The sequence below is a fragment of the Medicago sativa genome, chromosome 8 (assembly GCF_051527215.1).
Source record: "Medicago sativa cultivar Bolivia chromosome 8, Bolivia_mono, whole genome shotgun sequence".
Lineage (NCBI taxonomy): Eukaryota > Viridiplantae > Streptophyta > Magnoliopsida > Fabales > Fabaceae > Medicago > Medicago sativa.
In genome coordinates this window covers 20,918,207-20,979,154 of record NC_140756.1, presented here as the reverse complement: position 1 = coordinate 20,979,154, position 60,948 = coordinate 20,918,207, and the positions used below count along the sequence as shown (strand labels likewise).

General features: G+C 32.4%; 4 protein-coding genes and 1 pseudogene across 8 annotated transcripts; 3 read left to right on the top strand and 2 right to left on the bottom strand.

The window, feature by feature from the left end:
* Positions 1-7,293: 7,293 nt before the first annotated feature.
* On the bottom strand, positions 7,294-13,179 carry PRD3 (putative recombination initiation defects 3). Of its 3 annotated transcripts, XM_085733394.1 has the most exons (14): positions 12,939-13,179; positions 12,544-12,615; positions 12,090-12,246; positions 11,082-11,226; positions 10,764-10,898; positions 10,230-10,282; positions 9,944-10,135; positions 9,636-9,701; positions 9,413-9,462; positions 9,112-9,253; positions 8,795-8,870; positions 8,147-8,344; positions 7,643-7,754; positions 7,396-7,531 (listed from the first exon to the last, which is right to left on the bottom strand). In XM_085733394.1, the coding sequence occupies exons 1-13, from the start codon at positions 13,010-13,012 to the stop codon at positions 7,645-7,647; spliced, it is 1,470 nt and encodes a 489-aa protein (XP_085589520.1). In that variant the 5' UTR covers positions 13,013-13,179; the 3' UTR covers positions 7,396-7,531; positions 7,643-7,644. The 3 variants fall into 3 exon arrangements, with proteins under 3 accessions (XP_085589519.1, XP_085589520.1, XP_085589518.1); XM_085733393.1 differs by lacking the exon at positions 8,147-8,344 and having other exon boundaries at positions 7,294-7,531; XM_085733392.1 differs by lacking the exons at positions 7,396-7,531; positions 7,643-7,754 and having other exon boundaries at positions 7,795-8,341.
* Positions 13,180-14,579: 1,400 nt separating this feature from the next.
* Positions 14,580-15,029, top strand: LOC146897738 (putative ripening-related protein 2). Its single transcript, XM_085734880.1, has one exon. It carries the CDS (start codon positions 14,580-14,582, stop codon positions 15,027-15,029), a length of 450 nt encoding a protein of 149 aa, XP_085591006.1.
* Positions 15,030-24,719: 9,690 nt separating this feature from the next.
* Positions 24,720-31,156, top strand: LOC146897737 (U-box domain-containing protein 33-like; annotated as a pseudogene). The gene is made up of 8 exons (XR_015021803.1): positions 24,720-25,284; positions 27,172-27,293; positions 27,386-27,507; positions 27,882-27,986; positions 28,789-29,128; positions 29,274-29,414; positions 29,608-29,988; positions 30,162-31,156. The product of XR_015021803.1 is annotated as a U-box domain-containing protein 33-like (transcript).
* Positions 31,157-33,105: 1,949 nt separating this feature from the next.
* On the top strand, positions 33,106-38,897 carry SPPL4 (SIGNAL PEPTIDE PEPTIDASE-LIKE 4). Its single transcript, XM_085737446.1, has 14 exons — positions 33,106-33,380; positions 34,011-34,169; positions 34,316-34,427; positions 34,620-34,739; positions 34,881-35,032; positions 35,248-35,427; positions 35,512-35,546; positions 35,635-35,797; positions 35,899-35,952; positions 36,141-36,233; positions 36,344-36,486; positions 36,945-37,015; positions 37,290-37,373; positions 38,325-38,897. The coding sequence occupies exons 1-14, from the start codon at positions 33,240-33,242 to the stop codon at positions 38,435-38,437; spliced, it is 1,620 nt and encodes a 539-aa protein (XP_085593572.1). The 5' UTR covers positions 33,106-33,239; the 3' UTR covers positions 38,438-38,897.
* Positions 38,898-39,760: 863 nt separating this feature from the next.
* LOC146897735 (SKP1-like protein 21) lies at positions 39,761-47,331 on the bottom strand. 2 transcript variants are annotated; one of them, XR_015023358.1, is made up of 11 exons: positions 47,219-47,331; positions 45,132-45,339; positions 44,013-44,237; positions 43,719-43,910; positions 43,522-43,632; positions 42,702-42,780; positions 41,747-41,850; positions 41,449-41,615; positions 41,085-41,182; positions 40,840-40,973; positions 39,761-40,269 (listed from the first exon to the last, which is right to left on the bottom strand). XR_015023358.1 is itself a non-coding variant. In XM_085737447.1 (10 exons), coding segments are annotated over exons 2-10 (1,050 nt in total). In that variant the 5' UTR covers positions 45,168-45,339; positions 47,219-47,331; the 3' UTR covers positions 39,761-40,267. The 2 variants fall into 2 exon arrangements, 1 of the variants encoding a protein (XP_085593573.1); XM_085737447.1 differs by lacking the exon at positions 41,085-41,182.
* Between the last annotated feature and the right edge of the window lie 13,617 nt (positions 47,332-60,948).

The window sequence follows — 60,948 nt, the reverse complement described above, 5'->3', positions numbered from 1 at the left end:
TTATTGGTTAAATAGGAATCAAATTTGAATGAAGGTATTGCAAGTGTGCGTAAACATGATTAGAAATTTTTAAAATGCTGTTTAAAAATTCGTCTACAAAAATCAAAAAATAAAAATAACAAAAAGATGAAAACATGTTATATTAAAAAGCAGGATCAAAAAGTGGTTGATATATGTTATAAGTGTTCGTCAAACCTAAAGAAAGAAAAAGCTTAGATCAAAAGAAGGTTTGAGTTTCAGTTTCTGCTCATGTTTACGTGATTAAAAAATTCTCTTTTATTTATAGTTAAAAAAAAAAACAAATCGAAGCCTTTTTTTCCTCAATGAAAAAAACTAATTGAAACTTCTTTTCCTAAAAAAAAGAAAGAAAAAAATAAAGGAAGATTTAATGGATAGTATTGAAAGTATTATATATAGTTTGTTGAGATATTTTGGCTACACAAAATATTAGGAATTAAATATAAAATTAAATAAAATATTTAGTGGATAAGATCAAAAGTTTGCTGAGATTTTTATGTCAAATAAAAAATAGAAAAAAATATAAAAATATGGAGAATAAACGTGGAAGCAACACGTGGCATAAAAAACCTTACTTTATATATATACTATTGATAAGTGCTAAGGACCATTTCGATATGGTCCATGGTGAACTAGAATTTGAAAAATATTAAAACTCCAAAGACGATTTACATGTCTAGAAGTATAGGTTTACGGTCAATCTTCGTCCAAATTAATAATGGCCTGATTATACAAATATGAGTACTTCAAAACATAACTCATATTTATATTTATGTACTTTTATCCCCACATACAAGTTTATCTACTTTTATTTTTGTTGAACCGACACATGATCATTAACAAAAATGGCGACTTTGGCTATGGATATTTCAAATAATTTTCAAGTTATGGTCCATAATAGAACCCAACATTAATTAGTTATTAAAATTTTGTGGTGAAATGTTATTATAATTTTCGATGAGAAAATCTAATAAGGCCTCCCAACCCTACAAATCACTAGTGCACACGATGTATATATTTTTTAGTATTTTTTTTTAGGGAATATATTTTTTAGCATTGTCTTTGCCCTCAAGAAATTGATTCAATATTATTAATGGTGAGTGGGGTTGATGCAATGATAGATAGAGGACCACCAAGAACTGAGGCAGCCCTTCTTTGTAATGTAATAATTCACATACATCAACTTTCAAACATTACACATGCAAATTAGTTAATAGAGATATATATGGAGCCATTTTGCCTTTTACCTAATCTTGAATATGAAGAAAAATCCATTGACATGGATTTGATTGTTTATCGGATAAGAGAAATTATTAATTAATTGGATTGGATGTTTAGTGCTCTTAATCTCATACGTTTTATCTTCTTTCGTCGTTATATATTTTATTTGGTGGTTGAGGGTGCATTCTATATTGGTATCCAATTTTCCAAGTGTGGCATTCACCAAGCATTCCATTTGTTGAGTGAAAGCTTATTAAAAGTTGTTTTTGGTACTTCAAGTAATTGCAAATATGGACAAAGAAAATTGGAAATCAAAATTCAAGACTTTTGAAAGCTTATTAAAAGTTGTTCACCCACAATTGCATTTTGAGCAAATAAAAACCCATATTGAGTGAATGAAATTGGGGAAGTTAATTCCTTCAAAAAAAAAAAAATTGGGGAAGATAATTACTAACCTCTAGAAGTTAGTAGCTTAACCTTGGGTTTTAAGTATTACTCAGTTTTTGTTCTTGTTCATCCATTTTTGTTGTATCTTTGATTTCGTACTATGAATATTGTTAGAACTCATTGAATTCTATCCCTACACTTCTTGTGTTAGTTAGGATTATTGGTTGGTATTAATTTTATATTTTATTTTACCTTCTTAAAAAAAATGGTGCTAAATGAAAAAGAGATATTTAATTTGTCGCTTTTAACGAAAAATTCGGAGTTGGTATTAGTTAAAAACTAGAGGAAATGTTAATCCTATTAAAAAAAATTAAAGGGAGAAAAATATAATTTACCATATTTTCATATATTAAAGAGAATATATTAAATTGTACCAAAAAAAAAGATTATATATTAAGTGCAAAGTCTTTGGAAATATATTCCACGTTACATAAGGATTGACCTAAGAAATTTATGTAGGGGTAAAATAATTTTACAGTTAAGTTATATTAAAATCATGTTCACATTCTTTCTCTTCAACTAGACCTTGACCCGTGCGATGCACGGGGTATTTTTTGTTTGTTTCAATTTTTTTGACAATATAAACATCAAATTGGATAAATGTATTTTGTATTAGATTTCAATAAATACTACAATTATATTATTGAATAATTCAAATTAAAATCATTTTCAATATCACAAATCAAGTTACATTCAGTCTAAAAAGAGTAGATAAGTAACTATTAAACATTCGAAAATACGATTTGGAATTGAAAGTGTCAATAGTAACCATTACAATTTAAAGCATGAGTGTGTTATTACTTAAAGCCTTAAGTGTCTTATTATTTAAAGCATTGACAACCAAGGAAATTAACACAATCACAATAGGATTTCAAGCATCAACTTTCATCAAAACCGACACAATCACAATCCACAAAATCAAAATGAATAAAATAGCATTTATATCAAAATTAGTTTAGTGATCATACCATTAATAAGTTAGTATGGACGAAATATGCATCACAGTCACAATTTTTAGGATAAATCGAAGGAAAAAAGGGAAGAAATGGATGGAAACCGCTGCCTTCTGGGTTGAGATCAAAGGAATAAGGGTTCAGAAACGTTCAATGTTCAATTCTGTAAAGAAAGAAAAAGGGATTAATTAGTTTTTTAATGAGGGTGTTTGGTATTGGATATGAGGTAGTGGAATCAAAATTATATCACAAAAACAATTATTGGCTTAGTGGTTGGAGTGCTTACATGGAACCATAAACCACAATGTGGGTTCGAATCCTTGCAAAGAGTTTTTTCATAAAGATTTTTTAAACCCTCAAAAAAGGCGGAAAAAGGCGGGATTAGGTTAAACAGTGGCAGGATTAGGGTTAATCAGCACTGTTTAACATTTATATATATATATATATATATATATATATATATATATATTAAGATTAAGATAAGATAAGTATACAATTAAATATTTTGACTCCAACTGCTGACTTTTGAGCATTGGATGCCCCATCCTTTCTTTCTACCCTCTATGTCTGTCTTAGAAAGTGCTCACAATCCATATGCTATCTAGAAAAATAAAGGAAAAGCAAGTTATACTGCACTATGTATGTGGGGAAAGATGATTCTATGTACAAAGAAAAATGGTTCGATATGTTAACATACGAAGTAAAATCATCTTAAAAAATGTATAATGTACAGCCTATATAGATGAGTACACCTTGAAAAAAAATAGAAAAAGGAAACGATGTGCTCAAAATTTTGATCATAAGTGAAGCTAAGTAGGATCCTATGCATATTTGCGAGAATACTAACTAAAGAGAGGAAAGTAAAATTGGCGGCTATGGAGAAAAGAAAGCTTAAGGCTCCAAAAATTAATGCATCATCATTGTTAAATTAATCACACAAGGCAAGTAAGTTCTCTCTTTTCTTGGAGAGATACTTCTTTAAATAATGGTGACTGAAAAAAAGTGGACCGGGATTAATAGATCATCATTGTTAAATTACTCTTTGCGTGGAGAGTACGAAAGGTATGAAATGTCTAGTTCTTAACAGTGAAACACTATTTTTCTCGTGTTATAAATCTTATCAACAAAATGAGGGTGTATGGAGAAGATATTCCGGATAGCAAGGTGGTGGAGAAAATTCTACGCACTATGTCGATGAAATTTGGTCATGTGGTGACTACGATAATGGAGTCTTACAATATGATACCTTGTCAATAGCAGAGTTGCAAGGATGTATCGAAAGTCATGTCAACAAAATATTGGAGAAGACAGAAAAAGTAAAGTAGGAAGCCATGGAAAGCCAGGTGAACCTCAATAACATTGCTGAATCCGGGCAGATGAGAGAAGGTAAATGTCGTGATAATTTCAACAATGGAGGAAGAAAAAACTTTAGAGGTAGAGGTTGAGGAACCTTTAGAGGAAGACGACGTGGAAACTTCGATCAATGGAGAGACAATAGTTTCAATCCACCCCATCAAGGAAGAGGTGGAAACAATTTTGGTTCTACCAACCGTGGCAGAGAAAGCAATTATTACAACCAAGAGAGAACAAATTATAGTTGTTTTCACTGTGGAAATTTTAGGCACAAAGCAGCCAATCACATATACAAACATCATAAAAACGTGGCAGCAAATTCATATCAAAACACCGATGAGTCTTATGAAAGTGTATTGCTTGCTAAAATTAAACCATGTGGATTTTCATAAGACTCGCTATTGTTTGATATGAATTTTCTGCAATGTTTGCATGGTGTTGTATCTCCAATCAGCTGCTTTGTGCTCAAACTTTCCACAACGAAAACAACTATAATTTGTCCTATCTTGGTTGTAATAACTTCTACCTTTGCCACAGATGATAGAACCAAAATTGTTTCCACCTCTTGGATTGAAATTGTTGTCTCTTTTGATTGAAGTTTCCATGTTCTCTTCCTCTAAAGGTTCTTGACCTCTACCTTTGAAGTTTCCTCTTCCTCCATAGTTTAAATTATCATGACTTCTGCCTTATCCCATTTGATTGGATTCATTAACGTTGTTGAAGTTCACTTGACTTTTCAAGGCTTCTTCCTTTACTTTTTTTGTCTTCTCCAATATTATGTAGATGTGACTTTCGATACTTTCCTGCAACTCTGCTACTGACAAGGTATCAGTATCGTGGGACTCCATTGTCGTAGTCCCCACATGTTCAAATTTCATCAACATATTACATAGACTTTTCTCCAGCATCTTGTATCCTGAATATTTTCTCTATACACGCTCAAAATTTATAACACGAGAAAAATATTGTTCTATGAACTTGACATTTCATACCTTTCGGATTCTCTACACAGAGATTGCGGTTTTTATTTCAGAGTTTTCTCTACTCCTTTATGTAAAACTTCAATCTGTCCGTCCTTTGTTTATTTGCTGAATTTGTGATATTGCCATTCTACCAGCATTTTCATTAGCTCCTTGTTGTGAACCAAGCTCAATAAAGCTCCCAATATTGTGAGCTTTAAGATGTGTTGTCATCCAATTTAGAGTTTAATTTGGATCGAACCGAACAATGTTGTAGTCGTTCATCATAACTCTTAGAATATACTCACAATATTTTTTTTTGTTTTTACACCGTGAGAACTCTCTTGTTAGTCACACTTTGATTTACAACGTACTACAAGACACCCTTTATATAGAATAGGCTAGCTTTCCTTACATAATGAATAAACTTGATCACTAAGATAACGAAGAGGCAGTTCAGATATTTTAATAAAGATAGTCTTGCATGCTACGCAAGATACATGCTTGATGGATAAAACGGTGCTCCTTCTCTACAAGTGGTCCAATAATATCATTTCTTAATGGTGAAGACGTGTCTTCTAGAATGCTTCTAAAATCTTCTAGGCTATGCTTGATTTAATTTTCTAACAGTTGTCATTGTTGATATTGTTTGTGTGACCTGTCTTGACATAAGATTTTGCAATTAACTGAAATTTATTTTAGGCACGTTGGTTTGGTATTGACTAACTGTGTGTTTCATAAAATTCCATCAGAGCATCAGGTTTGTTCACTATTGACCAGTGATCAATTTCTAGTTACTTTAATATATCTTAATTTAAAATTTATTGTAAAATGTAGTGTTAGAAGGGAGTTGGCTTCCCTTCCTTTCCGTCACCTTCTCACTTAAAATTTGAACCCAAAACTTAAAAAAAAATTCTCCCATTCAAAACTTTCGAACCAAACATATCCATAATGTATCCAACATAAATTATTATGAACACTTCAAATGTTTCATAAATTGATCATTTTAACTTTTCTATGACGTAGCAAATGGGTGGTAGAATAATTAGTGAAACATACACAAAGAAAAATGGTGGTGGTCTGGAGAATATTCCAACAACCTTACAATCAATTTTAATAATCTTCAGTCTCGGGGTTTTATCAAGAATCTATTATCAGAGATTTAGGTTTTGTTTAGAAGTTTTGAAGAAAGAGGAAGGAAAGACTTTGAAGGGATGAAAATATATGGGAAAATGGTAAAATCTTTTATATTTTTTAAAAGAGTGGTTTTTTAGAAAATGATAAATTAATGTTTTTTTTTTTGAAGAAGAATGATAAATTAATGTTTATGAATAGTATTTTTTTAATTTTAATAATGATTATAACTCCATATATTAAATGTGAAGAATTTATGTAAACCCTTAAAAATCACCCACCAATACAATTTTTGAGTTTTCCAAATAAGTCTGATTTTGTATTATGAAAAAAAATAAACTCCCAAAGTTTTCACCTCTCAATGTTATCTATTTCTTCCACTTGCTCCTTCCTATTTGTTAAACCCCTCTTCAATCTTTCCATCCAAACTCGTAAACAAGTCCTCAATATCCTTAATTATATTTTTCCCTCAAAAAAAATATCCTTAATTAGTTTTTTGAAGAAAAAAAATCCTTAATTATATTTTGTTAAGTTCCCCGATTATGTGGTGGTGTTCATTTATAAGAGCTGTCAAATTTTTTTGGTTCGACTTAATGGTTTGAATTGTATTTTATGTCGGGTCTATCGCGGCATTTTATCGGAATGTAAGCTTTCAATAATATATTGAACCTTTTTATGTATTTTTTGGCATAATTAAAATAGTTTAAAGGGGAATCTGATTGAATATATCCCTGAAGTTTCGAGGAAATTTTTTATTTAGTTACCGAGGATAAACCATATCTATTGTGGCATATTTTGGTCATATTTTGTGTCATATGCTATCTCCGTTTTAGCAATTTAACTCCCAACTATACCTTAAAAAAAGACTCCCAACTAATTACAATAAAGGGTCACATTTTGGCATGTCAAAAACCAATAAGGTTCGGTTCACTAAAAATAGTGGATGACCGATGATAAGCTAACAAATAGCTTATAATAACGACTGGTAGCTTAGTTTTGTTAATAATGATGAGTTTGTAGAGAACTGCGGTTCAATTCTTATAGAACACAAAATATAAAAAGGATAAAGAATTTTAAGTTGCGAGCTCATCACACAAAAATGATCAAAGCTCATGTGCACCAACATTATACGTGGTGTATGATACATCACCATCGTTTTTTTTATAAGATACACCACAATCTTTCGAATTTCATTCTAAAATTTATGAAAAAAATAAAATATACTTTGAATATTTTTGTCCTGTCAGCTTTGAGCTGTGTTTGGATTTGGGGTTGGAGGAGTGTGGGACTTATATTATCAGATAATAACTGATAAACTTAGGGATACAACTTAAAGCTTTTAAGTAAAAATAAAAACTGCAAGCTTTTGATGGGAAGAAGGAAAGAAGTTGCAGGCAGCTGGGTTCGGTGGTTTGCATCAGTCGAGACTCCGACGAGACGAGGAAGCTGATCAATGGCAGAAGATGCATCAATGATCAAACAAGAGGAATCCACCAAATATTTTAAGCCGAGAAAAAGAGTATGATGCAAGGAAGTAGGAGTTTGAAGTGTTGTTACCTTCAAAGAATGTTTATTATAGAATTACGTTGCTTCCTCTTGCGCCTCCTTGCATTCCTCAAAATTCTCTCGGTTTCTTCCTCTTCTTCCTTGGTCAAATTTCCAAACAAGTCTTCTCCATGGAAACACACATATTTGATTAGAGTAGATTAATGAATGTATGTATTGTGCTGTGATAAATCATAAAATGTGTGATAACTCTGTATAGTCTACATAATCAATATTACTTTTAAGCATAACTATACATGTATTGGATTGTTGGCTTGTTGCCATAACCTCCTTTAAACAGCAGAAAATGTTAACTAAATGTAACAGACACAGCGCACACACCTAAGTAGAATCTCTGTTTTCAACTTTGGTGATAATTACAGAAATCTGCAGAATGTGGTTCTCTGTATCCTATGAAACTAAATTGTTGGAAATTAAGTATAAAAAAGCTCAGAGAAACAATAACAGAGAATAAGATGCAGAGAAATGACTTTTACAGATCAAAGTCAAAAATGCTCTTTTTTCTCATATTCCTTTTCCTATACCCTTTGCACACAAAATCATCCATCAATTGGTTAGGGAGTCTCTTCCTTGCACTCCTCCTAACCGCTGAATGTCCATCGGTTGTAACCAACTTAGCTCCCTCCATTTGGTTGATGTTACTTGCCCCATTTGTATTTTTTTCTTTTTTCTTCCCTTCCCACTTTCCTGCTGCTGGTGTGTAACAGTAAATAACAAAAAAATTTCATAACCCAAAACTGTATCTAGAAGTTGAGTTCATCCCTTATACTGCCATTGCCCACTATTCACTACATCAACAATCCAGTTTCAAACTATTCTGAAAAAGCATTGCTATTTAATGAATTTGAAAATCCCAATCTCATTTTTTTTTTGTTTCTTCATATAGGTGGTAGTGGCTAACAGGATAGTAAAGTAACTACATATCAAAAACAGTCAACTATATGGACTATATACCTTGCGAAATTCATTTGCACTGTATTTTGAAAAATATGAGCTAAGGAGACAACATAAGCAATAAGACTCCATCAAAAAGCTACATATGAGCTAAGGAGACAACATAAGCAATAAGACTCCATCAAAAAGCTACATATATATGCATAATCAATAAGAAACCCAAAGTCTTGTTATAGTTTTGCAAATTACCTGATTTTACTTCAAAGCAATCAGACTCCTCGTCAGATTCAATCACAATTGCATAGTCTCTTCCTCCCCTTATACTCTGTCATTCAAAGTTTCAAACAGTATTTGGCATTGGCAATAGATAAAGCATGTATCCAATTTGTCAAATGGATAGGCAGTAAGCACAACCGCACAAGCCTTTTGCGTGAAATTAAATGAAAAATGTCACTGGCAAGTGCATATGGCATCAACAAGTTATAAGAAGGAAAGATCAACACAATTGGATTGATTTAGAAGGCAAATAAATCATGAATGGGAAGAGACCAAAATTTTGAAAATACCTTCTCCACTTTTGGTTGAATTCGCTTTTGAACCTTCTCAGATATTCTATCTGAAAAGGTGACTCTTTCTCTTTTTACTGGCCTCCAGCCTCCCGTGTCTGCTTCTGAAGCTACAATAGCTGGAGTGTTCTTCTTCGCTTCACTGAATTCAAGAGAAAAATACATGTCACTCTTGGCCATAAACCAGCTGTAAATAAAAAGGATTTTCATAACATACTAAATTGATCAGACAAATGGATGTAACTGTCCTAGTTGATTAAAGACATTGTTAATGTTAGGAAAAGTTAGGAGATACACTTACACAGCTGGAGTTTGACGCATTTTCGGTGTGATAACTTGTTTGCTAACACACTGCAAGCCGACAATATATCAGGAAAGAACAATGCTTTTCACCACAGAAATTATTCCAGAGCAAGATGGGGTGTGTGCTGTGTCTCCGTGTGTGTGGAACGAAGTAGTATTCTTTCACCACAAAAATAAGATCAGGGAAGTATGTTAATGGTTTATTATTAGAGATAAAGTACCTTTGGAGATAGAATAGGCTGTGCCAGATCCTTTTGGTTAGTATGTTTTAAACTGCAAGAGATTTCCTGCAAATATTCGTCCAAAAAGCATCAGTGTGTTGACAGACATCTAGAAAACTAAGATATAAACGAGAAGGAAAGAAAGAAATCTATAGGGAAAGTCAAAGGCATTGTACTATGTAGCAAAAAAAATTAAGAGGGGTTTTACGCAATCTTTACATTGATTATCTGTAATCTTAAAAAAATGATGGTTATTATGTGTGCTGTGACCATGTTTTAATAACTATTCATTGCCATATATTACGTGCCTTCATTTCCTTGGTGGTGTTCTGGAGATCATTTTGCAAATTTCGCAGAGAGCCTTCAATCAGCTGAGGCATGGAAGAAACCAACGTATATACTTCCTGTAACTTCTCTATGTCTGTAACATGGCTCATTTGTTCAGATAAAGATTTCAAACTCCCATTGATGCTTGCTTTAATTTCTTCTTGTCCTTTCATCTGATTTAAAACCATTGTCTCTCAGTCTATCGAACTTCACTATTCATTTATGTTAGAGAAATCATGCAAGTCAAGATAGAAATCAGTTAGTTACCATTAACTGAAGTGAGTTATCCTGAGCAATCAACTTCTGTCTTATGCACTCCACTGAAATGCAAAGCATGGAGTTAAAATTCTATACTGGCTTAAAAAGGCAATTTATTAAGGACCAAGCCACAAAATACGTTCAGATGATTATAAATTTAAAAATGGATGCAATGTGGCCATCAGACAGCTTTTGCATCAGTCACTTGATGAATAGTAAGTCGAGCTAAATGTCAGAAATTTAAGTACTGAAAATGAGCCAACTATTGGTAGAATTATGTTTCAAAGACTAAACAATATTTTGGACAATCCATCATAGGTAGAGAATCAAAGAGGAGGTGACAGCCATACAAAATTTGGTAGAATGTACTGAGAAAATTGATGACATGAATTCAAATTGTCAATGAAGAATTAACGCAAGAACTAGATTTTTTCCAGTGATCCTGTTACTACCAAATATTAAGTACTTATGTTGATTGTTATAGATACAACTTGCATAAACTATTTTCAGAATATTGTCAATCTTAGAATGTTGGTCACTTACTCTCCAAGTGCATTTCCTTTGTTCCTTTGTTTACTTGCATTACGTCATTTTGAACAGAATCCATGATCAATGCAAACCTGCTCAATGAGGTTTCCATTATGCCAATTCTGTTTTCGAGTCCTTCACTTAACTGACCTGTGGAGCAAACAGAAGATTTATAATCTCAGTAATTATCGAGGGAAAATGTAAAAACATAACTGATTGGCTTCCTACTTTGGCATAGGTTCAAGAAAGCCAGTTTATCCTTGGATATGTCCAATGTGGATGCTAAAATTACAAGTTATAGAAACAAAACTAGAACTTTCATGAAATACTCACTTTTATTATCTGCAGGGTTCCATTTGACCAGGAGATTGGATGAAGATCTTGAGTTGTGGGGTTGACTCTCGTCCTTTGAATAAGTAAGGCGGGGCAAACTAGAAAACCTCCTTGAAGAATTCTCAAGTTCTTGTGAAGCGGCTCTCTATAAGGATAATCGTAAGTTACAGGGATAATTATAGTAACCTAAGGTAAACTACATTGGCACACTCCTTGATTGAAATATAGCACCCACCACCTCTACTTTTGTACCCTTCTTACACATTGACACTTTTTTTTTCCAAAAGAAACTGAGCAGATTACTGCTTCTTTTATGACCAGACACAGTCCTCTAAAAAATAACAAAGCAAGCGAGGTAAATGTAATCTTCCAAATAATGAGGGAGTCAAATTCTAATTACTACCGACACTTCATATCAAAAGCATGTCCAGTGTTAGGCATGTATCGGTATCTCACACCAACACGATACTGACACACTTTCAACTCTATGTTTTTAAATTACTACCAGCGATGCTGTGTGAGTGTCGGATCCAGTCTGTGTGTCAGTGATTCATACTTCAATACAATTACTGCTAACTTCAAGAGATGACAGTGCAATTCTCCTTAATATATATCTAACTTCTCAGTGTAGCTTAAGCCATACAGTTATACAAAGTGTGCCAATAGCACTTGATGGCAATCATGCTTTATTTCATTTATGCCTAACAGTTGATTTTTCCAAATCAAAAGCTACAAATAGTTTACAAAATCATAGCAATGCAAATGTCAAATCTAATAAGGCCTAATTCTGATTCCTATCAGTTTCTAGCTCAAATGCTAACGATTCTTCATCTACGAAAAAATCCTTTTAAATTTATAGATATCAGAGAAGTTAAACAAATCACATTGTACAAAAATTCAAATTCAGGAGCTAATTTTAAGTTACTATACTAAACTGGCACAATTCGAAAATAACATTCTTCTATACGAGAAAGGGAAATTCCAGCATCTAGATCGTTTAGCTTTAACCTGATCATTTGCTGTGATAGTTTCCTCGAGAGAACTCTGAGAGAAATGAGACAAAATTCCTTGCTGAGATGAAAGTCCCTGAGAAAACGACTGCTGCGACTGTTGCGATCGATGTTGCGACATCGCATGCAATCCATTCGATACATTGTTCTGCCTCCTATGACATTTTCCACAATAAACAAAAATAAAATTCATTAATATTATTCATCCAGTTACAGAAACCTAAAACCTCAGACTCAAAAAAGAAGCATGAATTTGAACTGATACACATAATTCGTTTCTAGATCTGATAATTTCACATGATTCAAACACAGCGTTATACAGAATTCGTGAAATTCATTTTAGATACACGAAGTTAATAAATCAGCTAAAATCATTCTAAAACAATTGCATATATTTTCAAATTTGAAAATTCAAATCTCGAAAAAAAAAAATCAAATACGCTGTATCTCACTCTATATCTCGATGCGACGGTTGCGATCGATGTTGCGACACTTGAAATCCATTCGATGCATTATTCATCCTCCTATCACAGTTTCCACCACAAATTCCACAAAAAAATTCAGTAATATTCATTGAATTACAAAAATCTAAAACTCCGAAGATTGAAAAGTAGCATATCACAGTTTCATCGCGGTATTTAACTTAATTTCTAGATCGATTAATTTCACATGATTCGTAACATAGCGTTATACAGAATAGACTAAACTCGGAAACGCGGAAGTAACGAATAAGCTAAAATCATACTCGAACGGTTGCATTTGCAAATATGAAGGAAGTTAAAAATTGGAATGTAGAATTTGTTACATAAGAATGAAATAAATACACACGGATTAAAGTGAAGTGAACCTGGAATAAACGTGAGGAGGAGGGAAGACGGAGATGGAAGAGAGATCGGAGGCTTTGTTGATCTTCATTTTCATTTCGGATCTGAACTAAACGGTTAGCTTTCAGAGAGAGAAGAAGAAGAAGAAGAAGAAGTAGCGAGTTGAAAAGAAGCGGGGAATGGAACTGGAATTTAAACGGAGAGGGTGTTTGTTATGGGTTTAACTATTTTAAACATGCACGGTCTGTGTAACACTAGTTTTACACTTGCATACAATTTGACCATTATTATTTTTATTTTTAAAAAACAGTTTCAATAAAATCCCACATTGCACTGCCTTTTCTCAATACTTCAATTTTAGGATTTTTTTCAGTTCACCACTATTTAAATCTCCGATATCAGTTCTCGTGAATTTAATTCAGTTGGTATGGACAAAAGTATGAGGTTCAAACTTCGATCACCATCAAAAAAATCCCTGATACCAATTAAAACAATTTTCATTCTCTTCCATTTTTTATTTGTTGTTTTTCTCCCAAAATGGGTGATTTATTTGATAATTACGTACATATTGAAAATAAAGTATATATACGAATAAGAGAGATATTATCGTTATTAAAAATTTAATTTTAAACCGTTAGTATAAAAAAACAATTTTACACATATATCTAATCATATTACAATATGTCATTATAGAGAGGTGTGATTAGATGTTTTTGTATAATATTTTTTCTTAATAGATAAATGAAATAACAATATATATTTTTTGTATAGTATTTTTGTCAGTTAGACTAAAACTTGTTAACGTATACAAATTTTTTTCTAAGGGGATTTTTTTTTTTTTTTACGTATATGTTTGGTGTTTGTAAATATAGCATATTTTTTTCCTCGTGAGCTTAGCTCAGTTGGTAGGGAAAATGCATAATATATGCAAGGTCCACCAACAAAAAGAATACATCATATTTTAATTCATGTACTTTTTTGTTTTTTTTAGTCCTTTTAAATAAAACAACTTATTATATCTAGTTGTAGATTGTAAAAAAAATTAAAATTATAAATTTATTATATTTAGTTATTACTTGGTAAAAATAATAAAACTATAAATTAAATATTTTAAATAAATGATAAATAATTGAAAAAAAAAAGTTATACCAAAATTTGGTACTTTTTAATATATAAATATAGATTAAGAAAACTAGGTTATCTATTTCGTAAAAACAAATATTAAAAATTATATAGTTTTAATGAAGAATAAAATCAGAAACTTGAGAACTTGAAGATGAACACACATCAATGTCTCAAACCAACACTACCAAATCAATGCAAATCACAAGAAATAAGTTAATGCAGTAAAACATAATATATAATATATGGTCTCATGTTGATTCTTAATTGTCAACAACATCTTGTTTTTTATGAAGGTAAGTTCAATATTTTAGCATAAGGTTTTAACTTATTCACAAAAAATAATGTTTTCAATGATAGCTAGGTGACAGACCCATATATATATGTTCTACCAATTTAAACTAACCATTGGTCTTGATGAAAAATCAAACTTATTAAATTAATTTGACACAATAATTTTGTCTTTTTGAACTTGATATCTCTATAAATACCCTGTTAGAAAAATTCTTTTTCACACCATCATTGAAAATAAAAATAATAAAATGAAGGGTGTCAAAATTAGTTCAAATTCCATTCAAACAATGATCATTCTTCTAATCCTTGTATCAACTTTTTGCTCAAGCATCGAAGCTTCAACCAGAAAACCAAGAAGGTTTAAACCAGAACATCGTCATAAAGCAATCTTAACATTGAACAACTTAGAAAAAGGTGGAGATGGAGGAGAACCATCAGAATGTAACAACAAGTTTCACTCTGACAAAACACTTGTTGTAGCATTATCAAGTGTTTTGTTCTACCACAAAAAGAGGTGTTTGAAAGATATTACTATATTTGGTAATGGTAAAAGTGTCAATACCAAGGTTGTTGATGAGTGTGATTCAAGTAAAGGGTGTAAGAGCAATATTGTTGATGGTTCTGCTGCTGTTTGGAAGACTTTGGGTGTGCCTGAAAATAAAATGGGTGAAATGGACATTTTTTGGTCAGATGCTTGATGCAAATAAGTGAGAATTAATTATATCTAAGTTTGTATAATAATATAAAAAATAAAAGACACAAATTTCCCATTTAAAATAATGACGCAAATTCTGTATAAAAAATGTCATGAGAAAGTTCTACAAGTAGAGCTTTCATTCTTAATAGAGAAAGAAATATAGAAGATATCGTGTTAGATGTAATATATTAATGATGTGATGAGAAGAGAGATATAAAAAAAAAAAAATTGAATGATGTATAGAAATTAAAGATGTCTATGTATAATTGTTGTAATATTGTTGTAATATGATTAGTATGTCAATGTAGTTTCAGCTTAGTGATATGAAATTAACTTTGTTACACCGAATTATGGAGCAAAATTCATATAGTAATTTCTCTCATTAATTAAACTACCCCTTTTGTCATATTATAAGTTTTTTTTACTATTTTTCTTTGTCTAACATTATTTTTCAATTATATAATATCAATACAATATTTATTTATCTTTTCTACTAACATACCCTTATTTATTGTATTTCAACTACACTTACTAGAATTAATATCGATGCTTTAGTAAATAAAACATATTTTATGATTAAAATAAAACTATTTATTATTTTCTTAATAATAACGGGTTAAAACTTAAAAGAAACACCTAACTTTAAACAGAATCAATCTCTTTGAATTCCCATGTTTCTTTTTTAATTACACATGTTCTTCAGTTATAACTTTAAATTTATGTTAAAAACACACATTGATTTGTGGCAAGAAACATTTTTAATAGCATTTCCAAAAAAAGTTTATAAAAGACGAATCATTGGAGAGATCCCAAGTCTTGTTTTTCCTTCCATAATTTAATAGCATTTTCAGAATTTTGTTAAAGAGTATATATATATTTTTTGTTTAATAGTGTTTTTAAAAATATATTCTTATGTATATTTAGATACACTCACCAATATGTCAAAATTGTTTTTTATATTCCAAATAAGACAAAGAAAATAATATTATTTACAAGTATCAAGGATATTATTGTTATTTAATATACATGAATCATAATGTTTTTCTTTACAGTCGTGAATCATAATATATGTTAGTGTTGATGTTTAGGTATTACATGATCAATATGAATTCTATAAAATATGAATAAATAATTTTTCATTGTTTATTATGGTTTTTTTCAATAATTTATCATTTATAATAAATAAAAGTGTATAAAAAATGAATCGTTTCTAAAGTTTGTCATAGCTATGCAAAATTAGTCTACTTTTAAAAGTTGTATGTCTTTGTTCAAAGTCAAATAATTTTGATTTTAAAACTATTATTTAGAAGTGTAGTCTTTATTGTTAACTGATTCAAATCAAAAGAAAAATAACCAGGAATAAGTAATATAGAAGGATGATTTTGGTGATTGTCGCATGGAATGATGATTAATGCATGCTTGAGTTCCTTGCTTTTAAGGATAATAATCTTTTTTTGATTCAAACTTCTGACAGTAAGTAGGCCAAGTGCTTCTAAACAAGCTTGAAAGAAATGAAGGACTAAGTGTAACTCACCAAGGTTTGTTCATGTGTATTATGTAAAACAAGCACATCTTGTAAAAAAAAAAAATTAAAATAAGCACCTAAGTTACAACGAGAAAAATTAATATATAATGATAAAAAAATGCATAAATGCAATATATTTTTTAAGACAACATTATTTTTTAACAACAACACCCTTTATTTTTCTATGTTGATTCAAGTTTCAACACTTCATTTTCTCAGTATCTTTCTCCTCCTATCATATCAACAAACTAATGGGGGGAAAAGAATATCGAAGGATTTGATGGAATGGGATGGAATGAATTCCATTATATACCATTCCATTTCATTCATTTTTAATTAATCCAAACAATGGAACATCATTAGTTACCACTCCATTCCATCTCACTCCATCACATTCCATTAATCCAAATATAGCCTAAAGGTAACAACAAAAACTTCCTCTATCTAGTCCAACATTAACTGCTCCTTTGGAAGTCTTTCTGTCATTCATTCTGCAAATAACATAAATATAATGACTCACAACTCATAATTATAATATCAGCTTAAGGAGGGGAAAGACAATATGTAACACCCTCCTTTTTATTTAATTATTTTAATTAGTTTTAGAATATATTTATATATTTATATGATGTATATGAGGGATATATGATTTGTTGAGATTAGATGTCTTTTTATAATTTAGTTAATATATTTTGTTGAGTGATATTTTGATATGTGAGGCAGGATCCGTTGACACCAGGTGTAAGTCTAAAGACTTACATCAAAAATAATCCGTTAGATTAAATTGATCCAAAGGATGATATCATTCCATCCACAAAAAAGAAAAATTGAGAGACACCTGATCTTTGCTTTTCCTCACGATGAATCAAACCATCGTTGACGTCGAAACAACTAGTATTAACAAGCACCATGGTGGTGATAACCATACAATTCAGTCCCACCGATTCTTTGATTTAATCACCATCGTAACCCAAAACCAAGACTTAACCCTCATTCAATTAGATTTAATGTTATCGTAATGAATTTCCGCATCAAATTTGAAAAGCCTGCACAATTTTGATGGTGCTTATCTAAGCAAAAAACTGCAATTGAGTTTTAAGGTTATCAAATATTAAAATTATAAACAATGTAAAAAACAATGTCCGTCGAATGAAGTTTCAATTGATTTTGATATGCATCTTTGCCAATGATATAATAAACCCCGTATAGTGTCGCAAGCAAGAAGACTCTGAAAGGGTGAAATTAAATAGATTCGGTACATGAGTGTGTTTTTGTGTTGCTGCATATTTATTCTTGACCGTGTGATTAACTAGATCTAATGATCAATATTTGGTGTAAGTCTTTAGACTTACACCTGGTGTCAACGGATCCTGACTCTTGATATGTTATATGTTGGTATTTACTAGCATAATATATTTGTTAATTGTTATAGATATATATTTGTTATTTGGTGTATTATTATATATTTAGTAGAGAAATATTATTTATTAGAATATGAGGTCTGCGTGCCAAAGATTATTTTTATTGTTGAACTAATTTCCGCTGCAAAGTTTTGAATTACTTATGTTAAATGATTTTGAAGAATAAATTGTTATTCATTCAATTTATGAATTTTTAAGAAGTGTAGCATTCCGTTTAAAGTTGAATTACTCTGATTTTTAATTATGAAATTTTTACGTTGGAAAAACGGGGTGTTACAATTGGTATCAGAGCAGGTCGGTCCGTCCGGCCAAGTAGATGAATCGTTGTGTCGTGTCGTCATATTTTCTAGTTAGTAGTTATGTTTTTTATGTGATCATGTTTAACTGACTAACTTGATATGGTTTTTGTGTTTTGTTTGAAGAAGTAATGACTAAATTTACTTTCTATTGTGCTTGAATTTCGAGGACGAAATTCTTTTAAGTTGGGGAGAGTTGTAACGTCCTCCTTTTTATTTAATTATTTTAATTAGTTTTTGAATATATTTATATATTTATATGATGTATATGAGGGATATATGATTTGTTGAGATTAGATGTCTTTTTATAATTTAGTTAATATATTTTGTTGGGTGATATTTTGTTATGTTATATGTTGGTATTTACTAGCATAATATATTTGTTAATTGTTATAGATATATATTTGTTATTTGGTGTATTATTATATATTTAGTAGAGAAATATTATTTATTATAATATGAAGCCTGCGTGCCAAAGATTATTTTTATTGTTGAACTAATTTCCGCTGCGAAGTTTTGAATTACTTATGTTAAATGATTTTGAAGAATAAATTGTTATTAATTCAGTTTATGAATTTTTAAGAAGTGTAGCATTACGTTTAAAGTTGAATTACTCTGATTTTTAATTATGAAATTTTTACGTTGGGAAAACGGGATGTTACACAATACCTTTTTAGCAAAATAAGAATTGGGCACACTTATGGGAAAGTTTTGAGGAGTAAACACATTCGTCCTAGATAACCCAATTTCAATAACCTCACCTTCAATCTCTCCAACCTGCACAGTTTTCAACACATCTTAGGACACCCTGCAACATCAAATAAAACCCCTACATCTATTAAATTAACTTACCTTTATTTTATGGCCAATTCCAAATGGTTTAGATAATTCCATTGAAATACCACTGAGAAGATTATCAACCTCGCTACCACCGATAATACCAACAGCTGGACAATGGAAGAAATAGTGCATAATAATAAAAATTACAGCATATTCTCTTTAAAATTTAACTGACACATTAGTTTTTTACTACGTACCTCCTCCTAGAGCATGCAACATATTCAGCTGTCACGCTTGGTCGAACACAATTGATGCAATTTTTTTCTTTAATCGGTATGAAAACCATGCGATTGAAACAATTATTGCACCATTCCTAGAGCATGCAACATATTCAGCTGTCACGCTTGTTGGAGCTAAATATACACCACTTCAAAAAAACAAATTGTCATGAAAATGCAAAAAAAATGTGATATAGTACTAAAAGTATAATTTAATCGATGAATAGATCACTAACCAGCTTGAGAATATCAAGAACAGAACTAAACACAGGACGGGATAATCCATTGCATACCAAACTCATTTAATTGGTTCCTCAGACCAATTTACCATACTATTGCTTGAGTTTGTTACAAGACCTTCCATATTATGCTGTTGAATATTCCTTAGAATCAGTTGTGTGAGGAACCAACTTAAAAGAAGGGTAGTTAAAATATGGACTGGAACACCCGTCATCTGTTCACTACCATAACATGTAGCTCTCTGTAAGGATTAGCGAGTAAATTAGCATATTTGTAAAATAGGCAACTATGGTTTCAAATGAGAAATTAGCGAGTCTTCAGTACCCTACTTTTGTATCCTTCTAACATATTTAATTCATATACATGTATAAAATTTTTTTACATTGCCAATCAATTATAATAGTTAGATCATTAAAACATTTGATTTTAATAACAACTACTTAAGTTACATATGTTGGTTATGATCTATCGACAATATAAAACATTTTACAATAGTATATTATCAACATTAAACTCCGCTGCAAAACCCTAGTTTCATTTGGATTGTTAAACTTGATTGGTCATAGGGAATTTATGTTTTCTAGAAAAATCATTGGCATGCATGTATACAATATAAAAATTTAATTTTAAACCGTTAGTATAAAAAAAACAATGTGATTTATTTGATAATTACATACAAATTGAAAATAAAGTATATATACGATTAAGAGAGATATTATCGTTATTCATGGGTAGGTGTAATGGCAATTACCGTAACTTTATGATAGGATATTGACTTGAGTGTTATAAAAATAGTAGTAGTAATTAGAGGAAAAAAAATTAGAAAACAAGTAATTAATATTAACTAAAAATCAAAATGTTCCCTCATTTTGAAACAATCTTGTTTTATACATGAGGTTATTTATGATGAGACAGAGCAAGTAATAAAATAGGCAACTATGGTTTCAAATGAGAAATTAGCGAGTCTTCAGTACCCTACTTTTGTACCCTTCTTACATATTTAATTCATATACATCATCAATGTATAAAGATTTTTTACATTGCCAATCAATTATAATAGTTAGATCATTAAAACATTTGATTTTAATAACAACTACTTAAGTTACATATGATTGGTTATGATCTGTCGACAATATAAAACATTTTACACTAGTATATTATCAACATTAAACTCCGCTGCAAAACCCTAGTTTTATTGGATTGTTAAACTTGATTGGTCATAGGGAATTTATGTTCTCTAGAAAAATCATTGGCCTACAATATAAAAATTTAATTTTAAACCGTTAGTATAAAAAAAATGTGATTTATTTGATAATTACATACAGATTGAAAATAAAGTATATATACGAATAAGAGATATTATCGTTATTCATGCGTTGGTGTAATGGCAATTACCGTAACTTTATAATAGGATATTGACTTGAGTGTTATAAAAATAGTAGTAGTAATTAGAGGAAAAAAAATTACTCCCTCCGTTCCTTTTTAAGTGTCACTTTTGGAGAATTTTTTTGTTCCTATTTAAGTGTCACTTTACATAGTTCAATGCAACATTAAATGTTATTTTACTAATATTACCCTTATTTATTATTGTGGAGAGAGAAATATTTGTAATGAGGTATTAAATAAATAAGGTTATTATAGTAAAAATAGAAATTATTGTATCAAAAGTAGCAATATTTATTGATTGTCTTGGTTTGCGTAAAATGTCAAAATGTGACAATTAAAAAGGAACGGAGGTAGTAGAAAACAAGTAATTAATATTAACTAAAAATCAAAATGTTCCCTCATTTTGAAACAATCTTGTTTTATACATGAAGTTATTTATTATGAGACAGAGCAAGTAATAAAAATATTTCTTACACAAGAGATTTTTTCAAAAGAGATTGTTAGATATTATCCTTTATTTCAATTATAAATAAAAGTTCACTTTTAAATTCATTAAATAACTAATATAGTTAGTATGTATTATAGACAAAATACATTACTCGTTGAATTAATATAAAAATGAATTTTTACTTATGATTGATACCAAATGGAGTATATAATGTGCAATTTTTGTTTTAAGCAAATAAATATCTTTAACAAATGTCAACCCCACACACTTTGATTTTTCTCTATATATGTGATATCTAGGCCAATGATTTTATTTAATTTGTGATGATTTGATGGACTTTACTTCGTGAGAGACAAACACAAAACATACTCCATGAAATACCCTACCATCAAATGGATTCCACCTCTTTCAAAAAAAAAATCAAGTAAATTCCACTGTAATTGTTTTTTTGCATTTTTTCCATTTTTTTCTTTATCTCGTCAAATAAAAGGCTTCATTTATTTTAAGAAACCGTCCGTGATTATTCTTTATGGCTTTCAATGTTCGTTATTTTGAGTGGTGGTTAGCAAGACAAGGATTTCTCCAAGGGAAGAAGAAGGGAAAAGGATAGAGTTGGCTATAAGAAGATAACATTCGAATCTAGACAACGTAAGGAGCTTGTAGACTTGTCTAAAATTGTGATTACTAGACTTCTACCTGTGCTCCGCACGGGTCATTCACACGTTAAATATTAACCCACAAATTGAAATATATATCATAGAAATAAAACACTTGATAAATACAAACTACATTGAATTTCAAATTAAAATTGTCTCGTGTATACACTACCACAATGATATGATGTCATACATTGCGAAATACTTCATGATATACCATATTTGAAGTCACATTGGTGTTTTTACCATCTTCATCGGTTATAATCTCTTGAAGTAACTCTTACATGTAGAAGTTCAATTCTCTTTCATGTAGAAGTTCAATTGAAGGGAGCCAATGCTAAAAGGGCATTAAATACACGTGGGCATGCTTAGAATGATACCATGTAGCTTTCTAACCTCAACATTTGTCATTAATATAAGACATAGTGTACATTTGAACTGCTCAATGCACTATTAGTCACAAAAATATGATGGCTCTTTGAGTGTTGCTCGAAATCTTGTTACAGTTATAACAAAAAACTTAATTATAAGCTGCATAAATGAATATATAGAAACTTGCCTACGTTCAACCATTAGAGGTTCGATGATGCGTTGAGAGAATTCTTTATAGCTGAATGTAAACAGCAAACAAAGGAGGGTGCCATTGCACATGTACATATAGAGTGGAATGGAGAGTTTGAATCATAGATATGTGTGTACATAATGATAGAATATAATATTTTGTTATAATTGGCTATAATTAGTTTCCTGTAATTATGTTGTATAATGATTAGATAATTGACTAAACGTTACAAAATAGTTGTATATATTCTATTCAAACTACCAAATCAACATCCTTTATGTGATAGAATAGAATATTTTGTCATAATTGACTATAATTAGTTTTCTGTAATTACGTTGTATAATGATTAGATAGTTGACTAAACGTTACACAATAGTTGTATATATTCTATTCAAACTACCCAATCAACATCCTTTATGTGATAGAATAGAATATTTTGTCATAGTTGGCTATAATTAGTTTCCTGTAATTATGCTGTATAATGGTTAGATAGTTGACTAAACGTTATCAAAGGTCATGATAAATGCTTGAGGGTTTAGTGGTTAGTTGGGAGATATGATCGCATTAAATGCTGGCAAAGGAGGGAAAACTTGGAGTGTTTAGGGCTAACTGGAAGCTTGGCAAGTTTAACTTTTATAATAAAGGATTAATTAATAACAAAATTAACAATATAGTATTACCTCTAGTCCATTGTTTAAGTAAATATTATTTTTTAGGTTCATTGAGTAATTGATATATCTAAGTTATATTATAGATCAGATACCTTATTTATTGTATGAAACTAAAAATCAAATATTTGTTTACCATAAGGAGTTCATATGTTTTTAATCGCAACAAAACTATAACATTTCAAGTTTAGTCTAAAAAAAATTTAATTCACTTTTAAAAAATACAAAGATGGCATATAAATATAGATGGAGAGAGTATATTTGTGAGTTTCAAATAGTGCTTGTCACTTTATCTATAAACCAAAATGAATGACTTCAATTGAAAAATCAAAATCAAAATTTAATAAAAAAAAACACTAAAATGCAGTTAATTTTTTTAATCTCAAATTGAAAATATAGTGTCATTTGCATGCAAAACACTTCTTCATTACCAAAATAGAATATAACTTCAAACTTTCTTACTCTCTTGGTCTTAAATTAGGAGTCACTTTTAAGTTTTATACTGTTATTAAAAAAATATTAGAAATATAAATTTTAATGGTAAAATGTGTTTTATTCTATTAAACACCGACACACGGACATCAGATACAATATTGACACTTCGACACCGATAAAATTGAGAAAATAACATAATTCAATGTAATCACAAATATCAAGGCCAGACAAGATATATACGTATCAGACACGGGAAATGTTGTTACTCGCGAGAAATTACATCCCGAAAGCATCACGACCAAAATTGGTATCTATAATAATTAATTATTTTACTAATAACACCACCCCCATGTATGGTTAGTGGGGGGCTTTTTAACAGCTGAGAACAGCTCGGGATAAATTCGTTGGATATTTTTCGTTGTATATAGCAATGGCCATCATACACAGATATACGCCTTTAATGAGACATGTTGTTGCAACATAGGTTTCATTTATCAAAACATCATTATTAATTATAGTTAGTATAACAACAATATAATTGAAATACAATAAAAAAATGAGATGTTGGTGAAAAAAAGAATAAACGATGCATTGATATTATAGAATGGACAAATAATTTGAGACAAAAATAATAAAAAGACACATAATTTAAAACAGTAAACAAATTAGATTATTCAACGTGGCAAACCAAGTTTTGAATTTCGGTGAGAAGGAAAAAAAACAAATAAAATGAAATAGAATATTCTCCAAATTGATTCTTAGTTTCATTATCTTTGACTCACGTTTTGCAAACTCCATTTCTTCGAAATTTCATATGAATGAGTCAAGGAGCCAAGGAAGCAGAGGGGGGACAAGCAGAAACAAGAAGAAAAGAGTAAGAACAAAAACTAGCCACACTATTGTCAAAGTAGAGCCCACAAGAAACCACAAGGTTGTTCATGTAATTTCCTAGAATCAATTAGTTCTTAATGATTATATTCCTTGTCTCTTCTATTTGTACTCTACTTTCTCTACCTCTCCTTATTCTAAAAGAGGATAAAAAACCTCTTTACACAAACACCTGCAGAATATTAAAAAAGCCTTATCCTTTTCACTATCTCCATGAAAATTGGCATGTTGTATTTTTGTTTTATATGAAGTGAGTTAGAGAGAGATATATTTGAGTTTGTTATAGAAAAAAGCTCAAGTATCTTTTGTTACTTTTTTTTTTAATTGAGTGGGAATTCTATTTCACATAGAGTTTAGAAATATTTTGGTTATCAATTATCTTAATTGTGTGGTGTAACTTACTTTTCATATAATCAATTTCAACCATTCTAAACTTGTTGCATGGATTTGGTGAGTCATTTGCCTATAACTTCACAACGGATGAGTTCTATGAACTCAAGGAGAGAACTTGTAAAAGAGGTTAATCCAAGTGGGGTTAATGATACAATTTATGTTGCTGTGGCTAAAGATGTGAAAGATAGCAAATTAAATGTGGTATGGGCAATACAAAATTCAGGAGGAAAGAGTATTTGCATTCTTCATGTGCATGTACCAGCGCCTAAGATCCCCATGAGTAAGTGTTTTTTGTTTGACTAAAAATATTTTAGAATCGTTAAGTGTTTGAGTTAAAACCCAAAAAGTACTAGAAGATCTAATTAATAATTAATTATGATTTTTTTAGAAAACTTAGTCATACTTTTTGTCAAAGAAGAAGTTATACTTAGAGATTAGAAGTCTCAACTGCTGGGTTTTGTTTGAATATTTAATGATTTTGAGCATCAAATTTTAGATTTAGTTACTCTAAAATACTAATTAATTAGTAAAGTAAAAAATTAAAATTATAAAGTGATTTTTTTTGGCCGATTATACAATGATTTTTAACACAATAATGATTACGGTCCTTGTGAGCTTAACTCAGTTGATAGAGACAATGCATAAAATACGCAAGGTTCGGGGTTCAAACTTTGGTCACAAAAAAAAACAGTAATTAATGATTACGCTCACCAACAAATGATATTACTCCTTCAAAAAAAGAATGATATTACAAAACTTTAAATTCTAAACTAAGTTGTTTACTTTACTGAAATAAAATCTAAATATTCTACCTCTAATGCTTCTATATCATCATCGTGATTATGTGACTAAGTTCAAATTTGTGATTTTGGACTGCTTTTGTCAACTCCAACATATGATATACATATTTTGCTATTTGATGATTTATCGTACATATATATTTGGTCATTGATGATTTATCGTACATATATATTTGGTCATTGATTGGTTGGAACATTGATTTTAATATCGATTTTAGGTATAATATTTCTCAATTAAAGTAAAGAGTGATTGTCCACAAGTCTTAGTTCAATTGATAAAATGCTGAAATTGCTAGGTTAGATGTTATTATCGACCTACTTCCACTTGTGTGTATGCCTAAACGATTATTTGTCATTTCGTATGTCTACCAACAAAAGAAGTAAGAAATAACATGTTTGGATACACGTTTTGGTTGCCAACGTGATTTTCAATTTTAACAAACAAGTAAACCTAGGCTGCCCTAATCTCCCGAGTACAAATATGATAAAATACTTCGTTGGATATGTGAGGTGCAGATTCGAACCCGCAATTCCATATTTCTTTGCACTCGTATTACTAAACTATATTTGATGGAGTCCTATTCTATTTACGATAGTAAATGAGTTATTAAAAAATAAAATATATATTGTTTTTATTTGGGGGAGGGGGAAATTAGAAATAATCATTTTCCAATTGTTCTCAAATATATTTGAAATATATTAGTTCAAGGTTAATTTATAAGAACGATAAAATTAAATACCATAAAGATAATTAGCTAAATTTACTTGTATTTAAGAGTTGAGTTGAGACCAATAAAATATGAAATTTTCTCTATCTTTTTAAACTCAAAGGTGTTCTCTGCCTTGGAACAAAGCACCATCCCCAAGCCTAAACTTTTTCCATATAAAAATTCTCTATTATAATTGAAACCGGCAGGAGTATGTAACTGTAACACCTTACAAGGTGGCTGAATTTCTTTTCTTTCTCTTCATATTTTGAACTTATGTGGATTTAAAGAAATATAAATTGATAGAAACATATTTTTTTTATTGAGAAAGAAAAATATTTTAAAACTATTATGGCTAGTTAAACAAACAATGAGTTGAGATTCTTTCCTAGTTCCTAGAAAAAGAATAAGAGGTTTTTCTTTCACTGCCGCTATATGATTAGTCTCATACTCATACCTTGAGGCCCTTACTAGGATCAAATATCCTAATTATGGTGGATTTAACAAAAATAAATAAATATTAAAAAATTCAGCTAAAATCTTGGATCAAAATTTAATTATCTTCGGGTAGAACTCATAATTATTATAGTTTTTTTTCTTGAGAACCGAAGGGTTAAAACAAAAATAATACTAATATCTTGTTAAGTTGATTGTCTATAGTGGGAGCTAAATTTCCAGCAAATGCACTGACAGAGCAAGAAGTTAAAGCATACAGGGAAATTGAAAGTCAAGACATGCACAAGACTCTTGATGCTTATCTTCTTATCTGTCAAAGGATGGGGGTAATTGTTGTTGTCATAATTATTTCCATGTGATTGCTTTGCAGCATTCATTTCAAAACTTACTTGAGTTTTGACTTATAATTTTGATACAGGTTAGGGCAAATAAACTGCACATTGAAATGGATTGCATTGAAAAAGGGATTATAGAACTCATCTCTAGATATAACATACAAAATCTTGTAATGGGAGCAGCTTCTGATAAGTACCATTCTAGGTAGACCCCACAAGTCCAAAATTTATGGTCAATAATTTTATGTAGATATGATATATGATTCAACATATAAAGTTTTGATGTATAATCTATTTTTATAACAAAATATAATGTAAAGTTCGTAAGGCCTAGTCAACAGACAATACCGAAAATGCTAGGATGAATACCTTCACTTTAGTTCGAACCGTGTGTGAGTTTTAGGTGGTGTTTGCCACTTTGTCTACAGATTAAAAAAAAAATGTCAAACCATTTTCGTTTAAGTTATAAAGTGTTTTTATAAATTATTTTATAAATTATCTTGGAGAGCTTATGAAATTAAGTTGAATTTAAGTTTTTTATAAATTGTTTTCAATAAGTTCACTTGCTTGACATTACAGGAGAATGACAGATCTTAGATCTAAGAAAGCCATTTATGTATGTGAACAAGCTCCAACTTCTTGTCATATACAATTTATCTGCAAAGGGTATCTTATACAGACAAGGTATGTTGCACCATAAATGCTAATGCATAAAAGAACATTGTTGCACTACATGAAGATAATCATAATTTTGGTTGGAAGTTTAAAGCTTTGTAATTTCCTAAGAATACTCATGAGCTTAATGTGTTATTTTAAATTAAAAAAATTGAGGAATAGGTAAAATATTATTAATTAAAGTGATACTAATGATTATTTTAAACTGTACTCAAAGAATTTTAAAAGGTCAAACCCCTAACTATTGAGCTGACACTTCATGGACAAGTTCAACGGGTTAAACATACTTTTATTCCTATTCCTTAAAATTCACCGCCGTCTTTACTCTTTATAAAAATTATTTTCTTTCTAAAATAAAATTATAAAACGAAATTTTTATACATTTACAGAAACTAAAAGCATTTTTTTGTCTTTTAGAGATTATTATTAATAATTTTTTTATATATACTACAATTGAAATGTGAAACACTAGCGATGTTTTAGGAACTAGAAATTTATGAACCACTGAGACATACACGGACAAGACACTAACAAGTAGACACCCATAATTTGAGAAAATGAGTCGTTGAAGTGTAATTGCATGTGTCAGCATGGTATCAACATGTGTCAGACCCCGGACATACTTTTGATCAAAATCATTGCTGATACAGAGCTTAAAATACATCTAATCTAACTCTTATAATTTCATTAAGTTTGTTTCTTGATTTATCTTAGACGTTGTATGATTCACATATCATTTTGCATTAGTAGTGTCATTGCACTTGGTTTAAGTATCTTGTGTACTGATGTAAGTATCAATTAATCAAATCAGGGATTGCAGTTTGGAAAACTTTAGAGTAGAGGGAACATCTCCTTTGGTGCAGCAAATACAAAACTCTGAAGTTGGTCACTCACCTCACTTGAGATCTAGATCAATTTCACATGATCAAGAGTTACATCATCATAGAGTAAGATCTATTAGCTTTGCATCTGAAAGTGGAAGGAGCATAGCATCATCTGTTTCTTCTTCAGAACGGTTTTCATCGTTTGAAACATCATTGACCCCAAATTTGACTAGTGATGGCAATGAGAGTTTGTTGGATTTGAAAATGAGTTACCTGTCTAGTATTAAAGAGGAAAATCTTTGTCATTCATCACCTCCTAGTGTTCTGGTACACATTTTTTTCCTCTTTAAGAATATGTGTCTCATGCGGTGCATTACACGTTTTTGCAATCTAAATGAGCTCTATACTTGTTATAAGTTTGAATGACACTAAATATTATGATAACATTTTGTACATTGTGATTGAACACTAGCAGGATAGAGGAATGGACGATAGTGTCTACGAGCAACTTGAACAGGCTATTGCGGAGGCTGAGAAGGCTAGGTGGGATGCGTATCAAGAAACTGTTAGGCGTCGCAAAGCTGAAAAAGATGTCATTGATACTATACGCAAGGTAACTGTGGTCAATATTTATTGATTTTTTATCACTTGTGCAATGTGTAGAACTGTAGATTATCATGTTTAAGTCGATGCTCTTTTTTTTTATTGGAAATGTTTATGTTAATGCTTAATGGCCGACTCTAAACTTATTTCCGAATGTTGCTGAAATAAACTTGATACAAATGTTCGAAAAATCCAATACACAGACTAAAGACACCATAATCTTGTATGAAGAAGAGGTAAAACTAAGGAAAGAGTTAGAGGAAGCACTACAGAAAGCGCAAGAAGAAATTAACAACATGAAAACCAAATTCGACAAAGTCAATAAGGAACTCCAACTTGCCTTAGATCACAAGTCATCAAAGGAGAATCAAATTAGTGAGCCATCAAGAACACACTCTCTTCAACTTTTGTCAGACTTTTCTTTTTCAGAGATTGAAGAAGCAACATGTAACTTCAATCCATCGTTAAAGATTGGGGAAGGTGGATACGGAAAGATATTTAAAGGTATCCTTCGTCACACCGAGGTGGCTATAAAAATGTTGTGCCCTAACAGCACTCAAGGACCCTCAGAATTTCAACAGGAGGTAAGATGGTTCGAGTTTGATTAATGTTTTCTAGATTACTATCCTATTTTGGCTAGCAGCAATCTTTTTTATATGTGCTCTGTCAAATGAATGTGAGCTTAACTACTGGTCCAAGATCATTAAGGTGATACAAGTTTACATTTTGACACTCTTTTTTGGTTCTATTGTATCAGGTTGAAGTATTGAGCAAGTTAAGGCATCCAAATCTTATCACACTTATAGGAGTAAACCAAGAATCAAAAACTCTTATCTATGAGTATTTACCAAATGGAAGCCTTGAAGATCATCTCAGCCGCAATGGAAATAATAATGCACCTCCATTAACATGGCAGACTCGCATTCGCATCGCCACAGAACTATGTTCTGCTCTCATATTTCTCCATTCCAATAAACCTCACAGCATAGTCCATGGTGACTTAAAACCTTCCAACATTCTCCTTGATGCAAACTTTGTAACCAAGCTTAGCGACTTTGGAATCTGTCGCGTATTATCTTGTCAAAACGATTCTTCTAGTAACAATAGTACTACACAGTTTTGGATCACTAGTTTTGCAAAGGGAACTTTTGCATACATGGATCCGGAATTCTTCGGTACAGGTGAACTTACTTCAAAGTCAGATGTTTATTCATTTGGAATTGTTTTGTTGAGATTGATAACTGGAAAACCAGCTTTAGGAATAAAGAATGAAGTGTTATATGCATTAAATAATGCTGGTGGAAATGTGAATCACTTTTGGATCCTTTGGCTGGAAATTGGCCTATTGTGGAAGCTGAAAAGCTGGTTCATTTGGCTCTGAGGTGTTGTGATATGAACAAAAAGAATAGGCCAGAGCTTTGTTCAGAAGGTTGGAGGGTGTTGGAACCAATGAAGGCTTCTTGTAATGCCAAAAACACCTTTGGACTTAAGTCCTGTTTGGATAAACAGCTTAATAGGACAACTTGAAAGTGGCTATGACACTTCACAACGGACATATTCTAAGCTGATCTGCAAACCAGCCATTTTTTCTCTTCTCATTTTGAATTATTTGTAGCTATAGCTTTGCATGTTTATATATTAAGTTTCTAGCTAGCAGAAATAGTTGTTATTATAAATTGTTTATTTCCTTAGTTTCTTATACCATATTTTGTAACATATGCAGTGTATATGGCAAATCAGAATTTTTGTGTATATGTATATATATGGTAGTGGTTAATGCTGTTGTTGATAATGATACTCAGAACAATGTGGTTCCTTTATGGATGTGTACTTCTGTAGTAGAATAATCTTTTTCTCAACCTCCTAATAAGAGTTTATTATGGCTAAAGGTTTTAGGTAAGTAAACATTAATTTTCTAACATCTAATAAGAGTTTATTATGGCTAAAGGTTTTAGGTAAGTAAACATTAATTTTCTAACATGAAAAGATAAATTATCCTTTGTTCATAATTATGTCCTTCTCAAATAGCCTCCACACATTATACATCCCTCTTCCTCCTTCTCAAATCTACTCATCTTTGCCCCTCTAGAAATGGAAAGTGGAAAGTGGGATAAAGTGCAGAGAGATTATGATAAGATTTAGTTGGACTGTTTGATATAACAGTGAATAGTTATTGTCCACCATGGCGCACATGAAAGGCTTTTAGTTATTTTAGTTTTATTCTCCCATTACATTAATCTTTGTATTCCAATGAAACAAATTCTAATAAAATAAATAATTGAGCAACATAATTATTTTTTCTTATATCCAAAATGAATGAACATTCTTATCAAGAATTGTTGTTATTGTTGACCATGTAAAATTCAACTAATAAAAAATCTCATAACATTCATTCTATAAAATAATTCATCAAAGTATGAATATTTTTTTATACATAGTTGTTCAAAAATATCTTTGGAATATCTCCGAATTTTGATACACTCTTTAAAGAGTATTTATAATTTTGATTAAATAGCATGAGATTTATTTTCATTTGTTAAAAGATTTGACTAAATACAAAATATCACAAAAAAAGCTTTTTAAAATATCTTGTAAGATCTCAATCTAATATACACCCCTAAGTTCACTTGTTAAAACTATACTTTCTCCCATCTCAAATATAAGAAAAGATTTATTTTAGATTCATAGAATAATTAAGTAATATCTATCTACATCAAATGTTCAAAAAAACATGAAAATAAAATCTTGTTTTATATTTAGATGTAAAGGGAGTACCTGTTCTCGTAGGTAATTTGGGATGAAAATTGAAAAGTGGTCCACATGGCTTCCTTCCTTCACAAACAAACGCCAAAGAAAGTGGGCATATTCAAGGACCACCGTACGACACGACAGCAACATAAACAACAATTAAAGTCTTGATACCCTTGTTTCTTTCCGGTCGACACTGTTGATTATTGTTTATTATATCTAATTTAACATCTTCCATTTTCTTAATTTTTTATTACTCATATGATATGATATGATATGATATGATATGATATGATAGTGATACTCCATTAATTAACAATACTTGTTCTTGCTTCAAAATGTTTGATTTGGAAAATACTCAAACTAATATCAACCTTAGTATTTGGAAAATACTCATAAAAAAGACTCAAACTAATAAAATATCAACCTTTGAAAATGTTTGAAAATACTCAAACTAATATCAAGTCAACTCTATTGACTAAAATAATTTTGATTTGGACTTGAGACTGAACATAACAAAAAAAAAAAACGAAAGAATGTACGAGTAACAACGCGTCCCGATCTTATCAAAGACAAGACTAAACAAGAAAAATGAAAATTAAACTATTATATCTAAATCACAAACAAATAAAAATACAACATAATCATCTACTATTTCACAATTTAACTGAATATTTCCAATAATACAAGTGTTTATAAAGTTTTTATTTTCAAGCCAAAGTAGAAATCACAAAGTAAGTAAATTCACACATACAGAATAAAACACGTGGCCGACACAAGCAAGTGAGCATCATCAGCATTGCACTACAAAATCTACATAGTTAAACTCAAATAGTTACCACAAACTCACTGTTTTTCCTTATTCCTACATTACATAGTACAAACAACAAAACAAAAACTTATGAAACCAAATTATTAACATTAATAGATTCTGCTCTTTTTTTTCTCTCTCCACCGTCACTTCCTTCTCCTAACTTTCTCACTATCTTCCTTTATTTTCTCTCCAAACAAATATAAAAAAAAAACTTTATTTGCTTTCTTTAATTCTTCTTCCTAAGTTTTTCATTCAAGAATCTTAATTCTTAGAATGGTTTCATTGGGAGTTATATATAGTAATATTGTAGTATATGTGTTTCTGTTTGGTGTGTCTTTGGTTTTGGCTGGTGATATAGTTCATCATGATGATGTTGCTCCTACAAGGCCTGGTTGTGAGAATAACTTTGTTCTGGTACCAAATTTTTTATTCTTCATATATGAATTGTTTAAAAAAATGTTTTTTATGTGTGATTTTGATCTTGGTTTTGTTTTTTGCTTGCTTAGAAACTGTTGGAACAGTCAAGAGATTTGGAAATCATAGTAAAAAAATCATTTTTTAATTGAGGAAAGAAAAATTGGACTGTTTGGTGGGATTAATTATTTTATAATTGTTTTTGGTACTTGATGTTTGAGCTTTCAGATTTGAATTGACTTATTTGAGCTTATCTACTGAAATAAGTTCTTGTGAGACTATTTGGGAGAACTTATGAAAATAGCTTGTGATATTGTTTTCAGCTTACTTTCATAAATTCTCTAAAATAGCTTAAGAAAGCAACTTATAGCTTATATCAAAATAATTAGACTTTATTTTATCCTTGTGTGATGTATGCTCAATTAAAATTCTCTTTCTCCTGTTATTGAAAATGATATGATTGCTTGAATTTAACCAAGATCGAGGCAATAATAGTTAGGTAATTGGAACAATATATTTCATGTACTGACTCGGAAAAACAAAATCTGCAAATGTACTGGCTTATGGTTTCTTGAATTTGAAGTATACTTCTATGCAATGTGGTTTGTTGCTAACAAAATGTTCTGTTAGGTCAAAGTCCCAACTTGGATTGATGGTGTGGAAAACGCCGAATATGTTGGTGTCGGTGCAAGATTTGGTCCTACATTGGAATCAAAAGAAAAACATGCCAATCATACTAGAGTTGTCATGGCTGATCCTCCTGATTGTTGCAGCAAGCCTAAGAATAAGGTATTTTGAGTTCTTTTTTAAACCATAGAATTTGCCAAATGCAACTTTACCGAATTGTGAAGCATATTGTCAAGATCGAAAGCTTTATTATTTGAAAGTATTTCGTTAATCTGTTATTAATTTGTTTTGCTTTTCACTGTTGTTAGCTCACCAATGAGATCATTTTGGTGCACCAAGGAAAATGTAGTTTCACAACCAAGGCAAATATAGCTGATGAAGCCGGTGCTTCGGCCATTCTCATTATAAATTATCGCACAGGTGTTTATGTGTTTTTGTTCTGTTCTGATTTTTATTTTAATGATTTTTGGGATCTTATATTATATTTTGTTCTTCATTTGTCAATTAGTGATCTTCAGGATCATAGGTGCCGAAAATTTCCAATCAATGCGTTGAATATTTAATTTACGCTATGGTCTTTTTTTTAAGAAACGATTGTATGTTACTGTACAGAACTTTTCAAGATGGTTTGTGAGGAAAATGAAACTGATGTTGATATTGGAATACCTGCCGTTATGCTTCCACAAGATGCTGGATTGAACTTGGAAAGACACATACAAAATAACTCCATAGGTATGCTCAACTTTCTCGGAACTGTCACTTATGTTGTAATTAGTTGTTGCTTTTCTTTGGAATAGGAAAATTTATTTATTGAAATGATTACTTTATGTTTTGATACCCTTTGTTCTATTGCATGTACAATTCTTTCCAAAGTGTCCATACAGTTATACTCTCCACTTCGTCCATTGGTTGATGTTGCGGAAGTGTTTTTGTGGCTTATGGCTGTCGGTACCATTTTATGTGCTTCTTATTGGTCTGCTTGGACTGCCAGAGAAGCTGCTATTGAGCAAGAGAAGCTTTTGAAGGTTACCTAGTTTCTTTTCATGCCAATTTTTCATACTAAAAGATAGAGTGAAGAAAGAACGAATGCAATGATCGCGAGGATAAGATATTTGTTTTAGCAAAATAGAGACAAACAATAACCGGGAGAAAGTGTTTTTTATGTTAAGGAGTATTTCTGCTCATATTTATACACTCGTTAATTTGGTTACTGATATATGAATTACTTTTATGGTTGCAGGATGCTTCAGATGAATATGTTGCCGAAAGTGTTGGTTCTCGTGGTTACGTGGAAATCAGTACTACAGCAGCAATTTTATTTGTCGTGCTTGCTTCTTGTTTCTTGGTTATGCTGTACAAATTAATGTCATTCTGGTTTCTTGAAGTTCTGGTGGTTCTTTTTTGCATTGGAGGAATAGAGGTGAGTTAATCTTGTTTTCGACTTTGTTCATGTTGATTACAGTTTGTCTCTCCCTCTAATATTTGTATGTTCATATGCTTTAAGGGTCTACAAACTTGTCTGGCGGCTCTATTATCATGGTAAGTCGTTTATCCTTGAAGTTTGTTGTTGTAGATTATGAGGTTTGTCCTATTATTTCTATCCAAATTGACAGCAGTATTGTTGTAGTTTCAGATGGTTTCAATATCCTGCACAAACATACGTGAAGATACCGTTCTTTGGAGCCGTTCCATATCTGACACTTGCTGTTACTCCCTTCTGCATAGTATTTGCGGTGGTTTGGGCGGTTAAACGACAAGCATCATATGCGTGGATTGGTCAAGATATTCTAGTAAGAATAGTTTTATTAATGTCACTTTATCTTTTAGTAAAAAGAAAATCCTAGATTTTTATGTAATACTGTTGTCTATATTTCTTATGACTGTCATTCAGGGTATCGCGTTGATCATTACAGTTCTTCAGATTGTTCGCATACCAAATCTCAAGGTATGACTCCAAAGTCAACCCTAGGGCATTATCTCTGCATTTACATGTTTGTGATACTCTTGGATTTAAGAACATGCACCATTTATGAACAGCTAAACCGATAAAATGTTGATGTGATAGCTTTGCTTGATACTAATGGATTTTTATTATGAAAGACACTTTCACATATACTTCCTTCTCTGGATCAGGTTGGGACTGTTCTTCTCAGTTGTGCTTTCCTATATGACATCTTATGGGTGTTCGTCTCTAAATGGTGGTTTCATGAGAGTGTGATGATAGTGGTGAGTGTTTTGAATGAAGCTCTCTCTCCTAAATTATTCTATACAAGTGGCATTCCAACCCAAATAAATTAGTTTGGCCTTAAAATTAGTGTGACATTTTCTCTGTACAGGTAGCTCGAGGTGATAAGAGTGGAGAAGACGGTATTCCCATGCTTCTCAAGTTACCACGTTTGTTTGATCCTTGGGGTGGTTACAGCATCATTGGTTTCGGGGACATAATCTTACCGGGACTTGTAGTAGCATTTTCACTAAGGTTGGTCATCTATTGATCATACAATACATGTATCTCGCCTTCTATTCACCTTGTGTTACTTATGTTTTTTTATGATAAAGAGGACGTTTGGGTAGATATGTTTTTCAAGTGCTTATTCAATATGTGCTTATTATTATTATTATTACAGAAAAGTATAAGTTGTTTCTACAATTGAAGAGGGAACAACCATAAACACGACATAGCTCTCTATGAGCCGTTTCTATAATCTATCTTGGTGAGCTTATGAATATAAGCTATTTTAATAAGCTCTTCCAAACAATTACCTACGTTATAATGTCAAAAATAAACTCATACGCTCTTCCAAACGTCCATAAAATACATCTCCACATAGAATCTCCATGTAAAAAAGAATAGTACATGGAGAAAACAGTTGTATTGTGCTGTATCATGTTAACGGTTCGCGAACATAACTAGTCTATTGACAACTACTTTTACAGGTATGATTGGTTGGCAAAGAAGAACCTCCGAGCTGGATACTTCGTGTGGGCAATGACTGCTTATGGTCTAGGTATGATACACATGATTTGGGGATAACATTCATGACAAAATGTGAACGTATAATGTTTACTTATATTTCTATCTTCACTTGTGGAGGTGTCTACCAGCAAAAGTTAAAATAGAGACAAAAATTTAGAGACGAAAAAATACGAAATCTGATTCTACTTTTGTTGCTAAGTGTTAGAAACGCCAAATTTGATGACCAATTTTATTTTTCCATCATTATTTCACTTTGTGGTTATCGGCTTTCTCTTATGTGTTATTCGTTGAATTTTAATATGCAGGTCTCCTCATCACATATGTCGCTTTAAACTTGATGGATGGACATGGCCAGCCAGCTTTGCTCTATATAGTCCCATTTACACTTGGTAAGTAATAGTATAACCATCTTACTCATAAATTTGAAAGTGTAAACACATATGGCGGCATTCTAAGCTTCAATGTATTATTTGGTTGTGTTCTATTGGCTGTTCAAGTTGCCTTTGCATGAACAATGCAAAGGTTCAACCATTAATATGATCTGTTCACATTTTGGTCTCAAGCCAATAAAGAGTTGTGTTGGACAGATTACAACAAATATAAAATTTTGTTGAATCATTCTGCAAGATGTACCAAAAGAATGTTGTGCTAACTATATGTCGCTTTACTCGTTTATTACAAAATAACCGGAGCTTCTCCCCCCTTCCCCACGTTTTCTAAAAATCCACATAGATGTTTGGAAGTATACTTGACAGGGAAAAACTATGTTTTGGTCCGAAAGTATACTTTCGGAGCGCAGAAAAAATGTTTTCTTAGAAGTATACTCCCTCCGGTCACATTTATAAGCAAAAAGTAGCTTTTTAGGTACATTGAATAATTAATGTATCTGACCTATAAATGTGACTACATACATTAAGTATTCAATGTATCTAAAAAAGTGCTTTTTGCTTTTAAATGTGACCGGAGGGAGTACTTCCGAACTAACTATAGGGCGTGTGGGAAAAGAAGCTCCCGAAATAAACACGCTGCATGGCCTGAGAGTTCAATGAGCTAGAGTTACAAAATAAGTTCTTATTTACATATATGGATGGATGCAGACAAAGAAGTAAAATGCTTTTACTGATTTTAGTTTCCAATAGATGGCAATAATGTAGACTGGTCCTTGTGTACCGAAAAAACTGTAAATTGGTCCAAGCAGCTGACATCTCTTGGACAAAAATTGACTGTCCTTGTGTTATCATCCCATGTGATCATGACATAGCAATAGCATACATTTATTTATTGCATGCCATGAAATTGGTTTATTTTCTGAATCATTGTCATTTTAATCATAATTGCAGGCACCTTTTTGTCGTTGGGAAAGAAGAGAGGCGATCTCAAGATTTTATGGACAAGAGGAGAACCAGAAAGGCATTGTCCTCATATTGAAGAAGTTAACCAATCAATCAATTAACCAACATTGATCTTCAGCAGATTTGTATCTTAGCTATTAGTTTATATAGGAGAGTGATAGCAACCGTTAGAACATTGTGTATATGTAACATTGTTATTGTAACAAAACTGCAGCCAAATGATTTGATAGCATGGACTTCAAATCAGCTGCTTAGAGTTAAAATATATACAACCCTATTGTGTGATGTAACATTAATTTTTTTCTTCTTCTGAGATAGCAAGTTGGAGGTCAGAAGATTATTTGAGAATCAATATTCTAGTTGATGGCCTTGCTTCCATGAGAGTCTTCTCAAAATTCAAGTCTTGCAACGCAAAATGACCTCACAGACGACGATTCAAAAGAGGGAAGACTAATAAAAGGTTTGCTTACACTAAAGCTGTTGTTTATTATTGAGTCATAACTCTATTGTAATGTAATATTATTGTGATGATTAATGTTACATTAATTACCATTCATGTTATTCTTGTTGTGTGAAGTAGATTTCAATTTCAAGTTAGTTAAAAATATTTATTTGTACACTTTTTTTGCTTTTCATTTTATGAAAGCCTTTGAATCAATAGTACAGACATTGAAGTCTATAGACATTGAAGTCTATAGCTTGTCTATAGTTTGAAAGATAAAAGTTATTTGGACAACTATTTAGTTGTCCAACCACACATTTATATACGGTTTAGATACGATTTTGTTTTTAATTAGTTTTTTTTTTTCTCAAGTCAAATCAATAGTAATAAGTGGTATGGTTTTGTATGGTGTCGAATATGTTGTCAATTTTTAATTCAAATAACATTCCTCTTCAAAAATTGCATATTTAGATTACATGCCATTGAACCCAAAAACCTGACTAGATGAGTTATAACTTCAGATTTTTAAAGTTGGAGTTAGACTTGACAATGTGAAATATTTCATCCTTATAAACACACGTCGTATTTATAAATGTGAAAGTAAATGTGAGACTTTCGACACAGCTCATCACACGTAGTATTGAACAAAACCTCAAGTTCTTCAGATTTTTTAGTTGAATCTAATTCAACTTGTCAGATGAGAGATGTGTCAACCTTGTGAACATAATTGCAGACCATATTTTATTCAGTTTATAATGTCAAGACTATATTTTATTCAATGTGATATTCTTCACGTCTCACCTTGGATTTTATGGTGTGGCCCAAGTGACCGACGGCGTGCGGTGCAATCGATTTTGGATATACTTTGTTGAGATTAACTCATACTTACAAAATTGACTTTGTAAGTTGAAAGATATATCACCCTTATATAAACACATTTTCAAGTCATCTAATCAAATGTGGAACTCTCAACACAAATCAATACCAAAAAAATGAATACTCTAAAGTAAATGTGGATCACATATTCACACGAACACGATAACTCAAACTATTACATTTTTTGACAAAAAACTCAACTATTACAATTGAAACTCCTATTTATTGTTCAAAGAAATTCAAATGTAGAAAGAAGGAAAAAGAATTCCATATACAAGAAAGAAGCACATAAAAGTGAACTGCAAAAAACAAAACAAAACAAAAGATGCCAGGGACACTTGTTAAAGAATAAGAAAAATAAAATATTTCACAATATCCATTTAAAAAAAAAAAAAAAACTTGAGGAGCTTTATTTTTCTGTTGATACTTTATTTTGAATCCTTAACAAGCGTCCTAAGGTTACTCATTAAAATTTCCCTAGAACAAAACAAAAATAAAGAAAGAAAACAACTGACATGCAACAATTTCCTTGTGCTTGCGCTTGCCAGCATCTCTCAAAATTTTGAAGCCAATGGCCATCCGGAGAGGATTCATTTCCATTATGAAAGCAGAGTCCTGAACATGGAAAAAGATTATCGTAAAAATATAATATAATACTTCATAATTCTTATATTCCAACAGTTGTGAATAACTTATAATAGTTGGAATTATGTTAATGAATTTTAGAGAATTTCTACAGGAGAAACAAATGAAATTAACCCAAGTACTTTATTACAAAATGACTTTACATACGAATGAATAAAGCACTATTCGATACAGTATAGACCAGTCAGAAATTACCAAATTCACAAAATATTTAGGTAAGAACAATAGTGTGTAAATAATAGCACAGTATGGTCACTAATCAGGTTGACAGGATATGGTACGACAATTTTGACTATGCACAGCTTGATTACATGAACATACTAACATGCATTGAGTATATGAAAATAGCAAAACCAAAATTGGAACCATATCATCAAAACTAGTAGACCAGAATGCAGAAGGTTAAAAAAGAAACAAGAATGAGATTCAAAAGGAAAGAGAAAATGGGGCGTTGGAGATCTAAAATACCCATTATGCAAGACAAAAACTGATTATTGAAGTTCAACTAGAAAGGTAAAATACTGAAACACAGAAACATACAAGTATGTCGCCCTAGAAAGCCATTCCCATTGGTTGTAAAAAGCATCGTCTTCCTTTCTTGCGAGGATGACAAAAAGTCTTTTATTCTCTCTGGCCAGTTAGAATTTAATCTGCGGGCAAAATCTTCCACTTCCCTGCATCACAAAGTAACAGACAAAATAAATTTTAGCATGCATCATCTTAGAAGCACTTAGTGTAACTGCCCTATAAACTTTTCTTAATATCAAAGAGAAATCTTTTATTACCTAAAATGACCTGGTAAAAAACATGGAAGGTAAATAGTGTCATGAACACTTGCTACTAGAGCTATAGCTCAGGATTGCAGAAGTTATATGTTCAATTCCTTAAACATCCAAAAAAAAAAGGATTAAGTTTAATCATTCTAGTGCCTTGTCCTGTGCATATGTTTTAGTCCTTAAAATATCTATTCAACATGCTGCTGACTACGCAGAGGAAAAAAAATATAGTATTTTTCTAATGTCCAAAAAAATAGTGGCAAACAAATGCAACGATGCTACAGACGACAACTACCTAACTGGCTAGAATACAAAAACAAATAGATTTTGAAAACAATACAGTGTGAAGCACTGCATCAGAAAATAGACCCACCTGTCAATTTTTGCTTTTAATACCGGATCATCTATATCATCATCTATATCGTCATCATCATCATCGAACTCAACCATAGGATCATCGTATGTATGGTGTAAACTTGAGGTCTCACACGGTCTATCAGCTTCTGAACTTTGATGTCTGATATTATGACCATTTACCTCCTAGAGAAGGAAGAAAGGCGGTATACAGTTAATTTTTTAGTGATGGCCAATAGACTCTATGTTCATTCATCACTGACATTGTGCCAAATGATTTAGCAGTGTATAAATAAAACAGTAGCATTTACAACAACCTTCTTATGTGGTACAGATGATTCCTTCAAAGAAGAATTCTTCTGTTGGTCTTTTTTCCTTCGGTTCTTCTTTTTATTCTTGGAAGTTTTAATCCCCTTCGGATCTGTGACAAAATTCTTCACCTCCAGTCAGGAAGTCAAAAAGGAAGATATAGAAAAATACAAGACAAGTCTGACCCTAAAAGAATCTCAAATATTTTTAAAATGCAACTAGCAATGCTATACACATCCCAAAAATCATACAAATTTCTTATCCCAAATGATGTGACAATATAAGGGCACTAGCACATCATTAACGAACTTTGGCACCACGATAATAAAAACTAGTATCTATAAATAGTTAACTTTAATCCGGTTTATAAATAATTTTCTTATTTACTTTTCTAATTTCAATGATCTGAAGACATTAGTTATAGTAGCCCACAAATTTGCCACAACAATTTATCGGTAATAACCCTTCGGTAATGGCCCTGATAATCCAGAGTTCGGTCAAGATGTAAGTACAACCTTATATAAAAATTATTCCAGTCAGGGATCGTAAAGTTAGGGATGTTAAATATATTTCTTATATCAATTTATCTGATATTATATTAAAGAAAACTGAAATGTTTGTCTTATAGAAAAGGGGGCAGATGTTTGCACTGTCCTTGCCAGCGCTATTTTGCCTAGTCTGTCATAAAATTGAGACTGGTGAATAATTTATCATCTAAAAATGCTTCTACTAAGCCTCTTAATTTTACAATGACATCATTTTTAGCGGGCGGTTGTCTGAGCCTCCTCATAACATCAGATAGAAAGTAATGTTCGTCTTTTAAAAAGGGTTTCTTATGGCCAAGGAGTAACATTAAATAGAAAGTGCACAAATTAGGAATGATATCTTACACATTTAATTTAATCAATCTACAAAATGAAAACAAGAAGTGCACAAAGATGAGAACTGAAATGCTCAAAATACCTCCATCATTTCCATTAATAAAAGACAAAAGGTCATCGACTGAACGTTCGTCTACATGCTCTTCTTCAGCCTCAACATTCTGAAACATGAAAGGGATCAACTTCAAAACTTTTTTATAATTTAGGGCATGTAAAATGATACAACAATACATCTAGACCTATGTTGTCGATGGTCCGTGGTGCATCTTTGAATAGGAACGGTATTGTAAAATGACATAAAATTGCTCATCTTGCTCTTTTTTAACTAGAGCTTGAAAATTGAAGGGGGAATCAGGTCTTTTAATTTGTCCTGTTGCCGAAAACATCAATTAGATCAGAAATCCTATCTCATTTTGTCTACAATCATGCATAGATCCCGCAATGTTAACAGTTTCAGCTCCATGAACCTACCGTTAGTTGCCCTCTTTTAGATTTTACTTTCTCCTAATTTCTAAAATTCAATTTCAGTTTCACAATAAAAATCTTCCAGGGTTTTGTATATCTAAGTTTCTGATATAGAAGGCTGAGCACTTATAGCTTCCTTATATTCACTCACCTTCTTTTTATTGTTGTATGGTTTTTTTTGTTGTTCGGTTTCTGTTTTCCAACAAAGTATGTCCTAAATGAACATTGTCAAGCTATTGTTGTGTTGGTTCAACATGGTGACACCATGCAATCTGACACAAAACTAAGGACGTTGCCACGTTGGTGCCATACACCATTGACAACATTGATCTTCACATTTCGCATTGGCAATAGTTGAAACAGAAATGTTATTAACAAATGATAATTAAATTTGACAGAAACAATACATAAAAAGTGCTGAAAAAATCGAGTAGCACCTTTATCCTCTCACGCTCTTTAAGCTCTTTCCTCTTCTTGGCATACAAGCGGTTCAAAAGCCTTATCCTTGGATCATCAGTTATGTTTCTCAAGGGCTCCAGCTTCTCTTCCTGGATTATAAGAATGTGTGAGAAATGGAAATTGAAAATCCAAAAAAATATAATCGGCATACAGAGTTCTCACAAGCACCAGACACCTCTGTAAGATCATCAGGCAAATGAAATATATCACGAATCTCCTCCTGTGATCTTCCTTCAATTATTCGAGCAAGAGCACGACTGGTGAGATCAACCAATGGCTTTAACTGAAGGCTGTCTGCAGCAGATGTCAACTCACAGAGCTTCTCTGTGTCTATCCTAACGAATTTCTCATCATAAGCCTTCCGTTCCTATACAAAAGAAAATCACCGAGTGAGATATTCTGTGATATTTGTTCAGACTAGGGTCATCTTGTCTAGAATATAATCCACAAGATAAGAGCATTGAAGAACCTTGTTTGAGCGGCCTAGTACTTGATGAAATCGACAGTAATCAAGAATTAAGCTCAACATTGCAGGACTGACTTGTTGAGGAAGACATACTGAACAATTCTTGGAAGTTCCATTGCCTTTTTGTAATATTTCTTGACATATAAATGGACAAAACATCGCAATCTCTTGTTCCACTTGTTGGATTGATTCATCGGAAGTTTGAAGCCACACATAAGGCTTCATCATCTAGATATACAAACAAATACCAATATAGTGTCAGTTTTATTACCAAAAGTAAAACAAAGAGAAGTCTTCAATGATAGGTAAGTTTAAAAGTATAAAAATGGACACTTTGAATCCAGACAAGACAAGTGCACAACCATTACAACAGTCATAGAGAAAATAGAACACATAAACTATTAAAGAGACTACCAAGCAAACTCAGGGATTCGAAGAGAATATAATGTAGTGATTTGATTGAGCCCTAAGGCAAGATGGCTTTGCATATCTAATGTTTACATAGTTGGAATGTGTGCTCGTGTGTGCACACGCGAGAAGGGTTCAACTTTAAAACTCCGTGTTATTTAATTGACAGATCATGCATGGATAACTGTAAATTTTAAAAAGATGATTCCTCCCTAGAATCACCATCCTTAAATAGATTAAGGTGATTTCAGCGCTAAATTGATTCCTTAAAAGCAAAACACAGTAACAATCTGTATTCACAAAGTCACGTCTAATAATTACAAGCTTCAAATGTCAACAAATACACATAAAACATAAAAAATAGAATACAAACTTATTCATCCAGTTTCAAAATCTGTGATTTTTGAAACGGGGATTGGGATTCAATTTTGTATGGGGAAAAAATATAACACTGAACCATTAAACAGCCATAAATGCATTATGGTTCACGGAATGGTAAACCTATTGAAATTATTTGTACATCCAATGATGCCATTAAATATTACGTGAAACAAATCATATAAAGCAGAATAAATTGTTTATAAGTAAAAGACAAAGGAATAAGTTAACATTACCACCAAAAAGTACACCTTAAACAAAATTTAACAATTGGGCTAGATAGTTTTTAAAAAAAAAAAAAAATCATATATTCACTTATACAGAAAGATATCATACCTCGGGTTTAATAACTGCCATGTCAGTTTCTGACATCGGAGAACAATTTGACTTGTGAAATATGTGAAAATTGGAAGTTTCTTTACGACACAATACAACCTCGGTTATGTCCTCCCTTCAAAGGGCTTCTGCAATCAGGATTATGTTACAAGAGCAATATTACTCAAATGCACGATGTCCCTTGGAGAATTTGCAGTGCCACACAAATCTGCATCACAGTATATCATGCAGCAAGTTAAATAGGTAAGAACTTGTCAAATATCAGAATGAAGATTTGGCACCTGGATAAGAAGTTAATATGTGCAACAGATGCATTACAGAAATTAACAGCATGCAAATATATACTGCTGTTCTTAAATTATGGATGGCAACCACACTGTATTTAGCACAAATACTGGCATCAACAACGCGGTACAATAGTACAACATTGCATAATTATTCCTAAGAAGTAGATTCTTCATGGTTGTTTTTGGTCATACGGTTATATTGATTTCTACTAAAGGAACTATCATCAAATTTCTTCCTTAATTTTAACTTTCCCACCTTACACAGATAATACATCAGTTTTTTCTTTCGTTGCGTGTTTGGTTTTATGGTGTCGAAAATTGATTTTAAAAAATTCAATTTTGGTTAAAAACGATTTGAATGTAAAATGATGTATGTTTAGAAACATACAAGTAAAAGTGTGATGAACAATCAATTTCAGGCTACAAATCATGTTTAGAGGTTAAAGTTCCAAATCACAAACTTCAAATCCACTCGGAAAAGCAATTACACCCGAGATTGCAACATGTCAAAATCACTTTTATGTTCACTTTTGCCTCTCACAAAAGTGAAATCAAACATACACTAAAAACGGTATAGCTTCTTATCACTCTTACATTTACCTAAATTACTTTTATGATCAATAAATCCTACCAAGCTGTTATGATTCAAAATAGCATATGAGAAAATACACTTGGCATAAAATTATTGGTTGAGGTAAATGGACACCTAAAATCAAGGAAGCTCGGATTGTGCATAAATAGAGAAATGATGATCACTAAGGGGTATGAAGAAAAATGATAAAGTATCTCCTCTCTCCCTTTGGTACTCTCAAGTAGAGTAATGGCTTAAGTCTTTCTACTTATTCTTCTTCTATCTTTTCCTTTCTCTTTTATGTACTAACAGCACCAATTTTAATTGGGTTCTAATCTATCAATTTTAACTTTGATTTAATAAACAATTTTGCAATTATCAATTTATCACATTCTCAATTTTAGGAACAATTACACAAGCACAAAAAATTCTAAACCTATAATTTTCCCTAAATTTGGGTGAAGAATCTCTCTCCCAAAATGCAACTAGCTACCATAATTCTGGTGATAAAAGCCATAATTTTTTATCAATCAAATATTAAATCTAAAGCTGTATATCTATCTTCATAAATCTAAACTTTGCCTTTTTGAACACCATTCAGTAATACACTCTAAAAGCAGCATTCCAAATCAGATTTTCACTTTCCAGAAAAGCCTCATCAAATTTTTCAAAATTAAAACCCTGTTACTTTCAATAATTCAGCAAATATCATATTAAAAATACAAATCTATTCTCAACCTTATCAATAATCTCACTTCAGTACTACTACTCAAAAGCACCAAACTACCAATAATGATTAACATTATCAAATTATTACAATTTTTTTCAAAACCAACATAAACATAAACATCAACATTAATTCCCAACTTGTATTTTAATCACAAGTCCAATACCAAATTAATAACATCACTAACCTAAAAATCAGCTATTTTTAATAATCAATTAAAATCACAAAATTAAACATTTAAAAATCAACACTTTTTCTTTCTGAACTGAAAAAAATAATAATTAAACTTCATAATTTCATAACCTCGTAATCATCACATAGATTTCCAATTATCCTAACAAAAAAAACATACAAAGTAAAAAAAAAACAAATTTTGAAGACAACCCATGATTATTCAACACGAATTAAGGTGAATTAAATCAAGATATAGTAAAAATTGAACAATTAAAATGAAATGCAAAAAAATGAATCGGAGAGTGTTTTCATTGATGAACACGTGTACCTTGGAGTGAAGAGAAATGGATTTGATGAGTGAGAAATTGAAGAGAGAGAAAGTGAGAGTTGGCAATTTTTGTGACTGGGAAATTTTTTCACTCTTCTGCAATCATTTTCAATGACAAGGAATTGCAAAGGGTAAAAGGGAGATGAATGAAGAGTGGGGTGTGTGAAACGACGCCGTATGAGGGTGAAATGGATTAGATTAGGGAAAATTGGTCTTTAAGCACCTTTAATTTTTTTTTTTTTTAACCGGGTATCTCCACGCGCAACTGCGGAGACTAGTCCCTCAAGCATTGTGGGACTCAAATGGACGGTAGAGTTTTAACGTTACTACATGACCATGGCAGGATTGTTCTAAGGCACCTTGAAATGTAAAAAAATAAATAAATAAATACGTATGTCGAGTTCTATTTCATGATCACTTAGGATCGAAATATAAAATCCACCTTTAATTTTGTTTACTAACGGATAAGGACTTATGCTCTCAACCTGGATCGAGAGTTAAGATCTGATATGTTGCATAAAACACATTTGATTGAACCACGTATAAATTCTCTGAATTTCAACAACAATAGAATTCAATAACCACTAATTTTTTTAGAAGTGAAAGAATTGTGGATGTTAGAGATGATGGTAATTAAGAATGATAGTGATGTGAAGTCCATGTTTTGCTGGACAGCATCTAAAGATGGAGTGTTATAATTTTTGATTCATTTGAACCATAATTGTCCAAAGTGTTAGTAGAAATTTGATGTAATTTTATATTGTGTTTATATTTCACTAATGTTGAATTGTTGTTGAATTTTAATCTTTGGTGTATTGATGTTAAATTATGAATGATGATGTATTGTTAAATTATGAGCGAGTTAATTGTTGCTGGAAAAATTATTTGTTGTTGAAATTCAAAGAATTTATGTTTGGTTCTATCGAATGTGTTTTAGGGAACGTATCAGGTCCTACCTCCTTATTTGGGTTCGGGATGTAAGTCTTTATTTCCTGATCTTAGAAGATCGCAAATTAGGACCGGATGGATGCAATTTTGGCATCTCTAGTATGAGCAATTAAAGATGCTTAAAGAGAAATTTTATAGATTAGGTTGTTTGGTTAGGACTTTGAAAGTTCGGCCCAAGCCTATTAAGAAGTTGGAACACTTTGGTGATTACTTTTATAGACCCCTGAGATTGTTCAACTTGTGAAGTAAGTCGATCGAATGATTTTGTGCAATTAAGTGAGTTGAGCTGTGAAAAGTGAACAAAATAAACACATAATTACATCACATATCAATCAGAGCCTCATAAATAGGTAATCCTATTTATGTGAAGCTAATATTTGAACATTAGGTTTGTCACATTATGTTACGAGAGTTTAGTATCTTCCGATAAACTCATTCGTTTGCCATAGTTAAAAAAAAGGGTAATCCATTCTTTGGTCATTATTTTCATTTTAATAATCAAAAAATAAAACATATTTATTATTTATTATTTTATTTTGGTTTTAAGGAGTCTAGATGCAAGGTCGGTCTAAGGGGGCTGCTACTAAAGCAAGGGCCCAAGTTGTTTAGACCTCGTATTAGGCCTCATATTTTTGTTTTTGAAAATATTTTTCTACGTCAAATTTTGTAAAAGTGTTCACTCGAAGCTCAAGTGGTATGTAAACGAGAAATCGTAGTTCATGTTACAAGTTCGATTTCAATGCTATCTGTTTTATTGGTTATTTAAACCTTAAATTCTTTTTGCCTTCAGATTCCTATCAATCTAATTCTATGTCGGTTCTAAATATATTAAGACAAGTAGTGTTTAATCAAAGTTTGTAAAAGTAAAAAACTAATTTATATTTGTATCATTTCAATATTATTTTGTTATTGTCTTCAAAAAAAATATTATTTTGTTATTTTAAGATCTCTAACAATTAGTAAACAATTTATTAAAAAAAACAATTGGTAAATAATATCTATATTAAATATTATTTTTAACACGCACGCGTGCGCGCGCGCAGGTGTATATCTATATATATATATATATATATATATATATATATATATATATATATATATATATATATATATATATATGGTTGTTAACTTGCACCCACCTAAAAACACTAAGGTGCAAGTTAACAAGCTGCACCTACTAGTTATTTACCAAAACACCCATGTTTTTCTATTATAAACAAATATTATTTATGCTATTTACAAAAATGTCCTTTTAATTAAAATAAAGTTTAATAGAGACAAAAGAGTGTTTTAGTAAAGTACAAGTAGGTGCAGCTTGTTTTATCTTGGTTTTCGGGTGTCAAACATTGATTACGTTTGAACCTTTTAAACCGGTGATATCTTATTTTTTCTTGGGAAGGGAAAAAGTAAGCAAAACCCTTGAGAATCGAGGTCCGGGAGTTGTTTTCGCTACGGGAAGGTGTTAGGCACCCATAACGACTATAGTATCCTATAGGAACCGTCTTTAATTTCTACTCGCGCGCTTTATTTTTAAATGCTATTTTGAAAGTGTTTATTTAAACCTAAAGGTATTCTAAGTGAAGAATTGGAGGGAGAAGAATGTTTTTGAATTTTTATTTTAGTTAAATTGAAGGAATTTTGTTCCTTGCCTACGTACCCGTTTAAGGGATCAAATCCACCGTAGTTCTCTTCCAAAAAAGTTTTTGTTTTTGTTGGTTGATTTTAAGTTTGAAAATTGGATTTTGAAGAATGGAGATTGAGAGGCCTTAAAGGCATGAGAATTTAAGAAAAGAGTGAGGTTTGATTAGTCATTTTGCAAAAGAAGTCAAATATGATTATTTTTCATTGAAATTTGATTAAGAAAATGAAAAAGGAAAATACAATGGGATTTTGATCCCAAGGTTTATTATGAAAAAGAGTTTGAATGAAGTTGTTCACATTTTTTTGGAAAATGATTTTTCTAAGTATAGATCCTAGGCATTCATCTAAGCATACAATCCTAAACATACATCTAAACATGCATAGTGGTGTGTGTGCATGTGTCGGTGCTTGTGTCGGTGTACATCATTAGAGTCCATTGTCCTTATTACATCATGCCCTAGTTACATTCTATGGTCTTGCAAGAATTAAAATGACATGAAAGTAAAATATTACAAGAACTCCTAAATCCTTACATTCTAATTTTTTGCATGAAATTGAAACTTAAAGTGCAAGAAATTAAAGTGGAAAAAAAGATGAGATATGGAATGAAATGGGAATGCTTATGGAGAATATGAGACATGAAATGAAATGGTTAGTAACACATGATAACATCACAAGAAATAAAGCAAGAAAGACACTATAGCACAAAACATAGAAAATAAACCAAAATAAAGGCAAAATGAGTGCAAAACATGGCTAAAATTTACCCATAAAATGCAAGAGCCACATGACCTATAATTCTCACATTCCTAACACATTTTTAAAGGTTTAGAATCAGATTTTGGAATGGGAATTAAGGCAACATGGTTAACTTGACATTTTGGAAGCAAACTTAGACATATTTGCATTATTTATTTACACAAGTAACTTGTAAACTAAGTAACCTATCAAGATTCACAATCATGCAGCAATATCAAACACAAACAGTGGCTAAAACTCCCTCAAATCAAGTGGCATAGGTCACAAATGTTCATCAAGCAATTGGGATTGAAATCAAGCAAATTTTCATTCATTTTTAGCACAAAATATCACAAAATAGTAGGAAAATTAGCCACATTATGTTCACCAATTTTTAATATGCAAAGTTATCACAAGAACACCACAAAATTATCAAGAAATGTGTATGAAAATTTTTAGAATCTTTTAAAGCATTTTTAGACACAAAAACATATAAAATTTCACAATTTTTTAACAAAAATAGAAAACAATTGACAAGAAATTACCACACACTTTTTTAACCAAGATTCAACACATGACAATATCACAAAAATATCAAAAAAATGATTAAGAACACATAGGAATTTTGTTAGGAATTTTTAAAGGATTTTAGTAAGAACAAAGGTGTAAACAGCATTAAGTAGTGTTAAAATAGCAAGAAAATTGCAAGAAAATGAAATATACAGCCACATTAAGCCCAGGCCCAGTCCAATGTTGAAAAACGGGTTGGCAGGAAGCACAGGGGTCGTTGGATCGATCCAGTTGGATCAGATCCAAGATCCAACTATCAAAACACGTGAAGGCACATAGTAAGGTCGTAGGCATGAGCGCATGGGATTAAAATGGAATATAAGCTTTAACACAGAGAAAACGTAAACCAAACACAACTCCTTCTTCTTCTTATCTTCCTCTTCGTTCCAGACAAGCAACACACAACCTACTCCTTATTTCTTCTCCTTTCCTCATTCTCTTAATCATACTTTCAGAATTAAAGCCCCAAATTCCAAAGGATCTAACAAATCAACATCAAGAAACGGGAAAAAGGAATGATACCTCTCTGTTCTTCCTCATTCCAAACCGTAAGCAATTTCGAAAACAAAAAAAAAAATCCAAAGCTACGGTCTAATCGCAAGCAAAGACGAAGTTTAAACGAAACAAACAGAAACGAGTGGGAAGATGTGATGATTTACCTTTGGATTGTTCCAATCGGCTTCAGCCGCAGGTTGTGGTGGACGATTGGATTGCTCCGATCTGCTCCTCTTTCCGTTCGAATTCTCCGATTCCGTTCGTACTACTTTCGTTACTGACCTTTGCTCTTGATTTCGCTGAGTCCGAGTCAATTGAGTTTGATGCTGGATGCTTGCGTCGAACTGTTCCTTCTTTCTACTTCTTTCTACTTCTTTCTTGTTCTTTGACGAATTCAATTCGAATTTAGGCGTTGATCTGCGATTGTGCAGATGATGATTACGTGATTTCGGCGATGGATTTGATGATGAATTTCAGGAACAGTGATAGGTTGATGATGAATTTGTTGTGGATTGAATGTTGGTGATGAATATTGGTGGTTATGAAGGTGAGAAAAACACAAGAAGGGGGGTTGAATTGTGTTTTAGAAAAATTCTTCGTTTCTCCTAAAAACTGAACACACTGATCAGAAGCTAAGCGAGACAGCTTCTGAAGTGATAATCAGAATCTAAATGCAGCGGAATAAAACAGAGAGAGAAGAAGAACGACACAAAGCAATTATACTGGTTCCTTCCACAATCCGGAAGTAGTCCAGTCCCCCTTGCACTTCCAAGGAGATTTCACTATGAGTAATATCTGATTACAAATGCTCAAGCACACTAGCAAGAGACTTCCAATGCTCAAGCACACAAGCAAGAGACTTCCTTTGCTCAAGAACACAATCAAGAGACTTCCTGCTCAAGCACAACTGCAAGAGACTTCCTAACTAAACAAAATTACACAGAAAATTGTTTAAGGTTGAACACTTGATATACAATCAGAGGTGCTCACAATACAAATCAGATACAGACTCAATGGACTTAAGAATTTCTAAGATATGACTTTGAGACACAGAAATTCTAAGTGAATGCAGAACAATTTCAGCAGAGGTTTGGTACTTGTGAAAATCTTGTGAGTCTTTCGTTCAGCGTTCTTGCATTACCAATTCTCTAGGTCTTCACTCCTTTATATAGAGGTGTGAAAGAGACGTTGTGAAATTGCCAGCACACCAAAGAGTCGTTGTTGAAGCTTGATCTTTCACCAATGATCTTTTGCCTGATTTGGTTGTTGTCCTATGAAGAACCAATTTGAAATCCATTCCTTATCCAAAGGAACATCTATGCAGGCGAGACCGTATTCTGGAGTTGTTTTCTTGTCCTGTAGCGCGGACACAAAACAGAGTAGTGGAGAACGTGGTTGTACAATTCGTACAAAGTACAATGTCAACGCTTTCGTCCAAATTGCAAACAAACGCCTTCAAACACCTTTGAAATGACCGTTGCAAAATTCCACTAATCCTTTGTTTGTGTTTTCGAATCCAATAGACAGCTTTTGCATTGATAAATCTTTAATTCTTGATTCTTTGCAAATCCAGTTGATATTCAGCTTCTGGTGAAATGGCTTCTGATGAGGCAGCTTCTGATGATGCGGCTTCTGATGATGCAGCTTCTGATGAGATGACTTCTGCAGCTTCTGATGATGCAGCTTCTGATGATGTGGCTTCTGGACCTCTTGTCTTCAGGAGCACTATTCTTCAGGAGTAGCTTACTTCAGGAGCGCTATTTCTTCAGGAGCAAGTTGCCTTCAGGAGCGTCCAAGCTTCAAATTTTTGTTGTTTCCATAGCTCTTTATTTGCTCATTCAGAACCAATGATGATGTAACTTTATAATTATGGTCCTGTACACTTGAACAAATATTAGCTAGTCCAATTTACAATTTTTAATACCTTGTTATCATCAAAACTCTTTAAGGTTCATTGTTAAACACATTTTGTTCCAACAATCTCCCCCTTTTTGATGATGACAAACAAAAGTATTTAAAATTGATCAATTGTTGTTAATCTAATTAACAAGTTGACTTTGGGGTTCTGAGGTTTGTAAGCTCAGAATCTGAGGTTTGTAAGCTCAAACTCCCCCTGAGTCTGATAGTCTTTAAGGTGAGGTTTGTAAGCTCCCCCTAAGTTCTATCCAGGTTAATTAAATTCATTTTTCGCGCAATAATATTATCAGAGCTTAAAAGCAAAATTGAATCATTGAAAGAATTAACTTATAGATAAGAAGAATGGTTCAATTAACTTTACTTGAATTTTGATACTCCTTCGTTCGTTCATAGCTTATACCAATAAGGTAAAAATATAGAAGTTTTTCAAAAATTTCAAATGCCATTAATGGGGCTCAGAGCCTTTAAATACTTGTCACATATACTCCCCCTTTTGTCATTATCAAAAAAAATATAAGCATAAAAGACAAAAAGATATGAGAAAAACTCAAACATGAGAGAGTATAATAGGAAATTAACTAAATAAATCAGAGCAGAGTATATGAACATGAATATCAATTGTCAGAAGCAGCTAAACAGTCAGAATCAGTAAGCATTCAGAAGCAAGAGAAATAAGGCAAGATGGTTTCAGAAGCAAGGACTAAGAAATTTTAAAACAAACAACAAACAAAAAGAAAAACACAAGGGTGTGCAACTAAGGGTTGGTTTGTTGTTGTTTCTTCATCTCTTCCATTTCTTCAATCTTCTTCTGCAACAGTTCTTCAAGTTGTTGTTGCCTCTGAAGAAGAGCTTGTTCCCTATCTCTAGCTTCTTGCTGCTGCTGTGCCATCTGTTTCTTCAGAAGCTTACACAACCTTGCTTCTCTGGTCAAATAATCCGTTTCAAAGAAGAAAGGCTGGTTTGCCAGGAGCAGTGTAGAGCTTCTTACTCTAAGACTCTGATTCACATGCTCCATTACCCTTCTGACTGATGCTTGCTTGACTCTGATGCATTTAGCCTTGATTTCCTCGATAAGCTCAGCTGCCCGGTTCTGAAGAGATACCCAGGAGTCTTCATATGCACCTGTGAGATCAATTGTCCTTCTTTGATCCACCAGATTATGCATCTGACTCAAGATTGTGAGAAGCTCAGAATTAATATATCCAGATTCCAGGATGTTTGAGGGTGGTTGTTCAAGGATTTCAAGATCAGAATCACTGATTTCCAAATCTTGAACAGGGTTAGGAACTGGAATGGTAAGGTGTGTTTGTGTGTTAGAAGATGAGGGCTGGTCAGAATCAATGTGTGTGGTGGAGGTTGAGGCTTGAACATTGACTAGAGAGATGTCAACATCCATGGGAGTTGGTTCTGGGGAGTGTTCAGGTAAAGGTTGAAGTTCAGTTTCAGTTGATGGTTGTTGTGGTGAAGATGATGTTTGAGTGTTGAGTTGGGGGTCAATGGTAGCTATTGGTGATTGTGGGGGTGTTGTGGGTTTATGTGGTTCAGGTGTTTGTTGATGGGGGTTTTCTGAAACAACGTTTTCAGAAGCAGTTGCTTCTGGAGTTGTTTCAGAGGCCTTTTCTGAAGTAGATTCAACATTTTCTGGAGGAATCATGTTGAGAGGTTGTATGTTAAGAGGTTGAGGGTGAAGGCGAAAAATAGAGTCAATGACTCTTTCTCTCTGCTCAGCCAGTTCAGCCAACTTCTCATTAATTATGTGACCAACTGGTTCATAAGTAGTTGACTGAGAGGGCTTATCGTTGGTTTTGGTTGATGTTGAATGGCTTTTTACTGGTTTTCGAAACAGTTGGGCTAAGGGTATATCATCATCAGAATCATCAGAATCTGATAATGATTTGGATGCGGAATCTGATGATATATTAATTACCTTTTCTGGTTCAGGATCAGAATCCTCCTTAGCAGACTCACTGGACATCTGCAACAGTTGCTTGGCTTCTGATACTACAGACTCTTGTAGCTCAGCAGCAATTTCCAAGACTTTTTCAGCTGCTGCCTTCTTCTCTTGTAACTCTTTTAACTCTAAATCAGAAGCAGCTTGAGCTGTTAAGGTGATATGAGGAAAATCCTTGGTTCTCCTCAAGGCTGGCTTCCTCTTCCTCTTTGGTATAGCAGGTTGATCAAGAGAAATGCCAACACCCATGATCATCCTGGAATCCATGTCTTCAATGGCTTCTTCAATAGAAGGTACTGATGAACTACCAATTTTGAGCTTGTCAGAAGCAACTTTTGCCTTTTTAGCAGGTTGTTCAACCTCTAGATATTGCTCTGCAGTCATCTTCCTTTTTGACTTTCTGCCTCTGGCTCGTGGCAGAGCACCACCATACATTTCCTCTGGAATATCTTCCAATCTGATTCTCTCATTGGTTGCCTCAAAATGTTCCTTGATATAGTACATCTGCACTTCAATGGGATCCTTCTTGCAGATGGGTGGAAAGTCCTTCATAAGATCAGACTTAACAAAAGATTCACTTAAATCAGTTTGAAGTTTGGTGACTTCACTGATTAGCTTCATATTCAAGAGAGTATGAGCATTAATGAATTTTCCAGTTTTTGTGTCAAGTAGCTGATCTGTGAAGCCTTGAGATTGACTGAGACTATCCAAGATACCTCCTTGATAGAATATCTCTGAGAGGAGTCTTCCATAAGGAACCCAGGGTTTATCCAGTAGCTGACTCTGTTTCAAACACTCTACCAAGTACTTGAACATGTATTTGGGCACATTCACATTTTCCTTCTTGATGAAGTGCTGGAGAAGGACCTTCTGAGCTAGATTTGGTTTCACACAGTCACCACTTGGAAACAGGTTCTCATTCTGAATCTTCAGAAGCATCTTAGTTTCCATGCTTAATTCAGCATATTTCTTCTCCTTCTCAGAATTGTATATCACCAAGTTGGCTTGCTTTTTCCAAATGCGTTTTTCAGCAGCATCTGAAAGATCAATTCCAGAGTAGTATCCAGAGGCTGCAGCCTTGAGAACATACTCTATGTGCCATTGTGCAATTCTTATTGGAATACCACAGATGCTGGACCTAATTTCATCTTCAACAAATGGCGCAAGACCCATTTCTTCTCTTGTTTTCCCTTCTAATTCAGGATACATTAGCACCATCTGACTTTCCTCAGCTAAGGATGCCGCTTTGTTGTAAAATTTTGCTCTTACCCAGAAGTGTCTAACCAGAGCTTCATATGTTGGTCCATTCAACATTTTGAAATAATCCATGAGTCCTTGATCTTCATAGTAGTTTCTGATTGAACACCTATGAAAATTCAGAGAATCAAAGTCCACTGGATTCTCTATCTGAACCTGCAAATCCCATTCTTCCAATTTCATGCTTCTTCCTCTGTAGTCATATTCAGGGACCATTCGTGAAGTAGATACTGAATCTTCTCGTTGCGAGCTTGATGATGCCATTTGACGAAGATTTGAAGAAGATGAAGATTTTAGGGTTCTAAGGTTGAGAGAATGCGCTTACTTCGCAAAAGGTTTGAGAGCAAATGTGTTTGTTGTGAGTGAGTAGTGTGTGAATTGACAAAGTGTTAAAAGTAAAACGATTGCAATTCAAAAGAGACAAACAAACATAACATTAATGACAAAATTAGGGGCGCGTGAAAAGTACTTTCAAAGCTTTTAAATCATCATTGCCCTTTTAGTTATACACCAACACATACAGGCCACGTAAGAAGTTCACAGAGTAACTACCAAGTTAGTGGGCCAGAAGTTACTTTTTAAAAGGTAACTTCCAACGTTTCCACTAATTCAACTATTCAGAAGCAATAAATCCAGCTTCTGGACTTCAGATGCTGACGTCATCATCAGAAGCGAGTTTTCCTCAGAACCTCAATAAAGAGCTTCTGATGGACTACCGCTTCTGAACTAACTTCAGAACCTAAAATCCTATTCAGGAGCAAGCAAGCATTTAATCAGATACAAAGTGCATGTTCAAATTTTTCTTTATAAAATCAAATCTTTCAACAGTTAAAGGCTTAGTAAATATATCAGCCCATTGATTTTCAGTATCAATGAATTGTATATCTAAAATTCCTTTTTGAACATAATCTCTGATAAAATGGTGTTTGATTTCAATGTGCTTCGCTCTTGAATGCAAAATTGGATTTTTAGACAAACAAATAGCAGCAGTATTATCACAATAAATGGGAATACTGTTAGCAGTTATCTGATAATCTTCCAACTGATGTTTCATCCAAAGTAGTTGTGTACAACAACTTGCAGCTGAAATGTATTCTGCTTCTGCTGTAGACATAGCAATAGTTGTTTGTCTTTTGCTAGCCCAGGATATAAGATTATCACCCAGAAATTGACAATTGCCACTGGTTGACTTTCTTTCAATCCTATCACCAGCATAATCAGCATCACAGAATCCAATTAGCTTATAATCTAAGGATTTCCTATAGAGGAGTCCAAGATTGGTCGTTCCTTTCAAATACCTGAAGATTCTCTTGACAGCTGTCATATGAGATTCTCTAGGATCTGATTGGAATCTTGCACACAAGCATACACTGAATAAAATATCTGGCCTAGATGCAGTGAGGTATAACAAAGAACCAATCATACCTCTATACAGCTTCTGATCTACTTTAGCTCCTTCATCTTCTTTGCTTAAGGTGCACGTAGGGTGCATTGGAGTGTTCATTACTTTACAATCTTCAAGTTTGAACTTCTTCAGAAGCTCCTTTGTGTACTTTGATTGATGAACATAGACTCCATCTTTGCATTGATTGATTTGAATGCCAAGGAAGAACTTCAGCTCTCCCATCATGCTCATTTCAAATTCATCCTGCATTAACTCAGAAAATTCCTTGCAAAGAGATGCATTAGTAGAACCAAATATTATATCATCAACATATATTTGCACAACAAGAATATCTTTCCCAAGGGTCCTTCTGAAGAGTGTAGTGTCAACCTGTCCTCTCTTAAAATCATTCTTGATTAAGAAATTACTTAGTCTATCATACCAAGCTCTGGGAGCTTGTTTCAAGCCATATAGTGATTTCTTCAGTTTAAAAACATGGTCAGGATATTTAATATCCTCAAATCCAGGAGGTTGCTTGACATACACTTCTTCTTCTATGACACCATTGAGAAATGCACTCTTGACATCCATCTGATATAATATTATGCCATGATTAACTGCATAGGAAAGAAGTAACCTGATTGCTTCCAATCTTGCAACTGGAGCAAACGTTTCAGTGTAATCAATGCCTTCTTGTTGACTATACCCTTGTGCAACAAGTCTGGCTTTGTTTCTTGTTACTTCACCTTGCTCATTCAGCTTGTTTCTGAATACCCATTTTGTTCCAATAATGTTCTTGTGCTGAGGTTTGGGTACCAGATCCCACACATCATTTCTTTGAAATTGATTCAACTCTTCTTGCATAGCTAGGATCCATCCATCATCTGAAAGTGCTTCATCAACTGTTGTAGGTTCAATCATTGAGATTAGTCCAATCATTGACTCTTCTTGTCTGAAATGTGATCTTGTTCTTCTTGGACTATCTTTGTTTCCAATGATTAGCTCCTCAGGATGTGAAGACTTGTGTTTGAATGTGTTTCTGGGAGGATCTTCTTGATGTGAGCCATCTTGTGCTTCATCAGAAGCAGTTTCATCTTGCGCTTCTGATGTGGGTTCAGCTTCTGGACTATCTTCAGACTCAGCTATCTGATCAGGTTCTGGAGTAGCTTCAGGAACCTGTATCTCTGCAAAACTTTCACCTTGCTTTGAAGTTTTATCTTCAAGCTCCTTGTCATCAAATTTAACGTGCATAGATTCTTCAACACAGAGTGTTTCTGAATTATACACTCTGTATGCCTTTGACCTTTCAGAGTAACCTAAAAAGATTCATCTTTGGGCCTTGGCATCAAATTTCTTTAGGTAGAGCTTGTTGTTCAAAATGTAACAAGTACATCCAAATTGATGAAAGTAAGAGATATTGGGCTTTCTTCCTTTAAAGAGTTCATATGCTGTTTTCTCCAAAATAGGTCTAATATAGATCCTGTTTTGAACATAGCATGCTGTATTCACTGCTTCTGCCCAAAAATGTTTTGGTAAATTGTTTTCATGAATCATGGTTCTGGCCATTTCTTGTAAAGTTCTATTCTTTCTCTCTACAACCCCATTTTGTTGTGGTGTTCTAGGAGAAGAGAATTCATGGAAAATTCCATGTTTTTCACAAAAAGCTTCAAATGGCTCATTTTCAAATTCTCCACCATGATCACTTCTGACTTTCAAAATTTTTGATTCCTTTTCAGATTGAATTTGAGTGCAGAAGCTACTGAATACATCACACGCAACATCTTTACTCTTTATGAATTTCACCCAAGTCCATCTGCTGTAATCATCAACAATGACTAATCCATATCTACTTCCATATAAGGATGCAGTACTCACTGGTCCAAATAAATCAATATGGAGTAGTTCTAAAGGTCTTGAGGTTGAAACAATGTCTTTGGTTTTAAAAGATGATTTCACAATTTTCCCTCTCTGACATGCACCACAGAGTGCATCTGAATGATAGTCAATGTCTGGTAGCCCTTTCACAAGTTGTAACTTACTAAGCTTAGAGATTAACCTCCAGTTAGCATGTCCCAACCTTCTGTGCCACATCCATTTCTTATCATTCACTGATAGTAGGCAAACCACCTTCTGATCAGCCAGTTCAGAAAAATTGATTTTATAGACATTGTCAACTCTCTTCCCCTTGAACACAATGGATTTGTCCTCCTTGTTGATTACTGTACAGTTGGGTTTTTCAAAAAGCACATCATAACCATTATCACAAAATTGACTAATGCTCAAAAGGTTATGTTCAAGACCATCTACCAACCATACATTATTAATTGAGGTAGAGGAATTACCAATAGTTCCTGTACCTATGATCTTGCCTGACTGGTTGCCTCCAAATTTCACATTTCCTCCCTCTTTCATTGTTAGGCTGAGGAACATGGACTTGTCTCCTGTCATGTGTCTTGAGCAACCGCTGTCTAGGTACCATGATCTTTGCTTTGGCACTGCTCTTAGACATACCTCATTTTCATCTTCTGAGTTTGAATCTGATCCAGCTTCTGAAGTTGCTGTTGCTACCAACCCAACAGCTACCTTTGCATCTTCATCAGCTTCCTCTTTATCAGATCCAGATTCACTACCCAGATCATCCCAGGTTGCCATTAAACTCTGCTTAATCTGCTTCTTGAATTTGCTTGGTTTGAATGTAGACCTCTTTGACTTGTCCTTTGACTTTTCTCTTTGAAGATCAGGGCATTCAGCAATGAAGTGTCCAGGCTTCTTACAGTTGAAGCATCCCTTCTGATCTTCTTTCCTAGAGCTTCTGGAGTTACCCCTTCT

Coding starts and splice junctions, on each gene's coding strand:
- SPPL4 (XM_085737446.1), top strand. CDS start 33,240: ATGGTTTCATTGGGAGTTATATATAGTAATATTGTAGTATATGTGTTT. Junction 35,428..35,511: donor TTTGCATTGGAGGAATAGAG/GTGAGTTAATCT, acceptor ATATGCTTTAAG/GGTCTACAAACTTGTCTGGC. Junction 36,234..36,343: donor ATGAGAGTGTGATGATAGTG/GTGAGTGTTTTG, acceptor TTCTCTGTACAG/GTAGCTCGAGGTGATAAGAG.
- LOC146897738 (XM_085734880.1), top strand. CDS start 14,580: ATGAAGGGTGTCAAAATTAGTTCAAATTCCATTCAAACAATGATCATT.
- LOC146897735 (XM_085737447.1), bottom strand. CDS start 45,167: ATGTCAGAAACTGACATGGCAGTTATTAAACCCGAG. Junction 44,238..45,131: donor TGGCAGTTATTAAACCCGAG/GTATGATATCTT, acceptor TTGTATATCTAG/ATGATGAAGCCTTATGTGTG. Junction 43,633..43,718: donor TGCCTGATGATCTTACAGAG/GTGTCTGGTGCT, acceptor CTTATAATCCAG/GAAGAGAAGCTGGAGCCCTT.
- PRD3 (XM_085733394.1), bottom strand. CDS start 13,012: ATGAAAATGAAGATCAACAAAGCCTCCGATCTCTCTTCCATCTCCGTC. Junction 12,616..12,938: donor CCTCCTCACGTTTATTCCAG/GTTCACTTCACT, acceptor AAACTGTGATAG/GAGGATGAATAATGCATCGA. Junction 11,227..12,089: donor CTATCACAGCAAATGATCAG/GTTAAAGCTAAA, acceptor TTATCCTTATAG/AGAGCCGCTTCACAAGAACT.